This window comes from Falco cherrug, chromosome 17, assembly GCF_023634085.1.
Source record: "Falco cherrug isolate bFalChe1 chromosome 17, bFalChe1.pri, whole genome shotgun sequence".
Classification (NCBI taxonomy): domain Eukaryota; kingdom Metazoa; phylum Chordata; class Aves; order Falconiformes; family Falconidae; genus Falco; species Falco cherrug.
In genome coordinates, this window is record NC_073713.1 from 7,377,325 (window position 1) to 7,448,101 (window position 70,777).

Below are 70,777 nucleotides of genomic sequence, written 5' to 3' on the forward strand. Positions count from 1 at the left end.
TGAGTCACTCCCTATCCCCCACGTTTGGCTGCGTGACTGTGGGCTGGTGAGAGGCGTCGAAGGCAGGGCCCCTCCATGAGGACATGTAACCCAGACTGTGAACCGTTGGCCTGATAAGATTAATTGCCAGTGTCCGGCTGTGGTGGCTGCTGTCACCCTCTGTGCTGTCTCATCAGAGGACTGGCTGCTGCCATTCCAGTGCATCTGCCCTGCATGGAGCTGGCTCTGCAGTCCCGGCAGTGGTGGGGAGCCTTGGTGGTCCCTTTGAAGGGGTGAGCTGGAAGTCAGGGGCTTGACTCAGCTGGGTTTTACTCTTGGCGGTGGCTGGTGCCAGACCTCTGCAAGGGTGCTGGCAGGCACCAAGGCTCTTTACCCTAATGTACTGCTCAGCTTTTAGCCCCTGAGGAAGCGTTTCTGATTGTAAAAATATGTAAGCTAAACTCTCAGCCAAATATTCCAAGCAGCTCAGGTGATCCCTGGCTAGGCAGGGCAGAGGGGACAGGGTGAGTGAGCATCCTGATGGCTCTGTGCGTCGCTGCAGTGGTGCTGTGCCTGGCTCCCCTGGCAGCCCGCTTGGCACATGGCTGGAGTCTGGCTGGGGCAGCTGGCGTCGTCCCTTCGCATCCTACCTCATCTCCTGCCCTCGCTCCCGTGCTCGGGCTGCAGGCAGCTGCCTTCCCCTGGGAGGCAGGGTGGGAAGCTGCATGGGTTTCACTCTGCAGCTCCAGGACTGAGGATTTGGTGATGGCTCGATGCCTTTTCTTCCCCTCTTTTTTTTTTTCTTTTCCTTTTTCCCTCCTGGCTGAATCAATAATTAAGCATATTCTAAGTAGTGCAGTTTTGCTTGAAATTTTCCATTTGGCTTGTGCATCAGTTGGAAATGAAATATTTAGAGGACAGAATATAGTAATAAAGCCAAGACACATTTTCTGCTGGTATATTTTATTTATTTTGTTTAATAATGAGGTTCTGTGTCTGTCTCTACCCCCCTCTGTATCAGTGGCTTTCTCCTCTTCCCCTTTCCTTTGGAGGCAGAAGATAATATCCCCCTTTTAAAAAAATAATAAAGTCTGGCTTGTCTAACAAATCAGGTCCTATGCTCTGATGTTGTAAGTGTTCAAAGGAGTTTCCCAGAAGGCTTAGGGAGAGGAGTAACCCAGCATCTCTACGCTGATGCTCCTGCTAACTGGTGATTTGTCTGTAAGGGCAAAGCAAAAGGGATTCCTTCACTTAAAATTATTTGTTCCCCAGTGTGAAACCTTTAATAATTCCCTGGGAAGAGAATGGATCCTTTCCACATAGGAAAGCACCCCTCTCACCCCCCATCCCCCCCACCCCCTGCTGTCTCCTCCTCTGTGTCTCTGCATTTCTGCTTGCAACATATACACTGACGCGTTCGGGGCCTTTTTCTTACCTCTGTCTGCAGTGTCGAGATGTTTGCAAGAATTTATTCCCCGGGGAATTTCATGAATATATTAGCAAAGCTAATGGTGGAGCAGGGAGAGAGGGCTGAATGCCAAGTAATTGGCCTGGGGAAGGCTTTGGGACCCGGTGCAGCTCCCAGCCCTTTACGTGCCACTGTGTTCCTGTCCCGTCCCAGTTCCCTCAGCTGATGTAGGTGGGAAATGGTTGCGTCGTCCTAAGAAATCCTGTGCCGCTTCAACCTTTTTTTCCCTGTTCTCCTTTTGGATGTAAAAGCAAATGTAAATCCTTCAAATAGAAATTACTCGAAGGAAATTCCTATCATGTACAGTGAAGTGCTTCATCCCAACAGCTTCAAAATATTTCACTGCGATTTTGATCTTTTCTTCAAAACCTGTTTACAGTTTAAAAAAAAAGTAAAAAAAATGTGTGTATGTGTTTGAAATTATGTATGTATTTGAAATGGAGTGTTTCTCAGAAGCAGCCTCGGTGTGTAGAAGCTCTTCTTGTCTGAAAAGCAAATGAAGTTTTCCAGCAAAGAAATCCAGAGCTTCCCTGGCTCAGAGTGGGACTGGGGGGAGGCAACTGGCCGCGCTGGAGGTCTGCACATGTTTTCTTGTGCATGAATTTCTCTGTCTGGGCCATGGTCCTTGCCTTGTTTGGTTTTGTCAGGGCTAGGTGGGGTTTGGTGGCGGCTGAGCTGTGTCATGGCTCTGGGGCTGCTTCTGCCTTTGGGGCTGCTGGTGTTGCCTCCTCCACAAGAAGGGTCCCTGGTCCCATGTGGATTTAAGCTGGTGTCAAAAGGCTTTTTCTGCTGGTAATACTCATCCCCAAAGTTTTTTGGTCATCACTTCTGCTCTGTAAAGATGTGATTAAATTAAATTAAAAAAAAGCACCCCCCCCCAAAACCTCCAGCCTTCTGTTTTAGTTGTGAAGGTGCTTAGGATAACTAATTATTTGCACAGCTTGCCTCTCTAAGCTTTCTGCACTTCAGATAAACATTTTGTATACTTTTGAACTTGGAAATTAGGAAGAAAGCTGAGCTGTGTTGATCTGTTCAGGATCTCACCATGTTTGAGGAGTCAATCCATTCATCTTCAGCAAATTAGGGGTGCTGAAAACTGATATTTTTCTAATATTTGCTCAGGGTAGTGTCTTGTGCCGTGTACTCCTGGAATGAAAGGCTTTTGCAGGAATTCAATCACTGGCTCTTACAACTTCCTTGACTTAGCAGCTGTGGAGCATGTGAAATAAAGTGGGCATCGAAAGAAATTCACGGGGCCTGAATCTTGCATTACCCTGCAGGGATGCTGTCCCATGGGCCGCTGCCTGTCCTCCCACAGCTGCTGCGTGCCTTCCTGCAGCCCCTGGCAGCCTTACCTTATGATTTCCCTGGCTGGTCTGAATCTCAACCCTATTTCGGACAGCCCAGGGTGAGTTTGGATTTCCCTTCCCGTACTGGTACTGCCAAAGCTGTCCTGCAGACAGAAATGCTGGTTTTAACTCTCCAAGCAAGTTTTGAGCTTGAGTTAAGCAAGGGGGAGGACGGGGGAGCAGATGTCTCTGTTAATGCGTCTCCCTGGTGGGCAGGAGAAACCCTTTCTAGCTGGCTCATAGTTAGTGGTTAGTAGTAGTTCTCCCATTGTTAATACTGTTGTTGAACTCCTGCATTCTCACTGAGTGAGAGCTAACTATAATTAACTAACAGAGAACTTGTGAAGTTGTCAAACTAATAATAAGCCACAGGGACTTTTATCATTGAGATGTCATTCGGGAGAGGGGGGTGCAAAGCCTTTCTTGATGAGATCTGTGCCTGTGGTGAGCCTTGCCTCTGCCCAGCGCCTTCCCTCACGGGACAGGATTGCACTGCTCCAACCACTGCAAAGCCCAGCTTTGCCATGCCCTGGCAAAGCAGGTTGCTGGCACTGCAGTTTCTAAAATAAACATGCAACAAAGGCAAACACTTGCCTGCAAATCCACAGGCAGCCCCAGTACAGCCAGGCAGGGCTGCTGCCTGCACATGTGCTTCAGGCACTGCCTGGGCTTTGGCGGTGTGTGAGGATGCTTAGCCTGAGCTTTTCTCCATTCAGCTTTCCTTCCTTTTTCTGGCTGTGTTCTTCCATGGAGGAGGACCACAAGGTCTGTAATGTTCCTGTGAGCTTCCCGCTCCCATCTTCCCTTGGCGGGGAGGTGGGCAGTAGCCTGTCCACAGAAAAGCTTCTTTTCATGTCAATTGTCCCTTCCTTGTCCCAAGAAGACAGGATAACCCAGTGCACCTTGCTGCTGAATCAGCACCAGCATCTCTTGCAGCAGAGGCTACAGCTCTGGTCTCCAGACAAAAGAACTGCACGGCCTCAGAACCTGGTCCTGCAGCTCCCCAATGTGCTGGTCCCCAGGGCGCGAGCCACAGGGGAATGGCCAAGTGCCCTCTGCAGCGCTGGGACCCAGACAGCTGCCACAGAGCGAGGGAGGGCAAAGGGTATCTCTGTATTGCCCTGCTGCAAGGGGCAACCTGGCTATGAGCACAGGACAAAGCCAAAAGTGTAGGGTGCATCTCCCCACTTGCAGCTACAAACCCAGCTTGACTTTTCCCTTCCATGTGCTTCAGGCTGCTCATCTCCATCTCCCTGCTATGCCCTGAGGTTTGCCTCGAGGGTCCTGGATGCGTTATTCAGAGGCAAGAGCCATTTCCTTAGAGGAGCTATTTATACAGTTGCTAGAATAATTTATATGTTTTGTTCCATGTGTGATACACTTTAGCTCCATGTGCGCATTTATATGTGCACAATTCTTAATGAAACAAGGAATAACAGTGCACTCTTGACTTTATTAAAAGCACAAAGCTTGAAATATTTAAGTGAAATGGAGTTCTGGAGGTCTGACTCTCTCTAGGAGGCGGCTCCAGCAGAGCCTACATTTGGGGCATGGCAGGGATGAATGGAGGAGATGATTTCAGATCAACCCATGCACCTCTGCCATGCAGTCTTCTGGCAAGCAGCCTGCTCACCTGCGGCAGGAGAGAAAGCAGGTGCAGGAGGCACCCCTCATCCTGCAATGCATGATGTTGCCCGTTTTTGGACCAAATGATGCCAGTGAGAAAGTAAGCACTTCTCATGATTTCATTTGTGGCCAGGCAGGTTTTGGCTGGCTCCCCTTGAAGAGGAATGCTCACAAGTTGTTGCAGTGACTGCTGTGGCAGGATCTCCTGCTGTATCCTTGCCCATCACTTGCTCAGTGGAAACTGATGATGGTTTCTGGGGAAGATTTTGTTCCTCTGGAAGCTGCCTGTGCTGCATTTGCTAGGACAGCATCCCCTCCCTGCGCTGACCCCCGGTGTGGCAGTGTGCCTCTCCAGGGAAGCCCTGCGCTAGTCAGCAGCATCGCTCCTTCCTCATTCTGCTTTGCACATCGCCTGGCAAGTTTTGCTCAGATATTCTCCAAGTTTCCTCTTGTGCCTATTGTGAGCTTTTTCTCCCGGACAGCAAACAACAAATGGTTCTTTTCACCCAGGAGATAAGATTGTTCATCTTCCAAAGTCACCGGCACTTGTGACGCTGGGTCTGGAGCAGTTTGAATAATGAGCCTTCGGGAGAACTCGTGTTTCTCTTCGTGTCCTTTTCTTAACAAAGACCTGAGGCTCCCAAGGCAGCGGCGGCTCTGCCAGGCACTGAACACGACAGGGGCTGCTTCTGAAGGGCACAAGTTACAGAGAAGATTTTCTTTTCTTTCTTTTTCTTTTTCTCCTCCACTTTTCCAATTGTATTTTTGTCAGGTGCTGTCGCCGAACAATCTGTCCTTTATAGAAAAATTCCCACCAGGAGCGACACGAAAGCTGCTGCGCAGATCCCCTCCTCCCTTACAACCACCATCTTTCAGTGCCTCGCATACACATTTCAATCTAAAAAGTGGACCAGAAGTTCCCTATGTCCTTAAAGCCTTGTTTTTGTCGTTCTTGTGTTGTTTCCCACCATCCCTCTGCCTCCCTCCTCTTTTGCATCCCCCAGCTTCTTGGCCCGTGCATCCTGCTTCCCTCTCCCTGCTTCGTCTGTGTCCCTGCCCCATTTCTTCCCAGTCCGCTGGGTGCCTGCCCTCCCGCATCCCTGGGGATGGATACATTTCTTGTGTGCCTTGGTGGAGTGGTACCCAGGCACTGGTGAAGGCAGAAGAGGGTAAGGTTCCCAGCAGAGAGATGCCTTAGTAAGGAGAAAAAACATCTGTAGCCAGGGTGGAGCGTGCAGCAGCTGGGAGGGTGGCTGTTGTCGGCCACTCCGGTGTCCTCCCCAGCCATGTCGAGAGCCAAGTGACACACTGAAAATGTGGGAGCTACCAAATGTGGTGGCAGTGTTGTGGTGTGGGGAAAGCTCTTCGGTGCTTGCTTGAGACCATCCATTTCAGGGCTCTGTTTGAGCGCCTGCTTGGTGTTAAGCTTGTGCAAGGTCCCCTCTTAGCTGGGTGCACTGCGGTCGTCTCCCACCTCCTCCTCCATCCCCACCAGCTCTGTCTTGTCCTTTCCCTGTGTGGTCTCATCTCTCAGCCCCTTCCCATTCTGCTGCTTTGCCCTCTTTCCTCTGGCCAAAGGGAGCGTGATAAGAAAAAGCCATTCTTACAGTGTCTGCATTAAGCTTTGGAGGGGAAAAAGCATCATGAACTAGGGAGGTTATCCTGCTGTGACTGTGGGGCTTTGGGCTGGGTCCCTGCACCGGGCAAACCCGAGCAGACGTGTCCATTGCCCAGCCATGCTGCTACTGCTCCTCCCAGAGAGCTGGGACTGGAGGAGGCTTCATCCTCCCTCCTGCTGGCTACTGCTTTCCCAAAGGAGGAGCACAACTGCAAACTGCTTTTTTGACTGCTGGCTAAATGTGCCTCACTCAAAAGTCTGCTGAAAAAACTCCTACCAGAGCTACGTGGCCTTTTGCATCGACTACTTCTGAACTGGCACCTGCCGTCGCCCTTAAAATGAAGACACATGAAAATATGCAAAGTACAAATAGAGGAAGGCTTTCTCAGCAGTGAGGCCGTGAAAATGAAATTCATTTTCCCCGCTTCCTGGTGTGTCCACAGAAAAGGCAGAAACGCTTTGTTTCCCAGCCACTGAACTTGCAAAGGTGGATCTGAAAACTCAAGCTGGGTTTTTCTTCCTTACATGCCTTCCAGAACCTGTCAGCCACCAAATTCCCCAATTTCTTGAGCAATGTGGCCCAGTCTGACATGGGCTCACCCCAGGTGACTGACAGGACCATGGGAGTGATGCGGGCGATGTGCAGCACCAGTGCCATCACGCCCAGTGCTGGGGTCAGGGAACAAGTAGGAGGAAAAAAAAATCAGCACGGCTGCTGAACTCACCGGATCATCCTGGATGCCACAAAATCTGCTGCTGGAGGAGATTCCTTTCTCCAGCTGCACCAAGTGAAGGGCTCACTGGGACATGCTCAGCGCGCTGTGCGTGCCGCTCTGGGGACAGCAGGTCCTGTTTGGAGGCTGTGGAGAGGAGGGGAGCGAGGGGCCACGCTGCCCTTGCCAGCTTGGTGCATGGAGGCATCGGGCGGCACATGTGAGCATTTAAAATACATTAAAGGAGCCCTCCCTTTGAAGTGGGAAACTATCTCTATTTAATCAGAGAGAAACAACTTTTCAAAAAAGTGTGAGGTTTTTTTTCCCTCCTCTTTACCTTCAGCTGTCTGGCTTCTCCTGTGGATAGTACCATGAATAAAACATGCATATCCCAATTAAATCTTGATTTAATTTCTCTTCTTTGCAAAGCTGATGAACTCGAGTGCTTTCATAAAGACATGAACATTAGCATTCTTTTGTGATGCGCAAGCCAGTCTGAGGAACAAGGGACTAAAATAACCATCCGCCTCTCTCTTGGCCTTGCTGAGCTCTGTGCCGGCTTGGAGAATAAACCCTGGGCTGGTCCGGTCCTCTGGAGCAGCGCCTCTGTCCAGCTGTACTGGGCTGGGATGCAGACAGCCCGGCTGCTTCATCTGAATGCAAACAACAGCTCGCCCAAACCACCTGTAACAGTCATGAGTGTACAGTGAGTGTGGGTCCCGTACAGCCCACCCTGTCCTGGAGAAGCTCCTGAGGTGTCCCTGAGCGCTTGGCACTGTCTGCAGTGGTGGCATGTGTGTGTCCCGCAGAGCTAATTCTTCAGGAAAGAGCTTTAATGTGCCCGTAAAGATGATCAGCAATATCAAAACAGAAGCAATGCAATTGCAAGTATATTGCACTGTCAGCTCTCTTACAGCTAGTCTATATCTTCCAATTTATATTTTTATGGAAAAAACAGGTTAGTTGGAGCAAAAAAGGTTTATCATAACTTTTCTCACATATGCAACCTCCAAAATAATGCCGTTCATGTTTATGTAGTCCTGCCCATCGTTTCAGGCTTTTGGCACTAATCGACTCTCTCTAATGTTAGTGGATTGAATATAATACTTCAAATTACCTGTTTTTTGTGCTACAGCACATTTGTGTTTTTCCCTGCTGTCTTGGGGCCCCATCATATGAAAATAGCACCCTTGTTTATTTTTGCATGGTGAAAGCATTTCCATTGTATCCAATGACCTTATATTGCAGCCAAATACAAAATGCTTCTCTCAGGAAAAAAAAATGGTAAATGGCTCAAGAAAGTTTAATTGCTGCACAAAAACCACACGCAAAAATCCCTCTCAAAGGTCCATTCTTAAAGAAATGAAACTCCAAAGACCAGGACACTTCAAACTTTCTTTGTTGGAGACCTTTTTTCCTTAGAAAAGTCTATAAACTCTCTCAGAACAAATTTCCACCAGAAAATTGTTTTTGCCCTTCCATTTTTAATAGGGATTTTTAAAATTCATTTCCTGCGTAGCTCTATATGGAGCTGCTGAAATGTCACCATGGTGATTGTCCTTGTGACATTTCCATTCAGGACTTGCAGCAGGAAAACAAATATACCCGCCTGCCTGGAGCAAGGGCTGTCTGGGAGCGACGTGGGAGCTGGGGAAGGGCGGCAGGAGGGGGCTGGACCTGTTGTGGCCATGGGTTCAGGAGGGCTGGGCTCGTCAGCTGCCTGTGGCTCAGTTTCCCTACCTGCACGATGCTGACGAGTACGGTGCAGAGTGCCCCGTTGGGGTGATGCTTGTAATGAAAAGAAATAGCTTGGTGGAAGCTGGGGTAAAGGAAAGCTAAATGGGAAAGCACAAGGCTCAGGTGGCTGCAGGGTTTTCCAGGCCAGCTGGGGGCTGTGGGGGCTCTGTGGCTGGGCTCAGGGACCCCCAGGCAGGGAGGCACAGAGCAGCCACCGCAATGAGGTGCCAGCACCTGCTGGTTCATCAGCCCACAGAGCTGCCCCACAGCCAGCCCTCTGTGCAGTGCATGCGTGGTGTATGGGTGTATGTTCCCTGTGCCTCCCCTCCTCTTGCGGCTGCTTGCACCAGTCTGATTTACCCGCCCTGCTTATCAATGAGTATTCCAGGCACCTAATTTATTTTGTAAAAATAGTGATTTATTTACACCCAAAAAAAGTTTTGCTCAGAGTTCCTTCTGATTTACGGGTGTGCTGTTGTGTATATGCAGCCTTGTAAATATTCGATTTATTGGCTGCGCCAGAGCCAAGTGTGCACTGGCCTTGGCGGCACAAGCACGTATTTTCCCTGGCAGCCAGAGAACCTCAGCCGCACTGTCGCTGGCAGGTGGAAAGAGTTTCCTTTGCTTCCCAACTCCTTGTCTGTGTCATGGAACGTGGCAGCCTGTCCCTCCTCTCGCCCTGTAAAGAGCTGCAGTGGTGCCGGCTGCGCCCATGCCCCGGGTTGGTGGCAGCAGGGAAGGGCAGGGCGCTGTGGGCATCACAGCCTCCTCCGCTGGAAAGCAAAGGGCTGCAGAAGGAGCCCCCCAGTTAATTGCAAGCAAAGATGGTCTGTGCAGGGGGAGAAAGCAGGGAGGAAAGTGCTTTTACCTGTTCAACTGGATAATTAAAAGCTGCCCGAAGCACCACTAACCTTTTTTTCATCACGGCGTTGTTCATTATAAAACCAGAAAGAATTAGCTATGCTGCATTATCAGATAGAGGAAAATATTAATAGCAGAAATGGGAAAGAGAAAGGAGGAATTTTGGGTAAGTTAATTAAACTGCACATCCTCAATGACTTATTAGGTAGCTGGACAGGCTTCCTTGGGCTTAGCTGACCCCCAAGAGCGTGAGATACTGTCTTTGAGGAAGAAACTTGTCAGCTCAAGCAACTTTTCCATCTGAGAACCAGTGTGTGTGCAGTCTTCCCAGCTCCTGAGGTGGGGTGAGAGCTTCCAAGAGCAGTGCTGATTTTTATCCTGACGCTTTACCTTTTGCATGAGGCAAGCACAGGCGGTTGGAGCCAGAGCACATCTCCACTGGGTGAGGATCTGGCTGTCAAGGACTGCGTTCATAACACAACTCGCCAGTAACAACACTTGACAGTTCCATCCCATAAACAACCACCGACGGACTCTGCAGCTCCTCCTCGTGCTCTACAGCCTCACAATTTCATATCCAGGACTGCTGCAAACAAACGGGGATGTTTCTCCCAGTGACAGCTGAGCTCTCAAACCCTGATAAATCATGTCACGTAGGTATCGGCTCTCAAACTAACCTTTGGGTATGTGTGTAAGCAGTGGTAAAACACTCTGCAGCCTGCATGGGGTTAATTAAGAGAGGCACCCTTGTGCTGAGTTACAGGGCAGAGCTCAATTAAGTTGGGAACTGAAATGGATAATTCCATTAAAATGGATTTATTCACTGTGCTGCTGCCAATACGCGTCATGCTGAGAAATATTTTCAATGAAAGTTTGCATTTTACCAACTTTGCATTGCTGTCCTTGTTGTCCCCGAATGCCTGCAGAAAGCGAGGAGCCATTAGTATGGCATTAGCCACCAGCGGCAGAGCCACAGCCACCATCCTCCCCTCGCTGGAGCTGGGAGCCTCGGTGGTCCCCAGCCTGGCCGGGGCTTGGCTGTTGTCCAGGAGCTGGCACCGGGGCTGGTTTGTCTAGATGCACATGGTGCCTCAAGGTCCCTACTGAGGAGGACAGATGCAAGAAGCTGATCCTTGGTCTGGAAGGAGGCAAAGCTCACTGCACGAGCTACCCCTAAACAGGGTCAATGCAGCTCTCACTCTACCTTTGATTCACGTTGTAGGATTGCTGCTCACCCTACCTTTGCACTACATTGTTGGATTGCTGTGAGGTTTCCACCCTACAGCCCTGAGCTCAGGTTGTAAAGTGCCGGGGCGGTTTTCCTTCTCCCGCTGGTGCGGTGGTTATAGCCTTGCTGGAGCCCTTTCCCAGTCCCCCAGCTGCCTGCTGCGATGACGCACTGGCTCAGCATGGGAGAGGGACCCAGCGCTGACCATGCCACTTGCCCAGCAGACAAGCACATCCAGATGGTGGTAATTAATAGGCAATCACAGAGTTAGGCAAATATGGACTGACAGCAGCCCTGTCTCACTTCTAACCTGTGCCATTGCTAACATTAGTTCTACAGCTAGATCCGCTGTCTGTTGACATGTTGTTTCTCCTCATTAATAAATAACTGCCTGAAACAATTATCCTGCAAGAGACCAGCCTTATTATTTTTACCTATTCTTTTATTTGTTTGTTTGGCCTGGGAAAGGTACAGGAGAAATTACCAGCTCGGGCTACCTTTGTGCACGAGAGCATAGCTGTCCCTGTGCCAGTCGCTGCCGCACAGGCACAGCTTCAGAAAATCTCCAGAAATCATGTTCCAAACCATGAAGCAGAAGGTATCACCCCTGCCTGCCGCAGCCCTCTCCTCCCAGCTCCCCTGCCGAAGTCAGCCTGGAGCAGATGCCTCGGACCCGTGCTGCAGGCTGCCGTGGGTACGGGCTCTGCAGGCAACGCCAGCTCCCGGGAACGGGCAGGTGAGGGCTCTGAGTGCCAGGATGCGCTGGGCACCTTCCTCTGGCCAGCCCGGGCCCCACAGAGGAGCTGCAACAGCCTCTCACCATCGTCTTGGCTCAGCCTCAGTGCATGGGCTCAGCTGCCCTGGGACCTGGGAAGTGCAAAAAGGTTCACCTTGTCCTCCTTGTGTCCATCTGCATCACCCAGTACCTGAACCCAGCTCCTGAGGCACTGCTGGTCTGGCCAGCACACCCATTCATCCAAGAAACATCAGGCTGCAAAGGAGGAAATAAAAACAAGCCTTGAACATTTAAGAAATGGAATAGTTTCATTCTTTCCAAAGGTCAGTTGCTTTAAACTCAGTTCAAGCCACTGGGGCACCTTTCAGTTCCATTTCTTCTGTTTAATTCTCACCAGTTCGTTAAAGTCTGACCTTCCGCGCTCTTAGCAACTGCTTACGATGGCCAGCAAGAGACAAGCCCTTCTGCTTTCGAGGCTGTTAAAATGCCAAGGATATTTTAGGTTCTTTTCTTAATATTTCTGATAGCAACTCATCAGTCACTATCGGAAACCTTAGCACGCAGCAGAGAGTAGAAGCAGCAGAAGATAATACAAAAGAATAGAAGAGCAAAGCCACTGAATGCTGTTTCTTGTGTGCTGAGGAAAGGTCAGGTGAGATTCTGGACAGTTATCTCCTTGCCGTCGCTGATAAAGCACGGGAGAGCTCATAGCCACCAGCGGCTGCCTTCAAACAAAGAGATATTTAATTAAAGCCTGCGAAAAGAAAAGGAAGGATAAGTGACTTCTAGATAAATTCCTAGAACCTAGCCAGGCTTGAAGATATGTGAAAGTTGAGATGTAATTGTCCTGTAACGGCTCGGTGGGGTGCCTGGGCATCAGCTGTGTACTCTGTGCCTGGGTACGACCCGAAGATGTCCCAGGACAGGTTGGTGAGGTTTGGGGGGGATCAGGAGAAAACCTGGTGCTCCCTTGGGGGGTGCACGCTTGTGCTGTTGGTACCATGGGCGGAAGCGGAGCTGGTGTGAGCCAGAGCCCCGGGCTCAGTTCAGAGCTTACGCGGGCAGCTCCTGCCTGTGTGAGTGCAGGGGAGCTCCAGGCTTGCAGAAGTGTTACCACAGTATCAGTGTCAGAGGCAATATTAATAACTGGTGAAATATTAATATTAAATAATATTAATAACTGGGGAAAGGGCTGTGAGGATTGTATCCAGCCAGAAGATGCCATGGGAGGAGGCAGCCCTATCCCTGCCTGTGGCTGCCTGGAGACACGTGGGTCTCCAAAGCAAAAGTTAAAGCTGCAAGGGGCAGAAAAAGTTCTTTTCTGCATGGTTTTGGAGCTACTCAAGCCTCTGCTTTGGAGCTGGTGGGGGCTCAGCTGCAAGCAGGCTGGGCTGGCTGGGAGCTTCAAGCTCACCTTGCTGCACCATGCCGAACACAGCTCTGCCAGCATCAGGGGCAAAGGTAAGAGGATGCTCCGCAGCACCCACCCCCATGCCTGCAGCAACACCAGAGCCTTTCCGAGCATCCTGCAGTGCAAAGTGGTCCTTTGCAAAGGTGGGGGGATTCAACTGCTGGCAGAGTGGAGGCCAGCCGCATCTGGGCATCATTTTATTTATTTGTCTAATTAAGAGGTAGATCTGGCTCTTCCTTGCCCAAGTGTCCAGTGCCGTTCTGTGGAAAGTGTTATTGTACCACTGCAGCTTGCAGTGGAAATTTGTGGAGATCCAGGTCCCATAAGAGTTGCCATTTATTAAAAATACTAGCCTGCATGATTTATCATCTCCCATGCTAAGGGAGCAGTCTCTTTCTCCAGGTAAAAAACACCCTCTGGATCTGCTCTCTTAATTTGCATAGGTAATGGTCATATCATTAACAGCTCATTAGGAACAGAGCCATGTGACAAAACAAAAATTCAGAAACACTGAGCTAGAGAGGATCCGGGTCCCCTGCCTGGCAAGGAAATGCAAGCATACTCCAAACTGTGGGTTAAAAAAGTGAGAGCCGTGTCTGGGAGACAGGAAAATGTAAAGGGAAGAACCACGGGTCATTTAGATCTTATGAAATGTAACGTATGAGGAGTGATTTGCAGAATGAAGGGTAATATTGTCCTGTTGTGGCCATTGCAGCCCTAAACTGCTTGTGACGGGGAGCTTGTGTGCTGCCTTCAAGGTGAAACGGATGGGGAGGAGATAATTGAATTGTAGCAGAGTGGGATGAAGCCAGTGCACAGATGCTGCCAGGCAATTCCCGGCTCTTGCCTTTTCTGGGCTGAGCCAGGGATGCTGTGCCAGGGTCCCTACCAGGGACCGGCAGCGATCTGCCTGCAAGCCATGGAGTGATGCTGCCTGCGGGGCTGGGGCAGCTGTTGACAAGCTCAGTTGTGACTTCGGTTGGGCACTGCTGGTGCCCTGCTTCTCTAAGTGCCCTACGAACTGCCTGGATAATTTAAAGAATAGGAGAAAATAATAAGTTGAATATGAACCAACCTTGGTGAGCAGGGGCTTTTGTCAGGATGGAAAGCCCTGGACCCCTCTGATGAAGGGGTGGGGGGAAGGTAGAAAAAATTATTGGGTAAAAAATAAACTAAAAGAGAATAGAGCTGGTTTCAATCAATAACCCTTGAATTATTGACTGCTGTTCCCATTACAGTCTTGTCCCCCAGCAATCTCATGGAGCTTGGCCAGGGCAGGTGGTGACTGCTGTTGGGAGCTGTGACTCCTTCCAGACCCAAGTGATGGGCACTGCACGTGGATTTGGGGTTTTGTTCCAGAAGTGTCTGGTGTCATGGCAAAACCCATGACATCATTATATCAAAGCCATATTAAACATTATCAAAAGAGTTATCTTGCATGCCGGGCGAGCTGTGACTGCAGGCAGGAGGGCTTGTTTGAGCAGGGATGTTTGCTTTCCCTTTTGTCAACTCAGGCTCGACAGCTCTCCGTCTCACCCAGCTTGCTACAGTGGCAGAGTTTTTCTGATTGAGAAGGGTGTTGAGGGGAACTGCATGCAGTCAGATAATAAATAAATAAATAAAACCCCCCACAAACCTGTCTTTCAAACATGTGAAGTGCTGACTTTTGTATGAGGGTATTTTGTATGCAAAGCGTGGACTAAATTCCCTGACGCCCTGGGGAACACAGCGCAGGGCTCCGGGGTGCTGCCTGCTGGGGGGATTAGATGCTCCCCTACACAAGGGGCTCTTTAGCCACTGCCGGAGCTCATGGTACGGATCAGGAAATACATCTTACTGCCTACAGAAACTTCTGAGGCAAAGACAAATTTCTGTTTGGGAAGAAAACTTTGCTTAAAGCAGTTTAGGGTATTTTTTTCCCCAAAACTCAACCTCATGTTTTGGTTAAAAAAACAACAACAACAAAAAACCCCACACGCATCACACACTGCTGACAATGTGTGAACAGCCGTTTTTTTGTGGAGAATTTCCCTCTATTTCATGGAGGCTGAGAAACAGGCACCTTGTGTTTAGCATCTTGGGTCATAACTGCCTTAGGACAGATGCAAACTTGTGAGATGGCAGTGGAAGCTTCCAGCCTGTCAGTTGAAAAGAAAATAGCAGGTTTGGGAGTCTGGTTTTGGATGTCTGAGTGGGAATGCTTCATAGGTGGGAATCTGCAAGAGGGATTGACCAGCTCCTTTGCCTCCTGCAAGGCTAGGTGAGGCTCTAGCAGCACGCGGCTTTCTCTAGGGCATTGTGTCTAAGTAGAAAAGCAAAGGTCTGCTGATTTTTAATGTTAAGATTTACAGCTAGGAGTTATTTTCCTTGGCAGTGCTGTCCGCTGCCTTTATGAACAGCAATTACAAAGGACTGGGTATCCTGGAAAGCAACAGGATAGAGGTGAAACTTTCAATGAATCGCTCAGAGGAGCGCAGGCAGTAAGTAATAGTGGTGTTCATGAGGGTGAAACATGGGGCGCTGTCCTCCTTTGGAATCCTTCATCCCCTGCGCATCCCCCTTGCTGCAGCCCCAAGGGTGCTCGTTTCTTTCAGCAAGGAAGGAATGCCATAAAATCAGGACAGACCGCAGCAGCCCTGGCCAACGGAGATGCCATTGTTCCAACGCAGCACTCACGACGAAGGCTGTGACCGTTTTTATAGCGGTCACACCAAAAGCATCTGCTGGGATTTCCACATTAGCCTCTCAGAGTGTGTTATTAAGGTAATACTTTACCGTGAGCTGAAGTAGCTGAGGGGCTGCTCGCTTAATGCATTGCATGAAGATTTCTCCCATTTATAAGCAATAATTCCTTCCCTTTGCCTAACCACAGGCAGAGACAGGGAAATAATCAACAAATGTGGAGGCAACATTTTTGTTATGTCCTTACAAATGAAAAAATGAATTAGACTTTGAGAAATAAAAGATCTTGGGGCCCCCATAATTCTTAAAGCTTGTATTTAAAAATAACCCTGTCAGGGTGCCACTGCTGTTGTCGTGCCTTTGCTCCAGCCTCCATGCAACTCAATATTTATACATGAGAAAGTAAACGTTCAGAAGATAAAAAATAAATCAGGTTAAAGTCCCGCTGCAGGAGCTGGGATTTAGTAGAGGAGGAGGAGGAGAATTTAGGAGCCTTGTTGCTGGGGGAAGCATCTGTGCTGTCCCTTGGTACCCAGAAAGGGCTTTTTGTTTGTTGTTTTTACCAGAGTTGAAACAAATGAGCCATATTCCTTCCCGCTGGTCACCTGGGATGGAGCAAAATAATGGGCAGGCCTTGCCTACCCCCTGTTCCGTGCACGGTCTGAGCCACACCGCTCAAAGAGCCCCGGGAGCCTGGTGCCAGCTCTGCCACTGTGGGGACAACCAGGGAGCTTGAGCCTGGCTTGCAAAGCACCCGGGGGGCCTCCAGGGAGGCAGGTCCAGGCCAGCCCTGGGGTCACCTCCCCGGGCTGCAGCCCCTGGGCAGCCCTGCCTGCCTGTAGCTGGCAGCGATGTGCAGAAGCCACTGGTTTGGTTCGTCCTTTTCTGCGCTCATAAATTAATCTCCCAGGATTAGACTCCGTGTGCCTGTAATACTCCTGGGGCGCTTTATTTACACATTAATAATCAGAAGAATAATAAGAAAAGAAAAACAGGGCAAGTTCTGACAACTTTCGATAGTGGTCTGAAATAAAGGCAGGAACCGGCTCCTCACTGTCCCAACATGGTAATTCTCTGCACAGGGGGTTGGTCTCCCTCCTTTCCAGGTACTCTTTTAAGACACTGTTTTCTTTCAGGAAAACACCATCAACCAAGAGGGTGTCTGGCTGCGTCACCCATATCAATGCTTTGATTTATTTCTGTTCATTGTCATTGCTGCTCTTCTCTCCTTTAATTATTGTGTTATTTTAGGACTGAAGTGCAGTTGGGGGATTTATTACTTATTGCCGTGTTGCCTATCGGGCAATTCTCTCAAGCTGTTAAGCATAAACCCAATTCTTTTTTGCAGAGATACGTTGCAAACGTAGTATAAAGCTGTCAAACTTGAACTGCTCCCCAGCCTCTCACCCCATCAAAGTGGAGATGTTCTCTCACCCTGCCCTTCCTAGGGATGGGTGAGGAGCATCCATCACTTCTGCAGCACACCCTGGGAAGTCCCTGGGGATCGATGCCCCCAGCGTCTTGCATGCAGAGGGTCTGGGACTTCTCCAGCCTCCCCTCTCCTCTCCTTCTGGCATTGCTCTGCTCACTTACACAGACCCAGGAGCACCACCTCTTTGGCATTTGGAAATCCACTTCACCCGCCAGCAGAGCACTGGCAGCTCGAAAAGGTTCGGGAGAGTTGGCAGTGGCAAGGAGGTGTCCAGCTGGTGCTTCGCTTTCTGCTTTCCTGCATGCATGTTTCTTCCCAAAGCGGGAATGTTTGAACACCTCCGAAGGCAGAGGAATAATAACAGGCAGGAAAGTTGTACTCCATTGACTGGCTTGCGAAAAAACAGGACTATTAATGCTAAGCTCCAGCCTGTGGAACACTGAAAATGGTATTAAAGGATTTGCTTTTCATGACCATAATTCAGAGTTAATGTACATTTGATGTTTAATGTATGAACCACAGGTGATTTCAAACTGGCATGGCCTTTTCTAAATAGTGTTTTAATCTTAGGGGTTTTTTTTTTTGTTTTTTAAGGTTCAGCTACTCAGCCTGTCAGACAAGAGGAGAACAAAACCATGGCAAAGCTAGGTATGAGAATCCAATGTGGGCAGAGGCTTTTGTTCCGTCTTTTATTGAGGTTTTACCTCTAATCTCTGCCTTTTTGATGCAATTTAAGATTAAGGAAATGAAAGGCAAGGCTGCCTGCAAACGGTTATACAAACAGGACAGCCGAGGGGCGCTTAAAGGCGGTTTTGTAAGAGGCTTTGGGCGGCTTTCCCCTGAAGGGAGAAGCCAGAGGCTTGACAGCAGCTGGCTCGAGGTCCTGGGGAGTGGGAACCAGGCACTTCCCACTCGCCACCCAACCTCCGCACACAGCATCCCTGGCCCCATCCAGCGGGAAGTGATTTCAGGGCAGAGCAGGCATTGGGGCGCTGAGTTCAAGGGACCTGTGTTCTGACCCGGTGTGGTGCCGCTTGTGAGCCGCAGTTGAGTCCCCGTGGGTTTCTGCAGGTATTGCACACACTCTTTATCATGATAAAAGGCGATGTTTCGGGCTTTGTGGGGAACAGAATAGGCTGAACACAGGTACAGCCGGCTCATGCCCCAGCAGGGTCCCAGCAGCTCAGCTGATGTGTGCTGGAATAAACCCACCTTTCTCTCACCTGCACCATCTCCAGTGGAAATTCCTCTGTGATGTCTTTCCTGGGATGCCCCCATCCCCAGGCAAAAATGCATTGTGATCATGTTTGTATTCACAGAGGGTGGGTGGATCCCTGAAAGGCTCAGAAAACGGGGGAAAACACAAGTCCCTGCCAGGAAAAACATCTCAAATAATCAAGACCCTTCGCATGGCACTGGTGATAAATTGGCACTACTTATCTTGACGAGCTGAAAGGTCACGAGCAGACCTTCCAAAATAATTATTAAATAAGTTTGCCATTTGTTCAGGATCAGTTGCAACCTCATTACTGGGACCGGGAGATGATATCTCTGCATCCTGGGCACAGATCCAAAGAGGTCATTAGTAACAATCGTCCCAAATTTTGCTAGGGGAGAGAAGATTTATCTTCAATTAACACATGTAACTTTCCAGGCTTTTGTCTTTCTGGTAAACAATCTGTGAGGACCTGGGAGATCTATCTTCTCTCTTCCTATCATATATATTTCAGTAGCCTTGAAGGGGGCGAAGGGCAGAGTTGGAAAGAAATGTTCTGTCATTGCAAAGCTTTAAGCTCAGCAAAGAATCAAGAACCATAAATTAAAACCTCTTTAGTCCACAGGACTTTTTGCTTTGCCTACCGTGTGCGGCATCGACCGTAGCTGCTCATTTATATCCATACAGATGGAGTCTTCGGGCAGCACGCTGGGGGGACTGCTGTGTCCCCCGTCCTCTGTGCCCAAGACCCGTGGAGGCTGCGTTTCCTCCTGCCTGCTGCTGCCCATTGGGTGCTGCTGGCGGCACCAGCATCGCCTGCACCCTGCTCCACTGCTGGAGCCGTGGGGCAGTGTTGCTAGCGGCATTATCAGCCGGACACGGGATGTCTCTTTAAACCTGGAATGGGTTTCTTGATCAAACGTAGGAGCGAGTTGAGCAAAGGTGGCTTCTTTCAAGTGGAACAAAGATTCTTACAGCCCAGTGTGAGCTCATTCATATTTCTAGTCAAATTAAACACTATTTGGGGCTTTTGTAAGAAAAAAAAAGAAGATAATGCTTCCATGAAACCTTCCCTCCTCAGCTTGTCAACCAGCCCTCATTAGTCAGGCAACTACAGGTAAAACCCAGCTAGTCCATCCTTATTCCTTGTTTGCAGCTGGTCAGAATTAGGTGGAGAGTGATCGCCATCCCATTGAGACAGCTTGAACTGAATTTGCTCTTTTTGCAGCTGTTTCCCCCAGCAGATTCCTCCCCTGCTTTACCAGGGTCACACATCACCGTGCAAGAGCAAGTGAAAGCCCTTTGCAAACTGCACCACAGTGACCATTTTAAAGAGGCCTGCAAATGATAAAGAAATGAAAATGATAAGTTCAGGCTGCAGCTGAAGGAGGCTTTATGTCTGAAGGGATGTGTATCAATAACCCAGTGTCTGTGCGCTCTGTCTCACTTTCAGCCCATTTCCCCAGACTTTGCTGTGCCTTTCTGCGGCTCCTTGGCTGTCTGGATGTCTCCAGCATCCCCCCTTGGAGCCCTGGCAGTGGCGAGGCCAGCGCAGCATCACCGATACTGGGATCAGCCAAGTGAGAGCCTTACTCAAACAGTTTGTCCTTCATTTTTATTGCGCTGAAAATTTAATTGGCTGCTGATTCAAAGAAGAGAAATCCTTCCTTTTTACTTTAACCTGCCAGTCGCTTCTGTCCTCCAGGGATTCCAGCATCGGCCACTGATTCCTCGAGGACAACCAAAACAGTATTAGAAGAACTTCTGATACCTTACATGCCTGATTCACTTCATTAGAAAGCGTAAGTCGCATGCAGCTAGCTGACAGCAGAGCTCCCATCCCAGCGTTCGGCTCCCAGCGGAGCAGAGAGCAGTTCGATCGCTCACCCTTATCGTTATCCAAGTGGATTGTAAGTAGATTGAAAAAGCACATCCCCACCAACCGCTCGGGGTTTGAGCTTGGCTCCTGCCGCCATGTGTCTGCCCGCCCCACTGTCTGGTGCTGCCTGTGCATGGCCCCAGCGTGTGCTTTTGGGCTGAGAGGTGCGGAGGGCCAGGCTCCAGCAGTGCTGGGCTGCTCGATGCTCCCACTGCAGTTCCAGTGCTTGAGGGAGCAGAGGAAGGAGAAACCATTGAGCCTTGCACCCTCCTGTGTTCCAGGGGTCAGATCCAACCCAGCTGAAGTAACTGAGAGCATCTATTGTTTAATGCCTATGTGGTGCCCTGTGCAAAATGTGATGCCCTGCATCTATTTCTGATACACAATTGTTGTCAAGTCGCGGTGTCTCAGCAATAGTAAGAAAAACCAAGGCAGGCTCTTGAAATGTCAGTTTAGCACCAAGTTTTTAATGTGTTCCCAGCCTGGTGTCCTGAGCTGACGTGTCTCCTACTGGCTGCATTCAAACCGATATTGCAAAAGATGGGGTTGGGCAATCATCCTGCGAGGTCTTCTAATCTGTCCCTGGCTCCAGGGCTCTATCATCCCACCTAACCGCTCCTGACAGCTGTTTGTCCAGTCTGTCCCCAGAAAAGGGTTTTCACACCCTCCCCAGGCTGCCCATCCCAGGGCTTAACCAGCCATGCCATTAACCGCGTTCACGGGGTGCTCGTTCTCCTCAAAGCCTTGCCTTGCCATTGGAAGTGCGTTTCTGATATCGAACATGAATACTTCTTGCTGCAGTTTATGTTTATCTTGTCATCCTCATAGCGAAACATGAAAACCTGTTTATTCTCTTTTCTGAGCTTCTCTTTAAATGTTTGAAGACTGCACATCTCCCCTCATCTTTCTTCCCTAGAATAAGGAAATCAAATTTTCCTCCACTTTTATCAGGCATCAGTGTTTTAAACTCCCTGTCTTTTCTGGCTGCTCTCCCCCAAACCATCCCCAGTAGATTCCCATTCTTGCGAGCAGCATCCTCTCTGGGCAGCAGTGTGGACAGGGGCAGTAGGATGGGAAGGGGCCTGAGAGGCACTGGGAAGTTTTGGTGTATTCCTGAGAAAAAAGCACCTTTTGTTCCTGCTGATTCTGCCTTTTTCTTGCCCAACTGACAAAAAAGTAGGAGGGTCTCCCCCTTGCTGGTCATGGCAGCGGCACAGGGCAGTGGCTGATGGTGCTTTCCCTGTGGAGCTGCTCGTCACTTCAGGGGAGGAGAGCAAACGGAACCTCTCCAGCTTGTTGCCCGTACAGAGAAAAGCTGTTTGACTTGCTGGAGCTTTTCCCCTGGAGCAGCTCAGTGTGTGGGGAAAGAGGCAGTGGGGAGCGCGGAGGAAGAGAGGGCGGCTCGGGGAGGCGGCAGGGAAAACACACCACCGGAGCTCTCATTTAAATAAAGAGCAAAGTAACATTGTGCTCCATTGATTACACATTTTTTTCTGACTGTTGTGACATTTGCAGGAAGGCTAATTTATTCAAGCATGGAAATCTTTAAAAACTTAATTAAGTTATTTCTGCTATTTCCATGCTCTATTGTTTTGACTTCACATTTAACTTTTATTTCTGGTTAATGTCTTTAAAATAAAAAATAATAATAATAAAAAAACCAAAAAAACCCCAGAACAAAACCAAACCCAAAAACCTAGAAGGAGGGAAAAAAAATTACAGATCCAATGGAAACCCTTTTTGTAGGTTTATACCTTTTGTGAGTGCTGTTTTGGGGAGCCTGGCTCCCAAGCCCTGGTCTCTGGTTTCGGCTGGCATGTGGGCGCGTGTGCGGGTGTGCAGTCACAGCACGGAGCTGGGTGTCAGTGGGTGACCTTGGCCTTCCCCCTGTGCCCACTTGTTGCAGGCAGATTCTGGGTGCTGCTGGGGCAGCAGCACCGTTTGGACATGGATGAAGAGGGTGGTGTCAGGGAACCCGGAGGAGCTGGTGGGCTGTGCAGTGCCTTCCATCTCCAGGCTCTCCACAGCATCCCAGGCAGCAATGGTTTCATCCCTCCTTGGCCGGTTGGGGATGGAGGGGGGGTGCCAATGGGTTGCCTGGCGTGTTTTACTGCTCTCCCCACTACTTGTGTATTCCCTGGGCAGTCGTGCATCCCTGGCTTCTCCCTGCCTTCACCTGGAAACAGGCAGCAAGAAGAGGGGAGCAGCATTTGTTCCTTGGCTCCGGAGCAGCCGCCTCCACATTTCCTGATGGCAAAGCTGCCTCTCTCCTCGCTAGGGACCTGCCCTGGATGATGTGCCTCGCAATGGCCGTGGTGTTTTAGTTTCCCATGGATCAGGAGCAGCCATTTGCCCTTCCTGGCTCATCCTGGGCAGGATGTTGTCCCCATCCCTGGTCTGTGCTGTCCTTGCCTGACCATCTGCCAAACCCCCTGCCCCCAAATGGGCAGAGCTGGGTGCTCCTGGACCCCAGGCAGGCAAAGTAACGGCAGGAAAACACCCCCAGGCCAGCTCTGCCGAGCACCACTGCTGCCTTCACAGGAGCCCGGCTGCCCCGGGAGCTGGTGTTTTGCTGAACAGGAATGTTCTGAAGGGCGCAAGACGCTGCCAGCAGAGCTAAATGCTGCGTTAATAAAGTTTCTGTCAGTAAATTCACTAATTAAGGCTCACAGATGGAGCTAGAAGGAATGCTTGCGGTGAAACCCAAGAAGTGTGAAAATTGCCTGCTTTTGGAGGCATGCAGCAAGTTTGGGAAAAAAATGGGGGGAAAAGGAAAACCTTCAGGAGTTTCAGAAAGCATCATGTGCACCTCAGGAAAGCGGGGTGAGACCAAAGGTTGGGTAAGGTGGCTGTGAGCGCGGTTGGCCTCAGCAGGCTGGGGCTTGGCCAGACAACACGGCCGTGGTTTTATAGCAAAGCTGCCCAGCAGCAGAGGTTTGAACCGAGTTCAAGTTCCTCAAGTTGCAGGTTAGTACCCTAGCACCAGATCTCCTTTTCTGCAACAACAAAGACACATGCAAGGAGGAACTGCTACCGCTATCAAAGCCCCCAGAGCCGTAAAGAGATCCAGCTGTAAAAGACAAAGTGCTATAAACTCTCCCGGCGGCAGCAGCCGGGGCTGGGGGAAGAGTAATCCCCTTGCTGTCCAACATTTGCCAAGCATTAGGATAATTTCCCTTGGGCTTGCCAACCAGACGTTCTGTATTCTTGCTGTATTTCTGTGTATTATTTTTCAAGTCATTAGCCTCTACCTCCTACTCCGACTTGAGAACTTTTACAGGATAAATTTATGGCATGTTTCCTCTGAACAGTGTAGTAATTCACAGCAGTGGCAAACACCCGCGTTAATGGATATTGCTCTCGGCTCTTTTTTTCCCCCTCCCATGCTGGAAGGTGCTGGTCAGAGGGGGAATGCTCACCCCCCTGGGGCTGGAGGTGGCTGAGGAGTGGGGGCTCCCTTGCCTTGTTCCAGTCTCTTCCCAACTGCCGAGGTACGTAGGCAGGAAACAGGACTAGCAGCCGCATGTCGCGGTGCCGCAGGAATTGGTGCGTGCTGCTCCTGGCCGGGAGAGCAGGAGAGCAAAGGGAGCCACGGGTGCCGGGGAGCTGTGCCACACTCGGCGGGGAGTACGTCTGCTTTCTCCGCTGCAGCATTTCTGTGTTTTCTCCCTCTGTAGCTAAGGCAACATTTGTATTTGTCAGCCTATGGCGATCCTTTGCATATGGAATACATTTGCTTTGGGTGTTTGCCATTAACATTTTCATTTCTGTTTAGCGTCAGGAGTTTTCGATTACTGGCCTCGCAGAGCAGCGAGCTGTTGTTTTCATGCTCTCTTTGTTTTCATTTCCACAAACCACCCGAGTAAATTACAGGACGGGAGCCCTGCCCTGGGGAATGCAGGGAGAAATCCAGTTATTGCACTATATTTGGGGCTGGCTGCTCTCACGCGGCCATCGGCTTGCAGGGCCTGGCTTTATCCGGACTGCACCATACTTAAGTGAACAAGCAGGGACTGACAAACAGGTTGTCCTCTGCCACCAGCCTCCACGCCTGCCTGTGCTCCCCTCCTCTGGGGCTGAGAACTGGGAGAAGCTCAGTGCAGGTGTGTCCCCCTGGCCTGGCAGGAGAGGGATGCCAGGGCTGCGGATGCTCCATGGCAGCCTCCAGCAGGAGATCCTTCTCCTCTCCCTTGACCCAGCCGTGCTTTGCTCTTCCTCCACTGTGCCTTTATGTCTCCACTTTATAACTTAACTCCGCGAAGTCGAGTAAAGATAAAATTGCTTTCGCCAGTAAAGAAATGAAGGCCGAGTAAATGCACATCCTGACTGAGACAGCAAGCTCCATATTTCTGAAGTGCCGCTTTCCGAAAATATAATTAAGCCATAATGTTTAGAAGCAAGCAGTTGAAAGAGCAATAAATGACTGCCAGGTCAGGTAAACACCAGAGCAGCAGCGAAGTGTTTAGCGAAGCTGAAAGCCCTTTCTTGTGAGCATACGATGTGCTCGTAAGTGTTATTGCATTACCCGTGCTGGCACCAGACAGTGAGCAGTAAATCACTGGGGACCATGGCAGAGGGTGCTGCAGTCCCCACACCAGCCCCCGTGGCCACGGGTGGGTGCGTGATGGGCTGAGGATGGGTTCCCAGCTGAGCTGTGGACTGGAGTGGGAGGAATAGATGCTTAAGTCGAGAACTTCTGGAAAGGTTCTCCTAGTCGTCGTATGAGTAATTAATTCCCCTGTGATCAAGGAGACCTTTCCTGCTGCTTATAGCTGGGGAACAAAAATTCATTTAGCATTTCCCACTGGCCTGCAGATCTGCTTGCAGCATCTCCGGGTCCCCGATTGCTCCGCCGCTCCCGAGCAGCTGTCGGCTGAGGCGCTGGCTGCTGCTGGCTGGCTCTGCTCCGGCTCAGCCACGCTGCACAGCCCATCGCTGCTCTCCCGCCTCCGCGCCTGCCACGGCAATGTCTGTAATGATACAAAGGATGCTCGTAGCACAAGCGAACAGGCCAGAATCTGTGCTGAGACTTCTAGAAAAACCTCAGAGGTGGAATGAAAGCTGGTTTCCTTCTTCAGTTTAGAGGCCACTGCCAGAGAGCATGTCTTTGAGGGCACCCCAGGGATGCTCTGGCTGCCCCAGCAAACCCAGCTGGGCTTCCAAGGGCAAGCGGTGCAGGGCGCAGCATCCCACTCCCTGCTCTGGAGCTGCTGTGGGACCAGAGAGGCCCTCCAGGGCCATTCCAGTTCCTGTACAGCTCAGGGCTGTGGCAGGAGCCAGGGCAGAGCTGCAGTTTATCCCTGGCCTTGTTTAGGCACATCAGTGTGGCTGTTATTTATGAAAGATGAGTGACTGGAAGTCAGTCTGTAGGCGGTGGAATATATTGCACTACGCCATTGATATCAAATGCAGTAAAATTTGACTCCTTTCATATAGAGCTAAATATTTTGTAAGTAATGCAACATCTCTTTTTAAATCAGCGTGACAAATATTTTATAGCACACGTACTGCAGGCATGGGGAAATATACTGTCTTGTAGCTAAATTTCAGAAGGCAGTGGGCAAACTCCAGCTCAGCGAAGTGAGGCAAATAAATTCAGCAACTACTTAATAACTCTGCACGTGTCACCTCGAACACGCATACCACCTCATACATACAACGGCTGGGCAGTCCCCACGGCCAAACGCACCTACCAACACACCCAGCCTAATGCTCCATGCACAAAAACTCACCGTGTGCCTTACAGGTACAAATTGTTCATTTCCTACCAAAAATCTCAGCACGCTGTGCCCCACTGCACCCTCCGCAGAGCATACCTCCATCTCAGCAGCACGGTGCAAGGTGCAGCCCCCACCCTAGGATGGATGGAGACAGTATAAGGAAAGGAGACCTTCTTGAGACCTGTCAGCTTTCTGGAACCATTGGGGAAATCCAGGGAAAAGCATGAAAATCACTTTCTGATGATCACTAGCACACATGGGGTGCAAAGGAGATGTTGCAGGATTCCGAGGCTCTAGAGTTTTGTAACTACACCAAATGCTGTTAACCTCAGATTAAGTCTACCTTTCCTTTGACTTAAAATGATTTTAAAGTTTGCTGCACTCCAGCTATCTAATTATCCAAAAGATTTCTGTTAGATTTTTTTTCCCCTCTCTCTCCCTTTGTTTCTAAAGCGGGCTTTCTAAGAATGCCACTAGGTTAGAGTCATTATGGCGCATAACGCAAACAGGGCCATTTATTGCATTTTTATGAGGGTAATGCTGCACCATCTAATAAATTTTACAGGAAGAATTCAATACAGAAAGTGCTGAGATTCAGGCACAGCAGGGTCAGCCAACGTGAGCTCTAATTTCAGATGAAAGTAGTTAAGGGGGGAAAATATGTAATTTTTATTCTCGTGTTTTGGAAAGGGCAGGGAACTATGGAAGCTAAGGAAAAGCAAATGGATATAAAGACAGATGAGAGAGCAGATACAAACGAACTAGTTCAAACAGAATGAGAAGGTCCCAAGCTGCCAGTGTAAAAGCTACATCTTAATAGATGTTGTAACAATTGGCTTTTTCCCCCATCAGTTTGTATGTCTTTGTGAGGTCTGAAAGGGCTGTCTTCTGCTTGGCTGTGGGACCGGAATTTTTTGCCAGGAAGGAATGCATGCTTGGTGGGAGACAGGCATAAAAATCCCCAATGCTCATGTAGGAAATCTGCATCGGAGGCCATCGCCCAAGCACGGTCTGGGAGCCCCTGCCAACCCTGCTGTAACACGCACCTGGACCGGCGAGCCTCGCTTGTCTGAGCGAGCCGGCTGCTGCCCTTCTGCCCCCACAGAAAGCAGCAGGCCAGACGCGCTCCGTTTTGCAGCTGTGTTTCTCTTAATCAGTTCATTACCGCAAGCAGGGGAATCAATGAGAACAGGTTATTGATCAGAAATTCATAACCTAAAATTGTGCTGCTGGTGCGAGTTCATTTCTCAATGGCAGAGACAAATCTATACCTCCCCTTCCCCGCCAAAACCTCAGCCAGTGCCATTGGCAGTAGCTCTCTCCCAGCACGGCTCACGCATCCTTGCCATCAGAAAGATGTGGAGATGCTGCAATTCAGCGTGTGCCTGGGCCCATGGCTGTGATGAAGACCCCTTGCACTGTTTCTGTCCTCTCAGTTTGGAAAAAGGCTGCTTGGAGCACGTCCACCATCCCTCCGCTCCCTCCCCTCCCTCCCAGCTGGGGGAACAGCGCGATGCCAGTGCACAAACTGGGCAGGCTCCTGCCCTCCGTCCAGGGAGCCACGGGGACAAAGGGGAGGATGCGCAATGCTGCCAGGCTCCTGCTTCAGCTCGGGCTGCCTGCTGGCACTGTGGCCATGCCATGCCCCTCCTCATGCTGGCTGGTGCTCACGGGGCTGCCGGGAGCTGGGGGTCCCAGAGCCAGCCATGGAGAGCCGCAGCGTTGCTGGGGTACCCAGTTTGCTGCACTCAAACAGATGTGCACAACCTCTGGAAGTGTGTGGCGTTGAGCTTGTCAGGGAGCACGTGCACGGTGTTGAGTGGCCCCTTTCACGCAGAAGCAGGCGCAGATCTCGCCTGCCGGTGTGACAGCCCAAGCAGGCTGCTGCACGGTGCTGCTGCGGCGGGAGCGAGTGGAGGGTTGACAGCGACGCTGATCTTTCATGCTTCTCTTGTTCTCCTCGCTCGCAACTGATAGATCAAAATTCCCTGCAAATGACCATTTTCATGGGCTGTTTCCTCTGCTGTCAATACAAGGAACTAAGAACTGTCCTCGCCATCCCGCCTCATGAAAGTGAGAGTTCAATTATTTATCACTGCCTCTTAGAAAACTAATTGTATTGCTAATTGTTTTTTTCCTAGGAGGAATGTTGCTTTTCTTTTTTCCAGGCGAATGCCTTCAGGCAGTTTAAGGGTTTATAAAGAGTATTTCATCAAACATGTGATTCAGGAGTGAACTCACCGAGATGACATTTCCTTTCCAATTTTCTGTTTATATTATCGAAGTGGGGATTGCTGGAAGCCTAGGGCTGTAGCTGCTAACCTGATTCATTCCCTACACAGGCACAGGACTCTACGCAGATGAATTTTACCAAATTGGCCAGTGTTTATATGTAATAGTAACAATAATACATTTTATCTATCTCCTGTTGAACTTGAGAGGAGTTTTCCCAGTAAGTTCAGCAGAAAGAGGATCAAGCTGCAACTTAAATTTGTCACTGGAGGACCTTGGGGTAACCTTCTTCCACCACTTCAGGCTCTTGGAAGGGCCGGGAGCAGCACCTTGGATCCTCATGCATCCCTTACAAGGGGGAGAAGGGAAAGGTGGTGGGATGCTCCCCCCAGGCACCTGGGGCTGTCTGCCCCAATCAGCCTGATGGGGAGGAGAAGGCAGAACTGGAAACAGGATGAGAGGTGAACAGCTTTGCAGGGTGACAGCTCTCAGGGTGAGCCTCCAGAGAAACGACAGTAGAGGATGGTATTACCAGAGGCCCGTCTAAGGCTTCCTGCAAGTTGAAAGTTAAATTTGAGGGCTTTATTCTTCATGTCCTTTTAACTCTTTTGCTCTCGCTGCCAGTCAGAGAACAGAGGAGCAGAATGCTGACGGCCTGATTGGCGTGGAAGACACGGCTGTGGAGCTCTCATGGCAATACGGTGTTTGTTAGCAGTGCAGCCAGCAACATCTTTAAAAGGGGAATTCGAATCAGCTGTTAACACAGCTGAGAGCCAGGGTCCTTGGGGCTGTAAAGCAGCGTCCTGCGGTGAGGCCACAGCTCCGACTGCAGGGAGGGCTTCGGCTCGCCCACCACAACGTACATGAAGGAGCGTGGGGATGCTTGCCCTGGGAGGCACCGGGGACAGGAATATCAAATCCATCCTGCACGAATACATCAGGGTTTAAATGCTTCCTTTTGCAGCAGCTTTCCCACCATATCTTCTGGCTTTTCAGAACCACAATAAATCTTCCCGCTTAAAATACATCCCGAAGAATGACAGCATCAATCATTTATCAACTGGCATTAGTTTATAACCTTTCTAACCCCTTCCGTGCTCGGAGTGCCTGCTGGCTGCCAGAGAAGAGGTGCATCTATGGAGCCTCGGCGCTGCTAGTCCACGTGCCCATCTCCAGCTCGTCCTGCAGCAAGCCTCAATCCCCCAGGCTGCCCCTTCCTCCCGATGCCTGGCTGGAGCTTCCCGGGGGCCCTCAGAGCTCCCAGGACCAAACCACCCCTTTCCCCAGCCTGGAAAGAAAAGGAGGTATGCAATCCTGTTCTCGTTTTCACAGCGTTAGGAGTAAAGCGGCAGCTTGTGTCAGGCCAATTCCCTTTCCTGATTCTGTACAATGAAATGCAGCAACGAGGGAAACATAACACTTCATTATGCTGCAATACAGCCAGCAATTTACATGCTGCTCCTTTTTTTTTAATGGTGCCGGTGCACCTGAAGATCGCAGTGAGCTGTAAAAACAAACAAACACGTACTTATCCCCAAGTCCTTCTGCTCCAAGCCATCACAGCCCCTGCGGTCCCCTGTAGTACCTGCTGGTGAGGAGAAGAAGCTGCTGCAGAGTGGTGCAAGGCACAGAGAAGCCCCTGTTCCTCTCCCAGGGACAGAGGAGCTGGCTGAGGATGCCCAGATTTGGTTGAGGATGCTGAGATTTAGCTGAGAATGCGATCACGGCCCATTTCAGCACAGGTCCTTTACCCTGCCTCTCCTCCACTCCCTCCTATCCATAGGATGCTCCAGTCCTGATGCACTGTCAGTGCCTGACCGGGCTCTGCCAATCTGAGAAGAACTGCTCCTTATCCGGAATGGGAGCACGCCTGGGGATTCAACGGCAGCAGCATGATCCCACATCTTACAGTAAATCAATGAAACTTCCGCGCATTGACAAGCCCTCACCACTTTAAATAGACAAGAAACAGGTAGGGATGGATACTGTGGGCTCCTGCAGATCATGAAGCATAAATCTCAAGCGAACAGCAGCAGAAAGGTAAAACGCTGTTAGAAACACAGGATAAGATTCAGGATTTGCTTAGAGTTTTTCCTTTTGACAGTAAGGAAAAAACAGTAGCAGCATTTTTTCTGGTGAGGGTTAGCAATCTGTATGGCAGAAGGGAAAGGTAATTTAATGGTGAGCATGGCAGAAACCTCACTACACGTGCCTTCATGCTTCTAAGTTGGGAACTTGTAACAGCATCTTTGACAACCTGCATCTTCGCAACAGCATCTTTGTCACCCTGGCAATTATTTCAGATTTGCTTAAATAAGAGCCAGGCAGGGATCTCCCCCACCTCCCTGAAGCAGTCCGCTGCTTGGTGTGCTGCTCCTCTGTGGCAGGCAAGGTGCCACTTCAGCTTGCCACGCCGTAGGAAAGTTTGTAAGTGTGCTGGTGACAGTATGAAAATGGTTACAGGGCATCAGATGCTAAAATAATGAGCTTGGTGTAATTAGCCTCGATGGATAGGTAAGGAGATAGAGAAGTATAAATGGGAATTAATAGATTGAACAGCCAGATTAGCTACTACTATTTAACCAGTGACTCCTGACCCAGGCTTCCAGCTGCAAGCGATCTGTCTTTGCTAGCTCCGCTATAAAGCAGCAAGGCAGAGCCAGCCGGCCCTTCGCATCATGAGTCGGTTCTGTCTTTGGCAGAACAAATGCTTCTTGTTTGGAAGAACAAATGCTAAAGCCATTACGTCCCTTTCCTTCCCATTCAGAGGGGAGCCAGGCTGTGCGGCTGTAAGTAGAAATGTCATTTCTGAAATGTAATTTGGCTGGAGCCCGCTGCAAGACAGCAGCGGCTGCAGAGGCAAATCCAAATAACACTCAGCACTGTAATTGCGTATGTAAAAAAGAATGAAAAAGAGCGAGTGAAAGCGGTCTCCTCTCCGCTACTGGGTATTACAGATGTAGTTGTCATCCTCTTTCCCTCATGGAGTGGTTGGAGGTGTTCAGCCCTGGTACTCCACTGGGTGTTGTAGAGAGATTGGAATATAATTTCCGAAGCGCAGAGGTCAAGCCATGAGGCTGTACAGGTGCACTGGGGCTCCAACAAGGACTTACCCAGCTTAGGGCTTGATCCAAAGCCCCTCTGCGAGGACGGCCGACCCAGAGGGGATGAGCTGCGCATGCCACAGGAGCTGGTGTAGGGCAGCGGGGCCAGCGGCAGCACAGGACCCCCCTGACCACCCTCTCAGGAGGCTCCTGCCCGTCTTCTCAGCTTTGCCAGCATTTTGGCATCATCCCTCTCACTGTCCTCTGTGGCCTTCCCCAGTGTGTTTGGGATCAGGTGCCTGAGAGGTGCTGGAACCAGGCTTTCACAAGTCCCCTGTTCTTCCCCTCTGGGAAGAGCAGCGACGGATGGGTGTGCAGATCCATTCTCGCACCCGCTGCCCCCCTGACATGACCTGCCTCCTCTCCGTGGTCCACTACACCAACTACATTGCCTGTGAACAACCGGTGCTTGCTTTACGCTAAAATTCTATATTGAATCCCTTAAGGTGCTTTGCAGAAGAAATATAATGTTGTTTTACTGTGTCCTAAATTAGATGGTATGCTTTATATAGACATTAATCAATATATGAAGGAGACACCATTAGGGAAGACAGAGTTCTTCGCTTTCAGATGAACTCTTTGCCGTGTTACATTCTGGATTGTGAGAATTGAAATCAATTTATCAATCTAATTTTCTGTTTGCAATTTATGCGTTTATTTTTCAACTCACTCTAATCAGGCAGCAGAGCTAAAGAAAGCAGTTTCTTCTGTGTACGGTCAATGTCCTCCTCCCAATTTGCCATGAATTCACACTACACCATTTGTGGTGTGGTGGGGGATGTGCTCTGCTAGATGGGATACAGAATTAACGTTTCAACCTACGGGATCATTAGAGTTTCTGTGTTGTCTTTTTTTGTGATGTTAAGTTAACCCGCTCTGGTAATTTCATCCAGCTTCCCTAAATTATTCATCTTTTTCAATAGGCGATGGGTGCCTTCTGCTCCCTCTCCTGTGTGATTTTACAGCAAACAGAGAGTGACTGCAGCGGCGGCCGTGTCCCAGCAGCAGAGGAAGATCTCTGTAGATCTTCTTATCCATTGTGGGGGGTATTTTGAGGCTCGGTTAACTCCTGCTGGCAGCCAGAGAGCCTCCCAAGGACAGTGCTGCCATCCAGAAATATCAAGTGTTGCTGTGATGGACTGAATACTTCTTTCCAAAGGTATTAGCCAGGTAATCCCTGATGGCGCTTTGCTGTTCTACGCGATTCCAGCTCTCAGTTTCTTCAGGTAGTAAATATTTTCTATTTCTAACAAGCTGTGAACCTGATGAAAGCACAGAAAAACCACAACCAGGCAGCAGAAGAAACAAACTGTGCAGCACACGGTATATTGCTCCTACAGGGTATCTTCAGGTTTGCCTCGTAATGATCCGGCAGCTGTGAATCTATACAAACTAGCACTGTTGCAAAGGGCTGTAATTATTAATCTGCTAACGCAGACACAATACACTCAGCCTTCCCCTCATCCTCTCCTAGGAATGGAAAATAATGCTGTAGTGGCAATTACCTTAATGCAGTTATCTCAAATGTGAAATTTCATAACAGTGCTTCGCGTCCTTGTTTTCCGAGAGCAGGGGGTCTCCTGGAGTGCTCACACCCCCGGGTCAGGGCTTTGAGCCCCACTCCCGGTGCCAGCAGGAGCTCATGTCCCTAGCTGGCTGGGTTGTTTAACACCAGGCCAGAGGCAGAAGCCAGGCACTGCCACATCCCATGGTGGGGTGGCCGAAGAAGGAGGCCTGTGCCTGCACAGAGCACTGCTGCGCTCAACCGATGTGTGGGAATGTCTTCGTGCATCTGCCTGATCACTGCTCTCGCCTCTTCCAGCCAGCGCTTTGGTTCCTAAGTGATGGTTAATGCCGCAGATGTTAGTGGAGTGGTGTCCTGAATAAGGATTCCTGCAATCAGATGGCGTCGTACGAGCAGTGAAGGCAGCCCTCACCCCAAAGACTGACTAGAAGGAGCTTAGATTAATTTGTCTTGTTTAGACACAGCTTTCTGTAGCCCTTACCAAGGATAAAGGAAATATAGGAAGCCATACTTACAGTAATCCCTGGGTTAATGGTACGCATTAACAACATGATTCCTCCAGCTTGCAGAACCCATAGCAACGCGTCATTAAGGACACTCAGCAGGAAGATCTAAGCTGAAGAAAGTTCCTTGAAACATTTGTGCACACACATAACCAATCGGACAAGAAAATGCTATGCAGTTTTTTCAAGACGGACTTGAAGACTATTTCAGTGTTCTCATCTCCAAGGAAGGAAGAAACTAATTGCAAAGGATTTTTAAAAGAAAGATTGTTACTAGCCCAAAAGAGTAAATGGATTTTACTTCCTCTTCTCTGATAAATATTTAATTATCAAATGTAGTGCAGGGATTGGGTTGTGTTCTTGGTTGTTCTGATAGGCTTTTGTTTGGTTTTACACATAGGTATTTATTTATATTCTGTACTTCCATTGTAACTGGTGTCCTTGTGTGGCATCTTCAAGGTGATATCTTTTACAATTAGATGGAACCATCCTTTCATACTGCTAATCTGAACTAATTACTCAATGAATATTTAGCTCCTTGCATAGGCAGAGACATGAAGCGGGGAAGCAGTCTTCACCGCCTGCCCGATGTGGGGCTGGTTCCATGTGGGAGCAAAGGGGGGGGGTGGGGGTGGGCAGCAGGCTGAGTGGGCCCCATCGCGCAGGAGGGTGCTGAGCTGGTGGGGTCTGCAAGGAGCTGCTTTGCTGCTTTGGGGTCCTGACTGCCAACTACCTGGAAGCTGTCCTTACTTCAGTACAGCCAAAGCGGCAGTGTGTTGAAGGAACTGCAGGAAAGTGGCTTTCCACTGAACTCCAGAAACCAAAGAGAAAAATCCCTGATGGAGATCCTGAGGCATCCAGGCACAGCTCTGGGCTGAAGGGCTGAACAGCCTGCCAGCCTTCTCAGTACAGTTCCTGTCTCCTGGAGCAGCGGTCCGAAAATATACTGCCTCCCTGCAGAGCCTGCCATCTCCCCAGTCCCATTTCTCCAAGGGCCACTTTTCCCAGTTTGTTTTGGTTTTTTCCCCCTTGTATTCTGGTGTAATCCTACATATTTCTTAACATTTGATTTTTCAAAATCTCAACCCGATAAAGTAATCGCTTGAAAACGTTTATGCACTTAAGGGACTCTTTACTGAAAACTCCAGGCTCTTGACTACTAATATCATACATTTATGTAATTGTGCAATTAGAAATCAAATGACAAATGTTTATTTAGGCTCCATGTTTCACTTGTGCCTCCAGTTCGCCCCGCTCTGAGCACAGCACATCGGGCTCATTTCTGCGAGCCCTTGCACTGGAGCACATGGCCCCGTGCCACGTCACCCCCCTCTCCAGCACAGCGACCTTGCAAATGCCCACACTTGGTTTCTCCCCAGCCTGTACTCAAGGCCGATGAATTATTACTCATGCAAAATCTCATTAAAATCTCGGAGAATTTGCACAAATGAAGCACCCCAGGATCTGGCAGAACAATCCTGCTCTGTCTTGCAGAGTCAATACTGGAGCCACATCCTTGGCTGATGTACATCGCCATCGATATGCGCTGCTGGCTCCCAGCGACTAACCCCTGCTATATCCCACATACACTGCAGCCTTCCTGTATCTCATTTTGTGCAGCAGGAATTTTCCCAGCAGGATTGATAACAATACAGCCTCGTAAATAATGTTCCCCAATGGGATGCTGTATTGGTGGCTGGCTATTAATGGTCGTGTATTTTTCTTCATAATGTTCAACTGCCTTATTTATGATTAACGGGACTCACTGTCTTTCTAAGAAGTAGTCGAATGGCTATTACTGGCAAGATTGGTGGTTTTTAATGTATTTTTTTCAAATCAAAGCTGTTGTTGCTGTTAAAGGTCTCTACACATCCTTAAAGCCAACTGGGAATGCCTGTTTTTCCACTCCCTGGCCAGGTGTGAAGTTTATACCTGCAAAGGTGAGTCTCTCCGGCCATGTGTCTGCAGCATCCCAGGTGCTCCCCTGCTTGGACATGCAGAATATTGCCAAGCAGCACTGGCGTGGAGGGAGCCCAGCTGCGATAAAGCTTCAGTCTTGGCTCCAGTCTCAGCTTTGCTTCTCACTGCATAAAGGTCTCTGAATCTGGCATTTGATGGCCTCAGCCTTATAAGTAGCCATAAAAATGTAAGGGCAACTACACCTTAAGGTATTGTTTCCCCATCTTCTCCCCTTGAGACAGGCAAGCGCCTTGCTATGTGTTACCAGCCGCTCCTGGCTAGGGAGAAATGACGCAGATTGCTTACGAGCAGTGTTACAGGAGGCAGATTTAAAGGTCTTTTCCTCTTTACTCTTCATTAGAAGCCACTTGGATAAGCAACCTCGCTCACATCATTCTGTGTAGCTGAGCTGAGGTGCCAGCAGTTGGAAACCTGTTGGATACAAGTGATGGCACATGGGTCGGCTGCTGCCCAGGCACCCTCCGACACCAAAAGGGAAGGGAGGCAGGTCCCCGGGTACGTACAAAACACGCCATGTCCCTGAGGAGCCACTGGGAGAGGCTTAAAGCTGGTGGGTATGTTTGATGTCAGCTTTCATCGTTTCACAAATCCCACTGCACCTACATCCATCAGTTAGAGACTTTCAAAGTGCAGGGGAATGAAACTCCTCATTTATAATGGCCCCAAAAATGTCTTTTGGCAGCTTTATTGCCTGTCATGTGCAGGGAAAGGAGCAGATGCAGTTTAAGAACCAGAAAGCACTTTGATAATTCCATTAATAACCAGCCAAAGGTAAGGCGAGGGGAGCTTTGTTTTCAGCAAGGAAGCAAGAACAACACAGGCTGCTGGAGCTTGCTGGAGGAGCCTGGCTTGGATCTCAGGGCCACTGCTGAGAGCCACATGTGCTGCTGATGGGAGCCCAGTGGGTAGAAGAGATTCGTACGAGCTGGGTAAACTAGCCCCACGCGCACCCATGGCAGACATCTCCAGAGCTTGCACACCAGTCCCAGGAGGGAGGTGTTAGACCACAGGTGTGACAGCCCGATCAGCGCGGTACGAACTTTACTGCCAGCCTTCAGGGACACAGCAAAGGGCCCCTGGGTCTGTCCGGGCAGTGGTCACAGACTGGGGGCAGGGCAGCAGACCTCTGCCGGACCTGCCCATGCCATCGGTATGAGACAGCATCGAATCCAGCCCCAGTGCCTGGCCTCATCCACTGGCTTATCCGCTTCTTTGCTCCCAGCTGCACAAGGCTACAGACAGGTCCTTTCCACCTCTCCTTCCGGACGAGTCCATGTCTCATTGCAATTCCCAAAAGCCCCGTGAAACAAGGCAGGGAACTCAAGCCTCAGAAGTGCAGTTTGGCATGCAGGCTGCCGGCGGCGTGGACCCCACTGACCCCCTGGGGGCTGCCATCCCCTGGCTCCAGCAGCAGCCACATCCCTCTGCCCGCTGCGGGACTGTGCCAGCAGATGGGCTCCTGGCGTCCAGATGTTGTCACCGGGAAGTCCTGTCAGAGGTTGCTGGCCGGGGTCTCGTTCTCGCCTGTCAGACTTGACATCTTCAGCGTATAATTAAATGCCAGGACGTGAGCAGCAGAGCAGGTGCATGCTAATGAGGAGATCAATTTTAATTATGATTTTAATTAAACACCCAATCCGGTAGGAAATATGACAAGCAGGCTAGAAATGCAAAATTTGTAATGGGGAAAAAGTGGTGAGAGACAAGGAAGATAGAAACGAGGTATGGACACAAGTAGAGCAATGGGGAAACCACTTCGTTAAGCCTAAGTGGTTAATGGGCAGGGACGAGGGGCAGGCAGCTTGTTCCCAGAAGCCCTGCTGGGAATGGGAGGTCATAACTCATTCTCCAGTCAATGGGGCATGGGCAAAACCCCTTGGGGTCTCCATTCCCCCCCTGCAAAGCATTTGCAGCGACCCTCCCCTGCTCCCTGCAAGCCACCTGAACACCAACTAATTATCAGGGGCGGGGTCGAGGGAACAAGTACAAAACACAGGTCAGGTGGCAGGATGGGCAGTGTGGGGGTGATGCACCAGGGCTGAGATGGAGGGCAGCTCAGTTGACTCCTTGGCTCCCACAGCTGCCGCCTGTGTTGCCCTGCCCGTGCCGCTGCGGAGGAGGGTCTGGGCACCTCAGCTCAGCCACTTTGCCCCCCAGCCATGGGGGCTGCAGGCTCCACAGGCTGCATGGTGGCTGGCAGTGAATCACTCTGCTCAGCGGGATGCTCTCAGCACAATCAGAAGACAAAAAAAGAAGCTGAAAATTTCTTCTTGTTGCCATAACTTGATGAAAAAAGCTCCGCCCCCCCCCCCCCCCCCCCCCGCCTTTAACATTCTGTTGCTTTTTTTCCAACTCTCAGTTTTTGTAGGCCCTACGTGAACACCATGGTTGGGCCGGCTTGGCAGCGGAGAGAGTGCTCGGGCATTGCCTTTGCTGCTGCCTGACCCCTGCTGCGGCTGTGGCGGCTGGATGCCTCGTGCTGTACGCCAAAGATGACGCTACCACTCCTCTTCTTAAAAACAGATGTGTTGATTTAGACTCAGTGGCAAAACACAGGAGGAAGGGCAAACCAGCTCGATGGGAGCCAGCTGAGAAAGGAGCAAAACAGGGTGAGGAGAGGCTATCTGCCAGGGACTCGTATGCTCTTGTAAACCACAGGGTGTGCAACTGCATGGTAGAAATCAGCTATAAAAGGAATTACCACTAAATGGAGATCTTTGGCAAGAGGCTTTATAGCAGCCTGTGTCACAGGGGGGCTGCAGTTTTGGATCACGGATCAGAAGGAATCTTTGGGATCCCTCTGTGCGCAGCCTGGTACTTTCAGCTGCTCCAGAATGACTCCTGTGTGAACTCAGGCATGCTTCAGAAGAACAAATCCCTCCCTGAATTACAGTCTCCCCAGAACAGGAAACCTTCCATCACTCCTGCTGTGGGTAACTTCCACTGCGTTACTTATCCAAATCTGTCTGGCTCCAGCTCCTGAGCTTGTTACCTTTGCGGTGTTATGGGATACCTGTAACAGAGGGGTGCGTGAACCACTTAAATCAGATTTCTCTCTTCCTGGCACAGGTAGACCAGAGGCAGCTCGTGCCACCGCCATCTTCTTGCTGTCTGTGTCCCTGAACCTCGGGGTCTGGAGGGGACAGCCTGAGGCATCATGTCCCCTCCCGGGTAGCCGGCCCCACAGGAACCATGGGATGATGCTCTGCTGGTCTGACCCCCCAGGAGACGACTGGGAGCAGTGCGTGCAGGCTGTCTTACTAGAACTGAATGCTGGTGAGCATGTATATAACAAGTCCTGGTGCCAGGAGCAGGGTTTTTGAGCTCATCTGTTATCTGAACTCGCCCCTGGGCCCCCTCCCTCCCCTCAGTCTCCCCCTGACTCTGCAGAGCTATTGATTTTGCTGTTTTTCACTATTACATATTATAAATTGACTTCAGCAACCCTTTTCCCTAACTAATGAGGCCATTAGTGATAGGGCGTGGGCGGACAGGCAGCTCACCCGAGATCAATCAAACAAGGGATCTGCTCGCACAAAGAGACAGCGAGGAGGTGCAGACCCCTGCCGAAATGCAGCACATCCTATGCCTACAGCCTTTGTCATCCACCCATAGCAGCCCCAGGAGCCACTGCCACTGGGTCCCGGTCCCCTGGCTGATGCTGCCGGCAGCAGGGCAGAGCCCCGGGGCAATGGGGCCAGTACCAGCATGAGGACACGGAGCCCCGGTGCCAGCGAGCCAGGGCAGAAACCAGCAGGCTCCACAGGTAAACAGGGACTCAGAGGCGGGTGTCGGGGCTGTGCCGCTTGTCGTGCAGTTCTGCCATCGATCGCACCTTTCCGCATGTGCGGTTTGGCTCCTGGCCTCGGTGCTTTGAATTAGGGTGAATTATTAGGGGCTGTGAACAGAGCCGTTTGGTTGCAATACGCCTCGCTCCCCACCTTTCCCTGAAAGAAAGAGGCTCAAAGGAGAAAAGCCAGTGTCCTTCCCGCAGCCCCCCTGCTCCCCCACTGGGCCAGGCTTTTATTTGCTGGCTTGAGGTTTGCTTTGTGGATTTGTCCCTCCCGTTTAATTAGCCGCCTTGAGAGCTCTGGCAGAAACCGAAAAGCCCTGGCCTGTGTTTTTTATATAGCATGAGATCCTTCCTGTGTTTTTACCTTTCACCCTTTGGAAATGTCAGAGCAGCAGGGAAGCCGCACCGCTTTGTTGCCTCTACTGTTTTAATAACTTTACGGCTTGCAGTCCTGCCGTGGCCCCTTCTGCCCACCTCCCTCTCGGAAGAGGAGAGCGCACAGGGAGATAACAGCCCATCTGATGTAGAGGAGGCAGTGAACAAGAGCACCGCATATATCTTTAACCCTGGGCATCGGCAGGGTCATTTCATTTAGGCAGCACGGTATTTTCTGCCGCCTGAGCAGCAGAGTCGCAGGCACTTTCACACAGCGGCCCAGTAAATCATTCTGGCCAGATAAAAATGAAAAGGATGGTTAGTTACTTATCCGGGGCTCAATTTAAAAGGCGGTGGTTGGGGGGGTGAGAGCGGCTGGTGAGCGCGGGGGCACCTCGGCTCACCTCCGGGAGCGGGCGGTTGTTAGAGCTGAGGCACCTCTGGCTGCAGGAAGCAATTTGTCTCCCAGAGGCTGACAGGGGCTCCTTTCTTCTCCACTTACTCCTCACTCAGAAATAAAAGGGGCATCCGCTCACATGAAAAGCAGGGAAGGCTCCAGGTTTCCCTTGTAAGGTCTCTCCCAAGCTGGCACGGATGGGCAATTTGTACAAATGACACTTCCCCGGGAGGGAAAAAAGAAGAAGAAGAAGAAAGAGCCACCCCAGCTTCCAATTTGTGCCTCATCAGTCTGCTCCAGTTCCTCTTCCCCCCCCTGCTTTCAACCTCATTTGTGATGCTCTGGCTCCGGTCCCCATCTCCCCCGTGGCTGGCCACTCTCAAAACTGGCCAGCCCTCCTTCCTGGGCAAGTGGCTGCAATCACAGGGGTGAGCAGAGCTGCCGGGGTTGCACTTTATTCTGCATCGTGCCATGGCCATGCTCCTGCCGGTCCTCCTGCTTGGCAGTGCCCGCTCGGAGCAGACATCCCAGTCCAGCCCCAGCATCGGCGCTTGGCTGGGTACAGGTGCAGGCCAATGTGTCCACATTACCTTTCAAAGTGGTTTAGTTAAACCTTTGCAGACTCCTTGGTGGGCATTTTTATTCAGTATTAGAGTGGTTCTGATTCGATTTATCTTAATTCACTTACAATTTGCTTATAATTAAACTACAGTGAACCAAGGGATCTGATTTACCCAGCGCACTGAAATCTGATGAGGATTGTGAATCAGCCATCTCAGTTCACTGCACAGTGTATTAATATAAATTGAAATCAATGGTGTTTTACATTAATGCTTTCTTGAATGTCCATATACGTGCACGTCTGGGAGAGGACAGAGAAGGCATTTGTCTCTGGGGAAAAACACCATCTCCTGGGCTTTGTGCTCATCCACAGCACCCAGGACCAGCTCCTGGGCTTCCCATCCTGCCTCCCTATTCTCCCGCATCTTCTCAGAGAATGCGCAATCCCAAACTATCCTACGTTGCAACAAGAGCTCCCACTGGGCTGTCACTGCTAGGGAAGGGTTAAGATGGAGAAACTTGAACCCAGGTGGAAAAATGCTCCAGGTATCACCCCAAAAACCACTTCTAAATCTAGCATTACCAGTTACAGAGTGATAGGTGTGATTGATTTGCATTTCGATGCCCTCTGCACTCATCCTGCCAAAGCCAAGCACGTCTTGCAGCAAGTGCAATAGTTTTAACGCATAGCAGAAACAACCCAGCAGAGCAGGAGCAAGGAAAAGTGTGTTGCTGAAATGGAATAGCATCCTTTCCCTGCAAATGACCTCGGATACTTTTGCCTGCAGGCAGCTGGCTGAAGGGGTAAGTGCGGCATCCCATCCCACCCTGGCTCATCCCATCCATCCCTCCTGCGGAGGAGCGGGCAGAGAAGCTGCTGCCACAGCCCTGCCCGTTGTTTCCACCAGCCCTCGAGGATGCAAACACTGAACGCTGGTTTGATTTGTAAGGTAGCTGGTGTAATTGGACAAAAGTGTTAAGGGGAAGAATTTATTCCCCCAAAAGTCTCTCCTAATGGCCCCACCACCTGACAAAAGGGGGTCATTATGACGAGATAATGGACCTTGTCAACATTAAGCTCTCTTAGGACCCAATTCAACGCAGTCAATTATCTCCTAATCAGGGCTATTTTGTCAGAGGTTATTGCCCTAAGGAATCAATTAGATTATATATACGTGAGTAATATTTTATGGGAAAATAATTCACATGAAAGTGTTAAATACCTTCACAAACTTCCTGTTTCCCCCCCCCCCCCCCCCGCCCTCCCTAGGGGAAACATGCCTTGAAATTACCTGTGGGCAGCCGGGTCTGCAGAGCAGCTCACCAGGGACACGTGGCCGGCTCCTTTCCTGCCACCACCAGCTGCTGCTCCACTGCATCCCACAATGGGCCACGGATGCCTCCGACTCCTACCTGGCCCCGGGAAAACATCTTCATCCCACAGCAGCTGAGATACCCCTATGAAAGGATGCTCTGGCTTCATCCTGATATTTAATGAGCAGGTTGGCAGCACCTGAGCAGGGTGAGGCCCCTCTCTTGAGAATATATTCCCTGCCTGCCCACAGAGGTGATATGCAGCATCAGCATGGCTGGAGCTGACACATCTTGTGAGTGAACTTCATCCACGTGTCAGGGAAGCGGCTGTGCTGCCTGCAGCAGGTCCCCATCTCGAGCTCCAGGAAGGAGGTGAGCATTGGAGCTGTTCTCACAAACTCATACCCTGTCACCTCCCTGTACATCTACTCTGAAGTTATTTTCATGCTCCTAGTTATATTTAACTCAAGCCATAATAGTCTGGCACTTAGAAACCTCTCTGTTTTATTAAGTAAGGCATTTGGATACTTGCAAGTAGAGCTGGTTGGAAAATGGAACTGCAGAAAATTTCAGAAAAAATGATTTATTGTCATTACCATTTATTTCCAGAAAAAAGTTGGTCCATGCCACCTGGATGTTACCCTCTTCATCCAGGACATCTTATCTTCTGGACTGGAAGCTGGTGGACGCAATGCTCATTGTGTACGGGCATATCACCTGCTGTGATGGGGCTGAGGCTGGGTAAAGGCTTTTAAAATATTGCTTCCATGGACCCGTAACCATAATTATAATGGTTGTACAGAGTGCAAAATGTCCCGAACAGCCACACAGTTCAGCTCTTGAGCAACAGCCATTAAAATTAATGCCTTTGGGAGCCTTTATCTAAACATTTCTTTGGTGGGCTTGTGCTGTTGCCATTCTCTCAGGTGGACTTTTGTGCTGGTAAGAAGGCAATGAAAAGAATGAACTTCATAGAGGAAAAATGCATATAAAAAGCTAGTAATGCTACAAAATGGTGTGATATTCCTGCATCTTCTGAGATTTCTGTGTGCAAATAAAGAATCTGGCTTTGGTCCCTCTGACAGACTTGTCGGGAGCACTTCTGAAAGCAATAAAGCTCTTCACAAAACAGTGATGTGGTCTAAGGATGTGAGGTCTCTGAGATGCTTTCACGGATCCTTGGGGTGTCATGGTGCAGAGGCTTCTCCAGGGCTTGGAGGCGCAGAGCAGTCCCCCCGCAGCTATCCGGATCTCCCATCCTTGCAGCCAACGCACAAGGCAAGTGTTTTACATTAATGGGGATTGACATATGGTAGGGTTGTGGTTTTTTTTTTTTTTTTTAAAAAAAAGTTCTCCTTGTTCCCTAGGCAGTTTTGATGTGAATATTAATATTAACATAATTTCATGATGATTAGAGAACACAATTAGGGGCTATTAATAATGACACAAATAATGACATTTAAGGCCTCATTTTCATGTGAGTAATACTCTGTCTGGTGGTATTTAAACAGCTCTGTCTAGCACAATTACTGCGGTGCCAAGGTGCAATCGCATAATCGCAGTATCAATCATGCAGCTCCTTGCCTGCGCCTGCCTCCTGCAAAAGGAACCGGCAGCGCGGGGTCTCCTGTTGCCCGCATGGGAGTGGGAAGGGAAGGGGCTGCAGCAAGCCGGGATGCTGGCGTGGAGGAGTCTGGAGGAAGTCCAAGAGCACCATGAAGTCAGCGAGCTGGTTCAGCGAGCTGCTGCTGAGGGAATCGCCAGCTCAATGCATCGATAAGTGTTATCGTCAACCTCCGCTCTCCCGAGAGCCCAGCTGAAACATGAGCGACCTGGCAGCTGGTGGCAGGTCACAACTGGAGCAGCGAGGAGAAATTGCAGGGCAGCGCTGAGGGCTGCCAGAATGATGGGGATGCTCACGGAAGGGCTGGGTGGCTGTTTCCCTGCTCCAGGAGCTAACTCCCATTTGCAGGGCAGCCTCCAGCCAGTCCCTCATCTCCTCGTGCTCAGGGTTCCTCAGCTGTGGGGCTGCCGGAGGAAAAAGCTGCCATAATCTTAGCAGAGCACTGTCCTGGCGACTGGCTGATCTTCTCCAGGCTCTCCAGAGGCCAGCTCCCACGCCCCACAGTAAAAGCAGCTTAATGGGGCTGTTCCAGCTTAACTCTGCTGAAGTCGGGCATTGAAAACGCCCCATTTCTTTTACAATACGCTCACTGCCAAGCTCGGCCCTTCAAAGTGGCCGTGCTGTGCTAATGTGACTTAATGGAAACCTCTGAATCAATTTTTTCGCTCCCTGAAGAAAATCCCCCTGGTTTATGCAGCAAAAGCTGTAATACTGAAAATGGCCTCAGATTTTTGTGAAAAAAGAGGGAGAAGAGAAGAAAGGTGCATTGTAGTGCCACAAAAAGGGGGTCAGGTGGAACGTTGCCTGGTAAGTGACCGGTCCGTGCGCATTGTCCCCAGGGCGGTACGGGGCTCTGCTGTGCTGCAGGTTGTCCCCAGGGTTCTGCTGGACTGTGGCACGTCCCCACAGCTACAGAATGGGGAGCTCTGTGGTACCACTCACCCTCCCAGTTACAAACTCCCCTTTACCTGAAACCCCCAAAAATGTGGTGAGCCACCTTGTGCCACGGAGAGGGGGGTGGCAAGGCAGCAGTGGGGTGTCTGCTATCCCAGACGGGGACACACGTAGCGCCTAGCCTGCAAACTGTCACCCCCAGCCACCTAAGGGGATCTCTCTGTGGCACACAGAACATCCCTCCTAGATGCTGTAATTCGTTTTACACAGAGGAGGTGGGCAGCTGCACAACCCAAGCCCTCCTTATTCAAAGCCGCACACTGATGGTCTCACAGGAACAGCTAGAAGAAAGTCTCATGATCCTGAGGCTTGCCTCCAGCAACCGGCGATTCATGCGCTGCTGGAGTTTGGGCCGTGTTTTACCTGCCTCCCATCTCTACTGTCACTGCTACCACTACACGAGCAGGAATCCCCCAGGCAGCGGACACGGAAGGGTGCCCCATTTTTTAGGCATTATGTACACCGATAATTCACACATACAACACACTGCAATAAACTAAGCATTTTCATTAAATTCTTAAGACAAACAGCTTCGGGCCGTTCTGCATCTCAATGCACATGCAGACACCTCGGTAACATTCTGCTCATTCAGACTTAGCGTTTAATTTCACAGAGAGCATTTCCATGCAGCTGGGCAGCCCATTCTGCATGCACGGCCTGGCACCCGCAGCTGCTGTGCAAGTGCGAAGGCTCACGTAGGTACGTAGGTACGCGGGAAGGAGGTGCTCTTGCCTGCGGGCAGCCTGATTTGCAGGCAGAACTGGGTAGGGTTACAGCGGCCACCAAGAATGGAAAGAACTTTGCGGGCAGGGCTTTCAGAGCTCTTGCAATTTGCGGGAGAGCGTGTCCAGACACCGATTACCATGGCTTTGTCCACTTGGAAGGTTCTTGATGGAGCCAGGGAGTGTTTGGGCAAAAGGATGAGCATGATGCTTCCCAAGAAAGCCACCTGGAGCTGGTGTTGGCAAAGCAGGCAGGAGAGCATCCTGAGAAGGGCAGCCCCTGGGGGGTCCAGAGCCCTCCTCTGCAAACAGCCACTCCTGACCACCAGTCCCCCAAGGCTGCCTGTCCCCGCAGCGAACACAGGGCTGCCAGCAGGAGGGGGCGAGGCTCCACAGTAGGCAGAAAAAGCCACCAAACAAGTTTTTAAATATTAATCAACCAATGCAGAAGGCTACAGAGATAATACGAAAATTTAATGAGCCAGCCTCGTTGGCTTCCCAGCAGAACCGCGTTACAGTAGAAGTGTGGCTCCTGAAAGGTGCCTGGCTTCCAGGTATTACCCACAAACCCTCCTCACTCTGCCTTGTGAAGTAGTTCATTAGGGCTGGTGAAATGAGGGTTTGGTTTTTTTCCCCCTCATCCCGCAAGCCAGATACTGATTTATTTTTTTTTTTCTTTTGCTTTCTCATCTTGCCACAATTTATGTGTTCTGGAATTTTGTCTCTTTCTTCAGAGCACAGAAGCAGAAAGGCCTTGCAGCGCAGCGTAATTGCAGACCCTCTGAATAACAGGGACGTTTCAGTGATCAAGCAGCCCCCTTCCCCCTCGCCAGTGCATTTGCCTCCATTCTCCCCCAAACAGGGCTGGGGTCCCTGGAGGCAGGCCACAGAGCCCAGCATCCTCCCGACACAGTGCAACAAGTGGCACTGCGGAGGTCCTGGACTGGCAGAAAGCAGAAACCAAACCAAGACTGGTTTTTTTTTCAGCCAAGAAGTTGCTCCACCTCCCAGTTTAGGATGCAGGCAGCATAGCATCCAGAACTGCCCAGCTGCATGGAGCAATTCAAAAATTGTCTTGTTGGACTACAATGTGCCAATTTCTCACATTTACAGCCATTTTCAGTATTATAGCTTGTGGCACTGAAGCCAGGAGGCTTTTCTTCAGGGAGCAAGAATTGATGCGGAGGTTACCATTACCGCGTGCTACCACAGCACGGCCTCTCCTCCAGCTGCTGTAGGGTGGGTGTACAGTGAGGAGGAGATGGAGGAGGCTTTAGCGACCAAATTCCATCAGACCTTGGAGCAGTGGGATAATACCTGGCTACTATAGGAAACGGGATTGCAACGTGCCAGGTCAGAGCACCCTGTCTAGACGGGGAGCAGGGGGGGCTGGCAGTGGTTCCTGCACCATTTTAATATGCCTGGTTGCACTCCAGGCTTAGGAAAGCAAATTAGCCCTTGGGCTGGAGCCAGGGCCCTGGTGCCGGTGTGCTCTGCTTGCAGCTCACAGGAACACAGTTAATTGAGGGACTGATTGCAGTGATGCTTCAGGGTGCTAGGAGGGGGGGTGCCGGTGAGGTGGGGTCCCAGGGGGCACATGTGGTGGCTGCGGCTCAGAGCACCGCAGCCTCATTGCTCCAAGCGAGTTCAGGCGGGGGTGTTCTGGCTACAGCAACGCATGCGGCAGTTTCCCTTGCATCTCTGGCGTAGGTTTATTTATGTGATAGGAAAATGCCATTCACTGCTAAGGCGGGCTTTCCCAAAAATCCCCTAGGAAAGCTTTTCCGGGTACTACCTGGCCCAGCTCTCAGCTGCTGTCATTACCAGCAACACCCACCACAGCGAATAGCTGCGTCTGGCAGAAAGAAACACGGTGGCAGCTCCTTTCACTGCCAGGCTGCGAAACCTGCTGCTCCAGTGGGGTTTTCGTGCCTTCCCCAGCCGGTCCCTTCCCCCTGCTCCACAAGTCACCCACAGCCTCACTTTGCCTTTAGTACTAATTTTTTAGCAAGGATTTATTTTTATTTGCAAACTTAATAATAATAATAATAATAATAATAATAACAACAACAACAATAATAATAATTATTATTATTATTACAAAAAAGAGCTCTGCTCTTGCTGCAGGGCAGCTTTGCATGTGCTTCAGGGAAATTGGGGGGGGCAGCTGGGCAGGGAGCAGCGGGTAGGCAGGGCAGGCTGGTGGCAATGGCTGGGAGGTGTGGGACCGGGGCGCTACATAAAGGGATGCACGGGGAGGGGGGGCAGCTCTTCCCTGCAGAGGCAGGAGCTGCAGGGAGCGGGGCGGCAGCGGGGGTCACGGCGGGGCCAGGGGCATGGCGGGCAGTGCCTGTGCCTGCCCGGGTGGTCAACTGGGCGGGGGGGGGGGGAGGGGGAGCTTGTACTGCTAAGTACTGACAGGACGTCGCTGTCAACACAATGTTCCGCCTTGATGAACCTTCATCTATGAAGATACTTAATGAATTAGTTAATTAATGAGCGGCGTTTGATTGATGGATCATACGGAGTTCTCAGCAGGGTGAGCCTGACCCTGGGATATTGCTGCTGTTGCTTAAATGCATCCCCTCGCTGGTCCGAGGCGCTCTGTGTTCTGGCAATTTGCATGCATTAAATGTAGCTCCTTAATAGGATGTAATGTTAGCGAAAAGCCAAAAGCATAGCAGCTGTAACTTAAAAGACAGCCCCATTACTGCAAGCCTTATAATTAGGGTAAGAGGGAGACTTGCGCTGCCATATGTTAAACTCCTTTGAGGTTAATAGCTCTGTAAGATTTTGCAATTTAAAAAAATTAGTCTTGAGGAACGATGACAAGGCTCGTCAATGAGACTGTTCAAATGGGGGTCCAAGGATGCTCTGCCCTGCCCTGCCGCAGCCTCCCTGTGTGACTTGCCAAGCCTGGGAGACGGAGATGCTCTCAGGCATCCTGTACCCTGGGTTACTGCTGTCCTGCCCTCCTTTTCCCCAGCTTTTCTGTAAAAATCCTCATTTATGTCCTCTCTTCCCCTCGCCTGCCCGCCGTGCTGCCCTGGCTGTACCCAGGAGGGGCTGGGCTGTACCGGCAGTGGACAATCTGTGTGAGCAGCCCTTCTCTCCCTGCCCTGCTCTCTTGAAGCCAGCTTGTTTAAATTACAAGTAACAGCTGATGCCTCTAGGTCCCTCGTCCAGCGTCTGGCTGATACACTGGTGCAGGGAAAAAATAACCCTTGTGCAATGCTTGTTCAATAAAGCACTTTTCCCAGGTAATCACTGCAAAGTGCCCTCTGCTTCATGTAACTCAAACCCTCGGTGCGCAAGGGCTCTGTGAAGACTGGTGAGTGTTTAGAGCTGGTGTTGGCTTGGGTTTGGAGCGGGTGGTCTCCATTTTTTGCCTAGCCCTGGCAGGGAGGCTGCTGCCCAGAGCCTTGTCCTGGTAAGGGGCTGAGAGACAGTGCTTGGATTTTTCCTTCGTAACTGCTGCTGCTGCTTTTCTTCCCTCCCCCTGTCACATGGGCAAATTATTCTACCTTAGTAACCTCAATTTCCTCATCCATAAAACTGAAACTAAAAATGTACTTGTTAAGGGTGTCACAGGGCCTTTGGAATCTACAAGGGCTTTGAAGTCCTCTGTTAAAAGTACCGTGGAAGTACAAGTCATTTATTATTATCATTACGTGAGATGGGTGGCTATCAGGTGGCTGCTCAGCTCCTAGGGAGGTCTGCGATGGGCTGGGCACAGGGACCCTCGGGCGATGCTGGAGGTTTGTGTATGCCGCGCTGCAGCCCGCTGTGGCTGCCCAGGTAGGGGACTATTTGGGTACCAGCTTGTGTTCTCCTGTTGCCAAATGATGGGTGAATTGTCTTTCGAAGTAGCCGGGAGGAAGCGGGTAGGAGCAGTCAGTTTGGGGAAGGTTGTGTGTGCAGCTCTGTGGCAGAGACCGTAGCAAGGCTGCTGTGCCCTGCCGCCCCTGGGCTCTGCTCAGCTGTGTAAGGGTGCGGTGGGTGCACCAGGTGCCGGGTGCGGATGGATGCTGGTGCTCTGATTGAGTCAGCCAGACTTGCTAAGTATTAATGTTCTCAGCTACAATAGTGGAAGGTTTTAAGGTCATCCAGAAATCACTTTAATAATTTCCTTCCTGCTCCCCCCCCCCACCTTATTAAAGTGTTTAATTGCTTTCTTATTTAAATGCATCAAGATTTCCTGATATGCTAGTCCATTTGGCACACTTGTTCTCTTCAGGGAAGCTGGGGAAATTGAAAAGAGAAAATTATCTGGGAACTCTAGTTATTGGGGGATATAGGGGACTGTTAAATCCTTTCCATCAGAGTTGGAGTATCATGAAGTATGGGGACTATTTTGATATTGAACTGTGTTTCATCTTTGCAAGTTCGTGATTTGCTCTTGTGCTACGTGGAGAAAGAGGCCTCAGCTCTGAGTGGTTTCAGCTGCCCCATTACTATTGCTTCTGGGACAGCTGCCATGTGCTTTCTGAGGAGCCTGGGAGCAACAGCTGTGGGTTTGTGCTTGAGAGATGTAGTTTCAGGTATGTCTGCCCCGAAGTGGTCCAACACGGTCAGGCAGGGGTTGTTTCAGTTTTGTGCAGTACTGGGCATGGCAGAGCCCAGGTCTGTTGCGTTGTAGCGGCACCTGTGAACCCACACGTAACGACTGATAGACATGATACTCAGCAGCCTACCCCTCAGGAACAGGCTGCGGGCTGCCTTTTTCCTCTTCCCATTGCATGCTCCAATGTCAAAGGCAAAATCACCATCTCTGGATCAATAACAAAGCCATTAAAGTGCATCTTCAATTTCTGTGCGTGACGCTGCTGTGTTCATCACTGCATTGGCAACTGTTTTATAACAAGTTCATGTCTTCTAGTAGAGAGAAATACTTCACTGTCCCTTCTGCGGGCTGGCCATGAGGTGGTTGATCCCTTAGCAGGGAAAAGGGGGCTTAGGGTGATTTTTGAAGCAGAGTAACTATGTGGCTGCAGATTTCCAACATGGAGAAGGAGCTGCCAGCTTACAGCTTGCTCACATGTCAAAATACAGCTGCACTCGGGGCATGAGCACTGCCAAAGCATGCATAACTTGCTTAGACTCCTTTTGCTCAAGGGGACTTAGACATTTGCAAGCATATTCTAAAGCATGACTCTCCTACATGGGAGCATGGAAAACCCTTCACTGTCCTCTTTCGCATTCCTCTCTGAGATCTGTCTAGCCTGTCATGCTTACAGAGAGCTAGCTGGACTGGCAGGTCCCTTAGAACCACTCTGCTACTGTTCCCCATTTGTTGTTCATCACGTGCCGATGCAAAACAGGTTCAGTGCCTGGACAGAACCTGTTGTATTATGAGATGCTCAGGGTATTATTGGCTTGAGTGCCACAGTGCTGATGCTTTTCAGCATTGTATTGAGAGCCATGACTGCTCACCTGTATGTGTAAACCTTCTCCATCTTCCTATGCTCCCCTTGTCTCCTCTTGCTGGGAACAAAGCTGACCCAGCAGCTCATTTGGGTTTCCATCTGTTTCTTCCACGTTGGAGGAGAACGGTATCTTAGCTGTCTGAGGAGAGACTACTTTTTAATCATTTCTGGTCTGCCTGGGGTTTGGGCCTGGTTGCCAGCTAGTAGAAAAAATCAATAATGTTTGAATTATTCAATGCAAAGCGCTGGCTGCCAGTTCCTCTCCCTCCGAGGCAGCTGGCTCCTGCTGGAGGAAAGGTCTGCTGCCGGGCTGTTCTGGGGAGCCGTACCCCTTCCCACTGGGGCACTGGCAGGGGGCCCTGCCGACAGCCATCTGCTGAAGCAGCATCTGTCCACCAGTGCTGACTTGTCCCACAGGAGGTTTTCTTTGGGCTGCAGGAGCGCTGCAGTAGATGCAGAGAGCTGGGTTCCTGGCAAACTTCTGGGGAAAGGTGCTTCTGTATGAGGGTGCCTTGGTCATGCCACTTCTCCCTCCGATGAAGACATTTTGGAGGGATTTGCATGTGAGCTGAGCTTCCACTAGGACTAGTCAAAGCCAGTGGAGCTGGGGTATGGGGTACCCATCTGCTGCTGATGCTGGCACATGCCAGCCATGTCCTCAGTGCTGCCCTTCGGGGTCTGGTTTAACAGCCGATCACGGGGGGCATATAGATCTTAACCTGATCCTGCTCTGACAGATGGGGAAACTCACTTCGGGAGCCTGGGAGCGAGGGGCTGACTGGTGTGTGATGAGTGAGGACAGTGAGCGTAACAGGAGGAAACAAAATGGAAATCCATCTTCTGGCGCTGGTTAAATAATGATGGTGTTGTTCGGACAGCAAAGAAATATCCTTTGGACAGCATGACAGAAAACCTTATGGATGCTGTCAAACATGCCCTTAGCTCCTCTGAGCACATCGTTGATCTAGTCTCTCTGCGAGGCGAGACAAATAGCCTCTGCAGCTCTGCAAGTTCCAGTATCCTGTGTCCCCCCTCTAGCTCCATGGCAGGTGCTGAAGCAAATGGGCCTTGCAGAACTCCCATTGGGAAACAGGAATAGCCCAGGTCAGAAGGGTCCTGAGCAGCTGCTGAGGTCCTGAGCTCTTTTTACAGAGATGGGTGTTGTTATCCCAGCTGCCCCATCACCCCGTGACCTCTTGTGTGCTCCTTAATCTCCTCTGTGTTCCTTTTTAAAAATAGAGGATGGTGACACTCAGCGAAGCTGCTCTGAGCAGCACAGGGGCTGCGCGGCCAGCGATGGCCAGGGAACAGACAGGGAGCAGGGGCAAGCTGCACAGGGTTTTTACCAGCTTTTGGTAACTCTTGCTTGCTGTTTTTCCTTCACCCCTGCAACCAGCTCTGTCCTAGCATTGCCGAATGCTGATGAGGTGTAAATCCTGGTCTGACCTCAAATTTCATCTACATTTCCTACGCTGTTCTGAGCAGCGGCTGAGCTCTCGGTTCGCCCAGCAAGCTCTGTGTGTGTGTGTGTGTGCGCGCACATAATGCTTTTCACTATTTTACACCTCTTTGCACCAGAAGGTTTCCAAGCCCTTTGCAAATAGTAATGAAGGCAGCAGGTGAGGATTAGTGTTTCTGTTTAACAGACATAAACCAAAAGCTGTGCAGAAGCCAATCCAAGGCCATGCAGCGCCTGAGCTCCAGGATGCGGGCTCTGCAGCCCTGCTTCCCGGACCTCTGGCTCCGGGGGCTGGCTCCATCGGTGCCAGGTTTTTGGGAAGCGTGTTGCCTGGTGGTGGTCCTGTAAGCAGTTACTGGGACTTGCTGCTCCTCAGCACTTTCAGGTGTCCTGGAGGACAGGAGTGCCAGAGCAATTAGCTCGCAGGCAAGCCAAGTGTCCTAGATATCTCCTGCCTCTCGGAGCAAAGCATCAGAACTGAGAATCCTAAATACAGAACAACCTGTCATGTTGTGTTCCCCGAGGTTTCATTTCACTTGTTAAATTATTTAATTCATGAGCCCTTTCTTTTTATACATCCACGTTGAGCTCGTTTCCACAGTAACAACCAAACCTGGAACCCAAAGCTTGGAGTCCTATCTGAGTAAATAATGCCAAAACCAATCTTTGAATATTTAATTAAATTCACTGTCATGCCCCTTTTATCTTTATTTTCTGTGGATCTTCTGTAAACAGATTTCATGGAAACATGGACTTTAAAGGAAAGAGTGGAGGATGCCCTTCAGGGGAGATGCCCAGAAGTAGGCACAGGCTCCCTCAGGTCCAACAACAACGTCGTTCCAGGGCAGAACAGCTCCTTCATGCCTTGTAAAGCACGCGTCAGTAAATGCATCCTGCTACGATGCCTTTGTGCAGTGCTGTGGTGCTGTGGACTCATATTCAGTTTGTGACCCTCAGTAACCCCAGACTCATTCCGCAGTCTTGTTTTTTCTAGTGATACCTTAAAGGTTCCTTACCTTCCCCTGGTTTTTAGACCATATTTCCATTTTCAGGATCGCTATCAATCCTGAACTTATTCTCCAATGTATTGCCACTCCGAGCACAGTGTCATCTGCGAATCTCATAATTCTTCCTATTCCATCATTTTTGGTCAGGAATGAAAATACTAAGTAGTGCTAGACCTCAGACCCCAGCGGTGTCCCCAGCAAATACATCCTTTGGGTTTGACAGCAGACCATTAATAAGTACTCCTTGCACGCAGTAATTCATCCCATGACGTAAATGCGCTCTCGGGAAACAGTTTGAATGACGTTCTTTTGTACCTGGAGTTTGGTTCCAAAATGTCGTTCCTCCTCAGATGCACTTGGAAGTGGTGGGCAGCCCTGCAAAGCTGTTCAGCAGGAGCTGCCCAGCTCCCAGGCCGCTGGCTGACTTGTGGGGGTGTCTCCCACTGAGGAACCCCTCTGTGGGACTCTCAGTCCCGGCGGGGATCTGACCTCTCTGGGCTTTCTGATGCTAGTCCTGTGCTCTCCCCAGGATTCGCCAGGCATCTACCTGGCAGTCACGTGGAGCAAACTGGAGCATTGCTGCTGCAGGGTCTGGCTGCAGTGGTTAGAGCCAAAGAGAGCTCCCCCCACTAAACCCTCCTCCGTAGGGAAGAGGAGGATGGCAAGACCTCTGCCTTTGGAGGGGGGGGCTTAAGGAACCGCGTGGTGTGTTCTGCCCTGAGTTTACCTTCCCACGCACAGGACAGTGGATGCTGTTGCAGATGCGATGTCAGGGCAAAAACCGGTGATTTGATTTGGTTGCTTGGGGCTAGATTTTCAAAGATCCTGGTAGGCATGTAAATACCTTATACAAATCTGGCCCCAAAGTAAAGGCGGTTAGTCCCAGCACCTGGCCCTGTGGGTGTGATTTGCAGCCAGCTGAAGCAGCATGATTTGTTCTGCCCCCACCCCCAAAATCAAAATTGTTGCAGGGATTTCTTGTCAGAGAAACCCAACTCAGCTTTTCCTGAATGGAACTTTGAGGAGCAGGATGTAAGGGCCCTTTCTGAGAAAAGGCTTTGTCTGTTGCCTGGGTGCCGGGCTGCAGAGCGATTATCCCTTAAAATGTAGTGAGGAAACAACTAAGGCTGACCCTGGCTCCCTGAGCTCACCTGCATGCCGGTTCCGTGCACACCTGCCTGCAATGAGGGCTGCCCAAAGCCCCCCAGCGAGGGGCCTGCCCACAGCCCCCACAGCTTAAGTACCAGGGAAGAAGAGATCTCCCCAGAGGAGCATAGGGGAGCTAAACGGTTTGGTGGGGTGTGAGCTGGCTACAAAGGTGTGTATTCTGGGGTAGAACTTGGGTGGCTACGTGATTGTATACAACCAGCATTTATGTATGTGGTAAAGGATCTCACCTGGGGTCCGTGCCTTCATATGCTACAGCAGGAAAGGTTTGGGGGTGGGGGAGTGTGTCAATGAGCACTGTGTGGTTTTATTTGAAGTCAGATGAATGGGGAGGTTGTTTCGAGAGAGCCAAGGAATGAGTCAGAAATGCAGGGCTGTCCAGGGGCAGGGGTTTAGCCTCTTTTTTTTTTTTTTTCTCCCCCAATGCTGCTGCGTGGAGCAAGATGCTTAGCATCGACAGTATTGTCAACTCACGATAATTACCTTGGTTAACCTCTAGGCAGATCGATTATCCCTTCTGACAAGGAATATAATATTAATACCCAGTTGTGTTGGTTTACTTACAATAGCTCTTTGGTGTTCTTCCATGGTATCACAACACATCTTAATCAGATGGTGAGTGGGCTTAATTAGCCGAAGTATAGGTTTTATTTTTTATTTCTATGACTACTTAATCTAATGGAAACACATTATCTGCTCCAAGGTCTGCAGTTTTCCATTTGTAATTATTGCTGCTCCTAATTGATAGTGCATCAGGGGTTGTGGTGGCAATATGGGAGTTGAAATATGTCGCCTTTCTTGAGTATGGCTCCTAATATGTTACTACAAAAGGATCTGTTCTCCTATGTGCTTAAGCAGATGGACTCCTGAGTTGGAGTCGCTGGATACCTGGCTTCTGTCAGAGGAAGGAGGAAATTCTTTGGAACTGTGAAATACTGAGCGTCTGTGGTGCGGGAGCTGCGTATTGTGAAGTTTATCGTGCCATTTCGTGGTGGAGTTCAGAGAATTAAAATGCCTGGATGCAGTAGTTGGAAGCTGTTCAGGTAATGGAAGCAAAACAGCTTATAAATTTCCAAAACGAGGCCTGGCATTTATGACTAAAACCTCACATTTCAGGACATGCAGATGGTTGGGAAGGAACAGCTTGGAGGGATGGGCTAATATCAATTTATTAATTGTAGCAATTTTGGTGCCTTTTTTATCAAACAAGGGCTACGGGTGCCTGTTGCAATAGGTGGCAGTTTGATGCAGTGGAGGGAAGGGTTGGGGGGCCTGGGGGCACAGTGGCACTAGCTCCATCTCGAGGAGCCACGCGAGCTGTTCCATACGCTTCTCGCGGCTGGGGCTCGCGTGGCGTAGGCACCCGCGTGTCCCTCGGAGGGTAGAAGCCAGGCTGTGCTGCCTGCCGGGGCCGACGCGCCGTAACCTGCTGTGCCGTTTGACAGGTATATGAATGTATATATTTTTAGGTGCGCTTCACAAGTCTTACCATCTTCATGAGGTTTTTGGGTGTTGCCTTATCCAGCTTCTGCCAGCAGAGGGAAAATACAGGAACGTGCCAGACACTGTTCTCTACTCGCTTCCACTAAGCGGACCCTGCCTAGCTGGAGAGCAGGCAGCAGGGCAGGCAGATACTCTCACCTTGATCTTCCTCTTCGGGCTGGCTGCACCTTGTCCTGGCTCATGCCACCTTGTACTCAGGACCCTAGCGAGGGCCTTCCCGTGCTTACTGGGAGGCAGTTTGTTTCAGTAAAATATTTGCATGGACTCCCTTGTGCCCAGCCTACTGTAGTGACAGGGAGAAGCTGAAGCCTCTTCCCCAGCCTCTCGCAGGGTGACTGATCAGGTAATGTTTTCTAAGCAAATGCACAAATAACATGAATTGGGGTTGGCACTGAGCAGTGAGGTGTAAAAAAAGCAATTTGAGGTGTTCTACGAAAATGCCAGAGTCTCTAAGATGTGATTGCTTGTCGGAAAGCCGTGCCCACGGTGCAGAACTGCAGCGGGTGCTGGGAGTGCTGCTGGTGAGGCATCAGCCCCGGGGGGAGCAGGAGGGCGAGCGTGCGGAGAAGGCACTAGAGCTGGCTTGGGAGACTGAGTTTACAGATCCCCTCTGCAATCCTGAGCTCATCACTTAATCTTTGGCTGCAGTGCCTTGGCCGTGGCAATGTGTTGCTCAGTATTGTAAACCACTCGGGGCAGGGAAAGCCTCTGCTGCAGCCGTGTGCGGTGCCCGCACCGGGGAGAGCCGCTGCGGGCAGGGAGGTGGGTGCAGACAGGGCTCGAGGGCAGCTGATGGCTGAGCCTGGGCGAGAGCTGCATTTCTTCCCCCTTCGCAGAGGCTGAACAAAAAGCACAGAGGCAGAGTTCAGCAGGGCCGGTATCGTCCTCTTATTTTCCACTTGTAAGTGTGACTTTTTGCCAAACAGATTGCTCCGCACAAGGTGCAAGATGGCATATGCATGCATAGCTTTGAGCCTGGGACCCATCCCTTGCCGATGCCCGCTCCGGGCGGTTCCTCCTTTGCCCCCTGCTGTGGTGAGTGCTGCTGTGCCTTCGTTTCCGTGAGAGCCTGTCTGGAAAGAGGCAGATGATATCTGAGATGGCAGCCTTGCATTTCTGCTCCATTTCCCTCCAGCCTCTGCCTCCTCCCTCTCCTCCTGTAACATTCATTAGCTGCGGAGAAAGGCAAGGCTGAAGCACTGAACAGAGGCTGTGTGCAACCTCTGAGTAACCTCGCTGCCAAAGCCTGTGCCTTTGCAGCCCTGCCATCTCTTCTCCCTGGAGTAATAAGTCCTCACCTCTGTGCCCCAGCTGCTCCGTGTAATATCGGTGTTCCTCGTTAGCACGGCAGAATCAACATCTGTCTCCTCTATAGTGTCTGTTTACACTGGGAAACTTCTGGGGGAAGCTCTATATTGTTACAAATAAAAGCAGCGTTGTAAGAGGCCTGGGAATTCCATGTTGTTTAGGAATTGCACATCTTTCAGGTTTAATAGATGAGCTGCTTGCAGCCTTCGGGGTGGCATGGCCACCTGAATGGCCATTAAGGTAAGCGGCCATGTTACGTGGGGTCTCCGCTGGGTGCAGAGTGCTGGGCTGGTTTGGGACAGCCTCCCAGCTCCAGGAGGGTCCCACGACTCAGATGTGTTACTGGTTAGCCTACTGCTCTCCAAGGCACTTTAAGGAGAGCCAGTATGTGCAGCCTGTGAAACCGGTCCAGCTCTATATGAAGGATCTATTCCTCACCAGAACGTTCATGCTCGCTTTGCTACCAAGCTGGCATCCCTGCTCCTGTGTCTCTTCTCGCCTGCTCTTCCCTGCCTGGCAGGAGAAAGGGCACTTCAATGTGAGGGGCAATGGTGGAGGTCGGAGCCGGTTTATATCTGTCGCAGAGAAAGGGGGGGAGCAGGAGGGCTGACGGCACGAGGCTGTGACAAATGAGACCCAGGAGCTCTGCCAGATGAGAAGTGCAGGCAGGCTCGAAGCATTGCGACCCATGTGGAGGGTCACGCTCCCAGACAATCAGGGGAGAACCCCCCCTGTGCTCTGCAACTGGTTGGACTGGTTAGTGCAGCTGGGTCTGCCGTGAGGGTTTGGCAGGTGGGCTGTTGATGTGATGCACACTGTTCTGCAGGTGAAACCAAAGGTGCCATCGAGGTTTCAGGAGAGCAGCTGGAGAGCTGCCATCCTTTCCAGCCCCTCCTGAATGCTCCTGGTGCTTTCCTCACACGTCTTGACTGCTGCTTGAGCGCAATGCCAGGACAGGAGCTAAAATACTCTTGCAGATAAGGAGGCAAGGGAGTTATCTGGAAGCCTGCAGATACTCTATGTGAGGAGGAAGGTCACTGAAAAGAGGGAGGTGGTGGAGATGGAGATTAGGTGATTTGGAGATGGCTTGAGGGATTTAGTGGAGAGGCAGAGCTCCTGTGGAGCATGAATGGGCAGTAGCACCTCTGATGGATTATAGGGAGCCTTGTTCAGAGGCTTTCCATGTCGGTGCAGACACCAGCAGGGAAGAGACAGGGAAATCTTGCACTGAGAGGAGGCTGCAGAGCTCCAGATAGTGACATCCCTTGTCATTTCGCTCCCCACCCAGAAAGCACGCTGTCACGCAGGCAGAGCTGAAGCGGCCGCCTCGCAGCGTGCCAATGGGTGCTGCGCCTGCCTGCCAGTTCAGCAGGGCAAAGCCCCGAGGCAAAAGTGTGGCCGCAGGAGGCAGGTGGGGGATAAAAGGCCTTTTCTGCATCTCATGGTGAGATGCTTTTCCCACGGCAGGGTCTCTGCAGGGAAATTTCTGCCTGTCCTTCAGAGCCCCAGTCGTCTGTGCCTCGTTGTGCTCATCTCCAGCTTGCGTGAGCTTGTTCTCAGCTGCATGGAGAAAATGCATCCCCAGACCTCCTTTGGCAGTGGCTGCATTTGGGATTTGCCCCTTTGTGTCCTGTTACAAACACTCTTCTTTTAGTGAAATCATGGCTTACAGTCTTGCCCCTACAGTCCATGTCTTGCTTACATTGTACTGGGGCTTTTCTGCGCCCCTTGGCTGCCACAGAAAATGCACGGTGAGCTGATACCGCTGTGCAATTGCTGTCAAGGATGTGAACCCCAGGTAATCAGCAACGAGATCATATCTTTTCAGCTGGACGTAAGGGGTGAGATCCCTCCATCACAACTGGACAAACTACATCAGACTTTATCCGCTATTGTTAAGGACAAAGAACAGGCATTTGTGTCCCAGACTTAAGCCTTCTCAAATCTCCAAGTATATTCCCCAAAGGCTTTTTCCTGGCTGTGTTTGCAGAGCCTTGTTGGTTTTTTTTCTCCCAATTACCTTTGTTTTCGATCAGTGTTGCACTTCGTAATATGTGTTTAGTAAACGTGAGGGGTATTTACTGCAAACTGGCAACTATGTTTCTCTTTCAAGTTGAGTGATTCCTCTGGGATGCTCCTGCCTCCCCCTCTGCTGGGCAGGGGTTGCCCGGCCAGCCCAGGGCCCAGATACAGCATGTTCCCCTGGCAGCAAGGCTCTCGGATGCTGCTGGCATCATTTTGTGCCTCCTCTGACATGCGGGAGGTGCCTGTATCCTGGAGAGAGTGTTAACGTTTAGATCAGCGCAATGGTCTGGGAATAGCATTGAGTTAAAAGGACCTCTCCTGAAAAGAGCACAGCAGGGACTTGGCTGAAGAGTTCTCTTATCCCTTCAAGCGTACGCGGCTGCACGGATTTTCATCAGCAGCCAGCTTCATGGTAGCCCATTAGGGCTTGATTTAGCCACCTTTGGGGAGGGGAGGAATGGGCATCTGCCCCGTGGAAGAGCCGCTGGGTCTCTTCTCCTTTCCCCTCCTGGAAGCTTGCCTGGGCCGTGCTCTCGGGGTCCTCGCCATGCCAGAGAATCATGTGAGCAGGTTCCAATGGGGTTTGTGCTGCTTTTGTAGTCACTATTTATGTTTCCCTCATGAAACTTGAGGCCAAGTTAATACATGTGTAATTACCCGCCCTATGCACGAGGCTGCATCCTAGTCTCTTAATAGTCCAAGGTGCTCTTCAGCTTGAAAGATGAGGTTTAAAATGTTTCTCAGGAACGTTTCACCATGTGTTTCAACAAGCCTGGTAGCTGTGTGAGCACACGGACCCATCTGGAGTCCTGCTAAGCTTTTGTCCTCATTTCTTGTGGCAATAACTTCAGCAACTTAATTACTGTGCTGGAGAAGTATTTCTTTTTATCACCCCCGACTTTCTTCCTACCTGATTTTATTGAAAGCCCCAGTTGTCACATCTTATGAGATGGTGGAGAAGTCCCAGTTTACCTCTTATGGGTCATCCATTGCCTTTTTATTGCCTCTTCCTACCAGTTGCCATTCCACAGCTGGAGTCTCATTTTTTTTTAATCTGTGAAGGTCTTGGGCAACTCTGAAATAAAGACACCGCTTTCTTCTGAACTCCCCTGTCTCTTTGGTCCCCGTTTTGCGGTGGGGAGAACAGATGGGGTGTGGTACCCAGGGTGGGATACAGGAGCTGCCCTTGCAGCGGTGCTGTCCCAGCCTGAGGACTCTTCCTACCTTTCACTGCTGAGCAAGAGCTTTCAGCAAGCTGTCTGTAACGTTGGCAGCCCCTTTAGCTGAGCTGACAGGATTAATTTAAAATCCCATATGGTAGAAGAGTTGGCTTTTCCCTCCCAGATTGCTCCCGGCATGGATAGCGAGCCGCATTTGGCAGCTTGTTGCCACCTTACCTGATTTCGCTGCTGATCTCTGGAGCTCCTCGGTCTCCCCTGGACCCATTGAACCGCAGCAGCTGTCCTGCCCACATGGTGTTGTCATTCTTGCCTCTTTCTGGGCTAAAAAAGCGCATCAAAGCCTGTAATCGGACACCCCAAGTAAGTATGGGTTTTCAAGATCCTCCGTGTAATGGTCTGAGTGATTTAGGGATCTTGAAGGAAGGGGGAAGCGGGGGAAACTTCAATCTTTGGCCTGAGTTCTGACAGCAGCAGTTAAAAATAAATAATCCAGTTGCTGGGTGAAAAGTGCAGGGAAATGCTCTGCTGTTGGCAGGGAGGCAGCTGCGGCCCCAAGGTATTGGGGCAGTACCCCAGTGACTGCGCTGCGTTCCCGGCAGGGCGATGGAAGCTGGATTCTCCAGGGCTGGCAAAACTGGGGCAGTAGCACGGGAACCGCTTTGCCTTGCAACAGGGGAGCAGAGACCCAGGTTCTGCTCAGGAGTTTGCCTTGATTTAATATAACTTCGGGCAAGTCAATTAATCTTTCTGCATTTGTTGCTTTTGCAGCTCCCAGCACTGAGGTTTTGTTGGTTAATGTTTAGAAAGTCTTTTGAAATGTGGCTGTTGGCGTCTGGGTCCAACAAAGAGAAGCAATTGTGAACAATAAAAGAATATTTTTCCAAAATACAGCGTAGTAAAAGCAGCTGAGATAAGGTCTGCTCTCATTAATTTAAAAAATGATATTTTTCCTTCTTCTTTCAATAAAAACCGTCTGCATGATAAACTGACATCTTTAACAATTGTTTAAGCTGCACAGGTTTAAATATATACTTCCTGCATAGGCTGCTGATGAGTCACTAGTCAAAATTATTTATCAGAAGTGATCGCTCTGCACTAGAAAGCAGAAGACAGAGCTCTTTTCTTGCCAGAGCTACGCGGTTACTGTGAACAATTACAGGGGCTCTAAAGTTCTGCCCATGATTAAATGATTTTGAGTCAGTTTTAACATCTTTGGGAAGCTGGACAAGTTTTCTTAGAAGGGTGTCTATGGCACTGAAAATGCAATATTTTCCATAGTTGGAAGAAATAAACGGAGCTTAAGCTGTTCTCGGGAAATGCAGTTAGAAATGCATTTTGGGAATCTCAGCTGCTCAGAGCTCCGCTGTCAATTTTTGAGTGCTTAGGATCCTATTTCTTTTGATTGCAAACACATATACATTCTTCAGCGAATGTGAGAGTAACTCGCTGTGCAGAGCAGAGAACAGACTATACCAAGGGCTGATGGCGAGAAAACTGGTTTAATAAATGTATATAGACATGCACGGACCCGACGAGCTTTTACTTGTGTCAACACGGGATGGTATGTGACAAGGATAAGCATTTTGAGGAAGGAGGCTTGTAACAGACGTACCAAAAGCTGGCTCTGAAGCATTGCTGTGTTGATTTAGAGACTTCATGGGACCAGAGTTGTTGGCATTTGTGATTTGACTTCACCGGGGCCAATATCGGTAATTACAGTGAATCTGGGAGGATGTTCACTTCAGAACGAAAATAGGCTCTGTTTGTGGACTGTTCATGGGCAAAAGGCTTAAAGGCGCCCTGGGCAAACCTGGATGAGGCAGCAGAAATAATAGAGAGGATGCTCAGTCATTAGAAATTGTTTATGAGCGTTGCTTGGCTGAGCCCAAAGAGGAGCCATGGCACTCAGGGGATGCAAAGACAAATGCGGTGGGTTTGGGAGGGCAGCTGAACCCGCTGGTCCCTGGCAAAGCCTGCGTCTCTTTGAAGCCCCGCTTGCCTCTTGTCGCTGGTATCTGGTGGCAGTGAGCTTTGCGGCAAAATCCATGCCCTTGCCTGCTGAGGCACAGGGTCTCTTTCTTCTGGTGTTCACAGGGCTGCTCTCCTGTGCAAAACACCTTTATTTTCTTTTAATCAAATTGTCACCGGGAGACACATCTGTTCCTGCTTGCCTTGCTGCTTTCATCAGGGGCGAGGATGGAGCGTCCCTTTGAGCATGCCGATACTTATGCAAACGCACTTCAGCCAGGCAGGGCTACTCGGATATCAAAGGCAGAGCCTGAAGAGGTGGCCTGCTGGAATTTGCATATAAAATTGCAAGCTGAAATCCAAACAACAGAAAGATGTGAAGATCAGTGGGAAGGGTGAGCATGAAAAACACTGGCAGGCCTGTGGAAGAGTAGGAGCGAGGGCAGGTGGGGAGGACAGAGGCAGCGAGATATGAAAGAGCAGGAAAAGGAACACACAGAAAGCTTTAACTAACAGAAAAGTTTCTTGTACTGCAGACAGATGATGAAAGAGAGACAGTGAGGAATTATTAGGACAGAAGATAAGGAAACAGCAGAGATAGGAAATAATTATTTTGTATCTGTCTTTATAAATGAAAATGAAGGGCATTAACTTAAATAGGATTTAGATTTTCAGGGACAGAAGGGGATGAATTAGGAAAGTGTTCAGATAACAGCAGAAATGATTATTAAAGGTCGGGGGCTCTTGAAACCGACGCTGCTCCACAGCCCCCACTCAGGACGTGCGGGAGCATCCCTGGGGCTGCAGAGGTACACCCCGGGGGGGGCTGCTGTCCCAGAGGCAGTGCCTGGTGTTTGGTCCACTGGCTGGGGCAGCTGGAGTGGGTGCTGAGTGCTGGTGAAGCTGACAGGCCACCCGACTTGCCCAGGGAGGGATGAAGGAATATCCCTGGTGTTGGCACTTGGAGAAAAACTGTAGATTGTATCTCCCTGTTCCGGTGCCAGTCACCCGGGGAGCGGGCATCGCCAGCGTGCCTGTGCTGCTTCAGTAGGCAACCGAGCAGCCTGCCTGCTTACACTGAACTGCTCCAAGAAGAGTATGTGCGGGGTCCATTCTCCCCCTCACACCCCTCGACTGCAGCACACAGTTCCCCAACAAAGATGATGGTGTTTATCGTAATGATAATTAGGCACTATTTCTAATATTGCTGGGGGCGGGCGAGAAAACCCCAGCCCCTGTAAGAACTTCCTAGAGGTGTGTTTTTATCCCGCTTGCATACATAGAGCAAAACTCAGCAAGTCAAACATTTTTGTGAAGTTAAGTCAAACAGCCCTCGTCCGTATTACATTTTCATGCATTTAGAAGAGCACTTGCAAATTTCTTTTCATTTTGTACTTAGTTTAATTTCAGATGATGCTTCCCTTCTTTGCATGCATAGCTTTGTACCTGTTGTTATTTGCAAGCGTAAAACCTCATGTATGTAATTGTTTGCCTGGTTTAAGAGAACAAATGGTTCGACTTGAATGCGCCAGTAGTTGCAGATGTGGAGGTTATGCTGAATGATTCATTTGAAACTACAGGTCAAGATTTTCCAAACAAGACCAGCGACACCAGGTTCAATGTCCAAAACTGAGCTATTTGAGCAAAGCCTGACCTTTGGAGGCTGCGTGCTAACTGCTTTCCAGAAATGCTGTTGGAAGAGCTTTAGTTTTCATGTTGAACCTCATGAGCCGCTTCTGAAAACCCCTGCCGCTCCTGTGGCACTGGCTTCCCAACCTGATAGGAACTTTTAACTTTTACCCTGATAAACAACACGTAATAGGCTTTAAATAAACCAAATAACAGTAATTTCTCTTAACCTCAGGCTCTTAATATTTCTCTCGTGTGGTGCTCTGATATACTGAACTTCACTGGTAATGGATTTGATGTTGATGCCACCATCGTCCTCATGGGACGAGAAGGCTCCTTTCAGCGATTCTGTGGGGTGGGTTTAAATAGGTCCTGCCAGTGGGTCCACACACTCTGTCTCCTCCAGGGAAACTGGGGGCTGGGTTTGGTGTGGGCTTTGGGAGCAGCATTGGACTGAGTTGAAGCTCGTCTGCTGACAGCATCAGATAACTTCCTACTACCTTGGTCTGCCACAGCTGGAGGATTGAGGGATGCATAGCAATGCAGCTCACTGCCTGTTTGAGCCCTGTGGGAATTGCACCAAGCTTCTGGCCACGCAGACAGCAAAGGGACGTCTGTGTGATCCTCCTGTTACAATCCTGCATGGGAAGAGCTAGAGGAATTCCATATGTCTGTTGCCGAAAAGAGGAGCAGGATCAGCCTCTTGAGTAGGCGAGTCACTTATTTATAACTCTCCCACCGAGTGTGAGTTTGTTTAATTTTCTGGAGCAGCACAGCACCGGCGAATGTGGCTGTATAAATTTGCTAACAATAGTGTCTGTGCCTATGTATAAACCTGAAGAAGACACTGCAGTCCACGGTGCTTTCCAGTTAGCAGGATGATGCATGATATATGGCATGCCATAGGTAATCTGGGACCTTACGTTGCAGCTGGTTTTATCAGTCCTGAAACTCCCTGAAAGCAATAGTTATGCTTCCCTCCTTTATATAGCTTCAGAAAATTTTTAATACCACCTAGTCTTGTCCTCTGCTGTTGCATTTTAGTGTTACCCGATGTGTTTAGACCCATGCATTGTGGGTGCCCTGGGGTCTTTTAATGCTGGCTCTTGCATGCCATTCTCTCTTACGCCCTGTGAGCCATTGTGGTAAGTCTGTGTGGGATGTCTGTGTTGGTTTGTGCAGCCCTTGATGACGGCGGTGGCTCGTGCTACCAAGCAGAGGACAGTAGGCAGTGGAAAGAAGGGATGCAGGGGAAGGGTGAGATGACATTGCAGTGTGAAAGGCAGCAGTTTCGGCACATCAACGAGCAAACTGCTCAGGGTTTTTAAATAGACATCACTGGAAAGAGGTTAGTTGTGGTGGGGCTTTTTTAGAGATGTCCATTATACTGTTAATTGCTAATTGATAAAATCTGATATGGGGTGAAGGCCAGAATCTGCATGAGGGAAGCTAAGCTTGTCCTGTAAATTACCCAAACTGAGCTCGAGTTTCTGCCTTGGCTATTCTGTCAGCAAGAATAGGTCTATTCACCTGTTAAAGTGGAAAACCATGATTGAAATGAGATTTACAGCACGGTTGTGGGAAATAATCAAAATGAGAGCCTGCCTTTTCAAACCGCTGCCTACATGCAGAGAGGCGACCACACAAGCACGGTCGCAGGAGCGGTGTGTGGGGCATGTGGGGTCATTGCTGCTGGAGCACGTGGGAGGGCTGGGATGCTGGGCTGGGATGCAGAGCAAGTGCTCCAGGTGCATCTGCTCAGGTGGTTCCCGGTGAATCAATACCCACCAAACTTCAGGCAAAGGGAGCGCTGAGCTGTGGCTGTGGCATAGAAATGTCTGAAGAGCAGCAGAAATACCCACATGGGTGAAGTACCTGTAATTGCACTATTACTCCAAAAAGGCTTTATAAAAATCAAATCAGTAATAAGCACTTGATATAAAGGACGCTTTCTCTAGGGCGGTGTGGCATTCCTCTTTGTGGAGGAGCTGGTTTGAAATGTAACCTGGGCCTTAGCGAAGGCATTTGAAAGCTCGAAAGAGCAGTCTTGCCTATTACATGGTCTAAGGACAATTTATACCCTGAATAAGCTTACTGGGTGCACGCACAGCCTCTGTTCAGAGCGGCTGTGCTCGCTTGCTGCTTGACATGCAGCAGCCATAGCAAGTTATGCACTGTCTTAATGGAGCAAAGTAAATTCCATCAGCTCCAGAGGCTGCAGACTGGACCTGGGGAGGGGCCGCTCCAACCTCCCGATAAACCCAGTCACAATATCGCCATTTCATGTCATGCAAAAACAAAAGGTGCAATTTAAAATACCATCCTTCAGGTGCATTGAGCAGCGTTTGGTTGTCAGGACCGGATTTCTTTAAGCCAGTGGTCCAGAATAAACTGGTAATGAAGAGTCATTTGACAGCAGGCGAGGTGGAAACATGTATATGAAAATAATACATGAGTTTCTAGTTTATCATGCATTTAGCTTTTTTTTTTTTTTTTAACTTGCAGCTACATACCACAGACGGTAATTCTTCAAAAGTAAGTTGCACACATGTAAGGAGAATAAAAGGATATTCCAGCAGCAGGACATGTGTGTGTGTAAGGAAATGCCTGTGCTTGGTGGACTGCAGTGCTGCCAGGCTTGTCGAGCCACTTCTGTGCATAACTGACTCCTTGGCTTGTTTTGTTTCAGTTGTAGAGCTTGAAAACAAAAGTGTTTTCTTCATACACAGCTGTGTTTGCAGCACAAGCGTTACGGGACTGACTGGTATCCTCTTGGCCAGGGGGCAGGCAGGACATCTTCCTTGCAGAGCCAGTGTTTGTATTCAGAAATTGCATCTCCTAGCTAGCTAGCACAGAGGATAAATGCCCCATTCCTTGATTTTATTTTTTTATGTCGTTCCCTTGCAGTCTGGAAGAAATGGCTGACAAGACCTATTATTTTTCCGGTTATCCAAACTGTCCACATCTTAACAGCTTCCTACTTCAGCTGAGACAGTCTGAAAAGTTTAATATCATTTCAAATCAGAGCACCAATAAAACTTGACATTATTAATATGATGTCAAGGGGTTTTCCAACTGCTTAGGGAAAAACAACGTGTCCCATTAAACAAAGCTCCCTGCATTGTGAAATATTAAGTGACTTTTCAACGAGTGCCAGCTGGAGCTATTAGTTTTCCTTTGGTGCCGTTGATGTGGAGAGGAGGTCTGGCTGAGAGCCTTTTATGAAGACATTAGCTGAATCCATGCAGTCGGAGAGGCTTTTGCTCTCCAAGGGACTGTGCTCTATCTGGGGCTGCATATGCAACGATGAATTATTAAAGGTGGTAAATACGTTTGGTGGGCTGTGCTTTCTTCCCCTGCCCTTAATGCACTTGTTGCACTGGGGAGTCTGGATGATCTACTGGGAATTGGATCTGAGATTGTAATAAACTGAACCCGCTTCTTAATCTTCTCCCGCATCTTCCAGTGGGAGCTGAAGAACGGGCGTGTTGCAGGCACCACCTCCCGCAGCCTGACTCACGGCTGGACCGTGGCAGTTTGTTCTGGGTCTGGCTGGCAGGTATTGCCTAATCGCTGTCCTGCACCTTGACCTACAAAGCCTGGCTTGGTGCTGGACATTAATTTCTCAGAAAGGGCTTCCAGCAGCTGAACCTGCTGCTGCTTTCCCAGCCAGCTTGTTTTTCTTGTTGGTGCTTGAGCAGATTTCAGCAGGCAGGAGGCCTGATGTTTCTGCAATCTTCCCTTTACCTCCCAGTTGCTGTAAAAGAAAATCACTTCATCTCTTTGTCCAGACTAAACATGTTCTGCAGAAAAAAGTTGAAACATATTTTTTCAGAATGCCTTTGGTAACACACCCGGGATCGAGCAGGTATTTAGTGTGCTTAAGGCTTTGTACAGCACATTAAAGCCTTGTCTCTACTAGATGTTTATAATGGGCATGTGTTGGTGCATGTTCTTAAACATACCTCTGAATTCTGGTCTTGGCTCTGCCTCCGCCTCTGGTTTCCCCACTGGTACAGTAACTATCTCTTTGATGTCTCACAGGGGAAGTGTAAGTATTTAATTTAACTTTTATGAAGTTCTTTTTGACAATGTAAAGAGCACCGCATGTAAAGCAGAGTTTCAGGGAAGTTGAGGCAGTGATGTCCCACTTTTATCTCCAAGAGAGAGTTCCCACATCTGAGCACAAAGCCCTCCAAGCCCCAGGGCTTCCAGCTAACCGTGCTGTTGCCTTAAGGCCATAACTATTTTTGACACTTTTAGCCAATAAAACCGCAAACCCTCTTTTTGCATCCTAATGCACCAGCCCCACCCTATTATCCTAGCTGTTAATCCCGTCCCGCCAGGCACCTCAGCGATGCTCAGGGCTGGAAAAGAGCTGACCCTGGGATCCCTTCCCTGGAGTACCAGCATCTCTGCACAGAGCTGGGGTCTGTCCTGGAGCATGCCTTGGGCCACTGCCCTGGCGGGCTGCTCCCCCCAGCTGGGAGCAGCTCACTGCCCTGGGCCCTGGAGGGCTTCTGGGGTCCCTCTGGGCAGGAGCATGAGGCTCTGCCAGCCAGGTGCTGCTTCTGTTCCCAAATAAGCCAAGCTCCTTTGAAGGAAAGCAGTTATGCAGCCTTCGAGGAGGAGGAAGCCTCTCACTGCTTTTTTTCCTGCTGCACAACCTTCCTTCACCTTCCTTCTTTTAATGTCTTAATCAAGTGGCTAATAAGAGAAGTGATCCATGAAAAGGACGGGTATCTTGATAAGGCACGGAAGCTTGTGGCAGCACTTTCCCCACAGATCAGCATCCTCCAGGAGAGGGAGAGACAAAAAAAGGCAGATTTTTGTACCCTTAAGCTTCCAACACTGCAGTTCAAAAGACCAATCTTTACAGAAAATAAATTTAAAGGAGAATTTTTGATGTATATGATGGTCTCTTGTGGTTGACAGCAGTGCTGCTGGCAGTATATGGAGTTATGCAAAGCCAGGGTTGGGATTACTTAAAAGTGTCTGTAGTTCTTTGATTAACCAGTGTGTATTTTATTTTTTATATGGCACAATCACAGCCCTACATTGATAATATCTTGCTATTATTGTTCGATATGCTAAACTCCTCCTTTTCCTGCAGCGTGCAGCTGCTTGTTAGGGCACTTTTTAAAGAATTCACTCTCCGCATATTAAATATGCAGTTTTAAAGGAGGGTTTGTGCACTCGGGTGTAATTTTGGCGTGATGTTGTGCCCTCACGAAGGGTGGTCTGTAGGTGTGGGAGCACAGAAAGGGATGGGTCCATCTTGCGAAAACCCTGACGCTTGCTGGGGGGAAAATGCTGGACTGAGAGACTCAGAGCATCATCCTCCCCCACATGAGGGTAGGTATAATAGGTGTAGCACTGTCGCAGCAGGAGCTGTGCTGATAATTTTTGGTGCTCGCTCTTGGCACGATCCTCTGCTGGCTTTAGAAGAAAGGCAGGTGAAGCACCGAGCAGGGATGACTCGCCTGAGATGATGCATCAGGTCACCAGCACAGCCGGGAACAGATGTGAGGCCTCTGTTCTCCTAAATGACTGCATTTTCTTTGTACCCCCTCTCATCAGCTGCCTTGTTCAGCTGTTTCCTGGGTCTGGGCTAAAGGCATGTGAGACGGTTGCAAAACACAGAGATAATAATAGTAAACTCCAAGAAGGCAGAAGTGAGCAATCTGGGACTGGGGTTGCTGGAAGGGGAAGTTCAGCAGCTGAAATGAAACAAAGAAGGAAAACCTTCTCGGCTCAGAGGGGCAGCTTAGGGGTTCAGGATTGCTGCCACCCTCTGCTTTGTACTGTGCTCTGGCCAGGGAGCCTTCAGCCTCTGGAGATGGCCACGGCTCAGGGACAGGGGAGGAAAGCAGCAGGTGGAAGAGGCGAGACTTGCCGTGCATCATGTGTGTGCAATTAGTAGTTTGTCCCTGCCCGTAAGCCCTTCCCACCTTTGCAGCAAATGCAAAACTGGAAGCAAGGCTGCAAAAGCAAGCTGAAATCTGAGTCAAGCTTGTTGCTTCTGCCTTTATCCCATTATATTTATTTTTTTTTTTTTACTTTTTGTTTCTGGCCTCTCCAGTGCCTGCAATACCAGTTTCTGAATCAGAACTGAGCTGGTGTGGCGTTAATCCGTATGATCCCCTGTGATCGATGTATTCTGTATGATTCAACGAGGCTCTGGCTCTCCCCTCTGCGGCTGCATTGCCTTTGCGTTGCCGAGGGCCCTAATGGCTTGTTCTTGTCAGTTGGCTGAGCAGACAGGACTCCTGGGGTACACACGTAGCCAGAGATGAGCTACATGAAGGTGTCTTATTTCCCCTACAGACTTATCTCCACCTCCCTTTGGAAAGAGGACAGGAAAAAGAAAACCTGGATGAGGATTATTTAGCTTGTTCTTGGGAACCAGAGTGCTCGGCATCACTTCGGCTTCCCTAACGGGAAGGGCATCTGTTTCCGTGCACTGAGATTACGTGGGGACCGTGATGGCATTAAAAAGCGCTGTATAACAGCCTTGGGCCACAGCCCCTGGAGTGGTCCTGGAACAGATGACCGCTGCTGCGGGCAAGACCCTGCCCATGGACACTCCGAGATGGAAAAGGTGGCTGTGGGATCTGGACAGGTGCAGTTTGTTCGGTGCTGTAGGATCAGAAATGAAGGGGAAAGGGATGCTCAGCCCTTTGATTATTTTACTCCTTTTACAATGCTCTCACTTTAAATAGAAGGTAGAGAGTAAATTTCACATCCAAAGATGGGTGTCTGCTCCTGAATAGGATTGATTTAGGGTCAGCACTTCAACAGCATGCAGGATTTGGGTTTCAAAAGTTCCCAGCCATTACTGCAGTCAGATTTTTCTAAAGGGCCCAGCATGATGACATTTACAGCCAGATTTTTCAAAAACAGCATAGTACTTCAGATGCTGAACTCCTGAAAATCTAGTCATTTAATTTGTTAAATGAGAGCGAAGGTCTCTTCAGATAATCTCCCAGTCATTGTAAGAGTCGAGCTCTTCTGCAGGAAAAGCAGCCTGTTCCTAACTGAAGCTCCTTTCAGGTTTGGAACACATTAGCCCGGAGTCCCTCTAAAGTACATTTTTAAAGGCAGAGAGGAACCTAAAGAGCACAAAATGTGACCTAATATCAATTAGCTGGAATTTGCATGGCTCGTCACTTAGAGTTGGAGATGTTCGGTCTGTGACAGTGACGTCAGAGGCATCTTGCTGAAGTTAAGCGTGGCATTTTCCATGTGCATGTCCCTGCTGGAACGGGGAAGGGTACTGCAGAAGGCTGCACGAGTGAGTGATGAGTCTCCAAAGGCGAAGAAAAATACTTCTGTGACAATTCACTCTGAAGATTTCAGGCGCAT

At 50.0% G+C, this 70,777-nt stretch overlaps 1 long non-coding RNA gene across 1 annotated transcript; it reads right to left on the reverse strand.

The window, feature by feature from the left end:
• Positions 1-56,165: 56,165 nt before the first annotated feature.
• Positions 56,166-60,592, reverse strand: LOC114015457 (uncharacterized). Its single transcript, XR_003559386.2, has 2 exons — positions 60,032-60,592; positions 56,166-56,374 (listed from the first exon to the last, which is right to left on the reverse strand). It is a non-coding gene; the product is annotated as an uncharacterized LOC114015457 (long non-coding RNA).
• Between the last annotated feature and the right edge of the window lie 10,185 nt (positions 60,593-70,777).